General features: G+C 36.1%; 1 protein-coding gene across 1 annotated transcript; it reads left to right on the top strand.

Moving 5' to 3' along the window:
* The first annotated feature begins 38,080 nt into the window (after positions 1-38,080).
* LOC141657505 (protein FAR-RED IMPAIRED RESPONSE 1-like) lies at positions 38,081-38,620 on the top strand. Its single transcript, XM_074464770.1, has 2 exons — positions 38,081-38,485; positions 38,534-38,620. The coding sequence occupies exons 1-2, from the start codon at positions 38,081-38,083 to the stop codon at positions 38,618-38,620; spliced, it is 492 nt and encodes a 163-aa protein (XP_074320871.1).
* Positions 38,621-72,089: the final 33,469 nt, after the last annotated feature.

Here is a 72,089-nt window from a genome sequence, read left to right as displayed (position 1 = left end):
CAGAATGGAAATCTTTGCTATTTTACCACTTCCATACCTCCCACTCCAATATTAATGCCCACCTCCATGGTAAGAAAATCTTGTGAAGAAAATCTCACTAAAACCAAGGCATCCTTGTTTGATGAAGCAAGGAGAAATATCTTATTGAGTGGGAGTTCTAGCAAGAATGTTCTTGCAACTGAAAGAAGTAATGGTATTAATAAAGGAAAGGCAAAGATGGGTGAGAAACCCAAACCTGATAATGAATTGTAAATGGATAGTGAGACTACCACAACCAAGACCAAGAAGGGTGCACAATCCTATGAGGAATGTCATTATTGTAATGTCATGGGCCATTAGAAAAGAAATTGCCCAAAGTATTTAGGAGATATCAAAGCTGGACTTGTCACTCCACTTGGTACTATTTCTTTCGAAATCGTTGTTATTGATATAAATTATACATCCACCTCAACGTGCGTATGGGATACCGGTTGTGGTTTTCACCTTTGTAATTGTATACAGGGGCATGGAAATGTGGAAAAGGTAAACAAGAGTGATATAAATCTCTGACAAGGAAATGGAACTAGGCTAGCCGCCACTTCAAAAGGGACTTATGTACTTGTTTTAGCTAATAGCTTTGAGTTGTAATTTACATAATTGTTATTATGTACCCATTTTGTCCAAAAACATTATTACCATTTCTATGTTAGACATGGAAGGATTTTTTCGCCATCAAAAACAATTGTTGTATTTTGTTGAATATGACTTGGCTGTGAGCCAAGCCACTTTTATTAAAGGGATTCATGTTTTAGATACTTCCAACTCAACTAAAGATATCTATAACATATATACAGTCCAAAAGACTCATAACTAGTGATCCAAATGATTTGTGCATTTGACCTTTTTCGATTAGGTTACATAAATGAGAAACGCATTATAAGGCTAGTGTCGACTAGAATTATTGGACCATTTGGTTTTCAATCATATGGAATATGCGAACCTTGTATCCTTCGCAAAATGATTCGTACTCCTTTTAGTGGTAAAGGGATAAGAGCAAGTGATTTGTTGGGACTAATACATGTCGATGTATGTGTTCTAATGAGCATCACCGCAAGGGACTTTATCACTTTTACCAATGATTTAAGTAGATATGGGAATATTTGCTTAATCAAATATTAAGTGAAGCATTTGAAAAATTTGAGAAATTTCTAAATGATGTAGAGAACCAATTGAACAAAGTATTAAAGCATTATGATCTGATCATAGTTGCAAAGATCTAAGTAATGAATTTGATTTATTAAAATATGGATTATGACCTAGTGTCACTACCCATAAGATCAAACAGATATGAGTCGGTTTGAGTTATTGAACTCAATTTTGGGAATTTGCAATCCATAACGGACAAGTAATTCTAAACGGATGGTCAACCAGGAAATACCCTAAATAGAGAGTCTATTTAACAAATTACATGGATAAGACGGGCATATGACATGAATCAAGCTGCCAAGATAGAAATGGTCTTTTATGTGCTAAATACGTTAGTATAGACAAACTTCAATTACTCCATCATATATATTTGTAACTCACAAAGCTATCTCTCAAGAAGATAAATGTATTTCTGAGAGATAGAGTGGGAGTAGATTGGATCGTTACAAACATGTCTTATAGTTAATGTGTTACTTTGTGAAAGTAATGAAACTATAATCTATAAAGATAGAGTGGGAGTATAGTTCAGTGGGATTTTAGCAAACATGTCTTGTTGTTAAAATGTTGCTTTGCGAAAGTAATGGTATTATCCCAAATTGACTTTCTTAAATACGAGCCATAGCATTACAATCCAAAAATTGTAACTCAAGAGTAAATTTACTTTAAGGCGAGGGTCTCCTTAAAAGTAAATAAAGCTTTAGAGTACTTAAAAGCATAGATTGGCCAAGTCCTCACGCATCCCATAGCTCCCAAGTCAGCTAATCTTTAGTACCTGTCAAATCTGCTCCCCATTATGGTTCACCGCAGGTGTTCACGAATACACAGTCAACCGCGAGGTTGAGTAGGAATAAACTAAACAACAATAATAATCCAACCAAAATAGACATTCATCAAGTTCTCATCACTTCATCCGTACAACTCACTTACATCACTGGCAATAGCACAACCCCCTAAACACCGTGCTATGCTCAACTCAACTGGCAGTGGTATTTTCATACCGTGCTCAACTGGCAGTAGTACCCTTTGTACTATGCACAACTGGCAGTAGTAATCACTTACTATGCACAATTATCACTGGCAGTAGTAATTACTTACTATGCACATCATGCAGTAACGATTGCTCGTTATGCACAACTGGCAGTAACACCCTCCGTGTTATGCTCAACTGAATAATCAACTCTCTAACAATCAAATATAACCAACAACAAAAACTCAATAACAATCCCGTCATACATCTCCGTCAACAACTACACATATACTCCGTCTCCAATAACAAATCATAATATTAACATTAATCTCATCGACCGTCACAATTAAATATTCATTCACTTAACAATAAAACCCGAGTTGAGTAGGAAATTCCTACCTGATAAGCAAATACTCCAATTACGCACTCCAATTATGCAATCCAATCAACAATTAAAGTTCCTCAATAAAACCGTCACCTAATACAAATAATAATAATTACTATTATATACTTTTATTCAAATAATCCAATTAATTATAAATTAGTTACGTTAATTATGTTCTCGTATAAATTATTACGTAAAACCCGTCTTAAATATTAATTAAACTCAACAATAACCCATGTAAAACCCATGCACAACTCCCCCCTTTAACCCGTATAAAACCCGTCACAAACACCCACATATACACCCCAAACAACCCGTGTAAAACACCCAAACCCGACACAACCACATCCACCACCTGCCCCACCGTGAGACCCCTCTTCCAACCACCCAACCACCCTCTCATACCCCAGCCATAACCACCATAGTAGCCTCACCACCACGCCCTAACACCCACGAGCTACAGCTACAACAACAAACTCAAATACACATAACACGATCAGTCCACAACTACCCATAACCACGGCCACCATTGCGCACGATACTACCTCTGGCCACCACCATTATCACCTATGACCCACGGTGGTTCCAGTGGTGGGTCTCTATTCCCTTCACCGCCACTATACCGGCCAAGGCAGTCGTCTAAACATGGTCACAGTAACACCCTTGTCCTCCCATGTTTCGCGTTTTCCACCTGCCACCGCCACAAACCACCACCTACGACCACTAAACAAGCCCCACGACGGTCGACTCAACCCATAGGTTCCAACCCTACCAACCCCAGACCACGACACGATCCTAACTGATCCCAATTCTGGTCGAAATCCCCTAAAGTACCCCTGTTTCGCGTACACAATTATAACCGGTCAAAATCCCCACCTTTGACCACCACACGCCACCCTAACATCATAATTAGGACCGACTAACACCCATAAACCACCATCCACAACCCTAGGTCAGATAGGTCACGCTAAGTGGGTCAAATAATGCAAAATAAACGCGAACCCTAACCCTAATAATGACCCGACACCCCCCTTTTTGTTATTCGATTTGACGGTCAACGGGTGGTCAACGACAACCAACGACGGGTCCTGGTCAGACACTGGTGATCCATGGTCATGGTGACGGTCTTAGTTCGTCAAACGGTAGTCTAGTTTAAGAGTTATAACAAAGCAAAGGTGAGTATGTTATGAGACGATTAGAAAATTACCTTGTGACGATCTTCTAGCTAGTTATTACTTCTCTTTTCTCTTATGTGAATTATTTGTGTTTTATGATCAATAATGTCTATTTATATAGGTAGGTCATAGGTATAAGGAAGTAATTAGGAAACTATATAATTACCATATTATACAAATACGATTATTATTAGTATTATTGTAATTATTATTATTATTATTAAATCCCGATACAATTCCCGACCACTAGTCATACTAGGCCAATAAAATATGTCCATACAACCATAGCACACTACCCAAGGCCTTATTGCCAGCTAAGTCCAATTTCCGACTTGCATACTTATTTTATTATTTATTTAATGTCTTATTTGCAAATATTATTAAAATGTCATTAATTAATTATTTAAATTACATAAATTATTCTCATAAATTATTACGAAAATAACGGGGTATTACAGTCTTTCCCCCTTAAAATGAACTTCGTCCCGAAGTTCGTTCACAACTACCACAAAAACATTTATAAACAACCACACAATTGAACCTCATTCGAACTTATGATCATTGCAAGGTAATCAATTTACTTAATTATTATGAAACCATATCATACTTATCAAAAAGTGCCACAATAAAATTTTAAAATATTTGAAATATCACATTCTATCCCCCTAAAATTTAACTTCGTCCTCGAAGTTTGAGATACCAAACAATAGAAATAATTAAACTGCTTATAACACCACAAGAACATGAAATACACCTTATAACAAAAACGTATGAATAGACAACAACAATATGTGTAAAACAACTACCATTATTATCATATAATCGATTAATGGGTAAATAACAACAATCTGTGAATTAATAACTCCCTTTTTTTTTATTACATGTGCGTTTATTTCTCACTAACGAATTCTAACTTAAACATGGATGCAATTAATGTAATTATATACTGTATATAGGTTTAGGGCAACACATTTCGCATATCACTAGACATGTCATTCTACTTCACAAAATTTACAATATCCAATGCCAAGGTGAGATAGATAAGAAACAACTTAGAATTTTTAGCATAACTCACATTTTCAAAGATAAGAAAACATGTTACAACTTCTAAAAATCATAAATAATTAATAACATAATTACTTATTAAGAACTTATACTTTTTAGAAAATAAAAAGAGTGAATAAACCATGAGAAAAAGAATCATTTCAAAAACTAATAAGGTCTATTTATAATGCATTTTACAATCTACTTGGTCGAAACAGAAATTTCACAGCAACTTGTCAAAATCTTAGGTCAACTTGTAAAAATCACTATAAATTGTCAATATATTCTCCAACAACGTGGCTTATCAATTTAGAAACATATACGAATCTTTTAAACAATGGAGTTGGAATTACACAAAATCGACAAGTAGTTTTTAAATGACAAATTTTACAAACACATGGCACGAAAACATTACTGTGCAAGAATATTCTGACCACTGTCGACTAAAATATTTATTTCTCCCAAACCGTATATTATTTAAGCATGAGACTAATGAAATATGAAAGCTAACTCACAAGGCTAATACTCATAAAATTTTCGTACAAGGATTTTAAACAGGCAGTAAATGGCAGCCAAAACTATCAGGGGTAAAATTTCGAGAAATCAACCAAAATGACATTCTTCATCATTCCACGCAATTCCCTTAATACTTCACACATTATTCATACTCACACTTCCCACATATATGCCAACATACCTTCCCCATATCAACATGCATATAACAATGCTTAAAAGAAATCATATCATATCCCTTCCTCTGTAAAATAAGGTTACGCCCCCGTAACCGCAACCATTAATGACAACAATACGCAACCAAGACAAACAAAATTCCTAAGAGAAATATACTATATTCATTTTAAATTACCCCACACTCTCAAGTATTCTCTCAAGGTTACCGGTTCAAAACAGAAAGGGCCAGATCAAAGACGTCTCCCTAACCTAACAAGGGGCTCCTAAACAGTTTCTACCTGGGTTCATTTTATTAGACACTGTTGGAATATGTGTCCTCCGACAATAATGCGATCACGACTGTTGATCATGATGATCACATGTTTAAGTCTCATTAAAATGAATACAATTGGGAAGTAATATTGTTACTGTCAACTGGTCAACATATATCGGTAATGATTGGCTGACTAGAGTTTGACATTACTGTCGTGTGACGTTGGTGATCAGTTGACCCCCTAGGTCATACCTAAAGGGCAACCCTCTTAATTGATTATTTAATTAATCGTATAATGTTACGAGTTAATTAAATTACTTGAAAATTGACGGACGATTTTGGAAGTAAAATTTACGTATCATATTGAAATGTGATTAAATATGATTCGGTCTGAGTAATTGAATTGTATCATTACTCGGATGAAATAAATTGTTTAATGTAACAATTAAATTGAATGAATTGTTATAAATACAATCTGTTGTGATTTATAAATGGTAGAATATTTTGGCACAAGTAATTATGAAATTACTAAGTCAATTTTTGTGTGTGACGTATTTTTATTAATACGTTGATTTTTAATATGATAAAAATACATGAACAAATATATGTGACATGTAACATATAGATAATTGACAAAAATAATATGGACACCATATTATGCAAAGGGCCGAAAATTAGAAGGTGTTTTAGCTAATTATAAGTTGTGTGTAATTAGTGGAAAACACAATGATTAAAGGCAACCCTAGCCATGCATACCTATTGTTCCTTGTGAAGAACAATTTCTTCATGCATTGGCTCCCCTTATGTCCTCCTCTTACACGGTTTGGAGAAGCACAATGCCATCATTGTTTTTCTTATAATTTTCACCTAATAACACTAAAATGTATTAGTGTATTTCATTCATTCAAACTCATCCAAAAAAATACAAGTTCTAGAGAAATAAAATCCTCTCTTTATCTCTCATCAAAACCGAAAATACTTAAGTGTTTATAAATATTTTTGGTTCAATTTTCTACTAAGAATTAATATTATAACTAGTATTTGTAATATTAATTTAATTAAGAGGAGCCTTGGGTATTATACATAGGGAGAGATCTTACACTTAGATCTTTGTTCTTCCATTGGAAAAGCTCAAGAACAAGAAGAGAAAGGTGATCTCTCTTGTGCCCTCTAAACCGAAATACTTCAATGTAAGGACATTATTTCTCTTCTCTTTTATTAATGTTTGCATGCATAAGATCCGTTTTAATTTATGACAAATTTATTAGACATATATGAGTATGTTAAATATGTATATGAATCTACATTTCCTTCAATCGGTATCATGAGCCACGGTTGTTTGCATGCAAATTGGTTAAAAGTTTTTCCGAGTTATATGAATAACAAAATAAAATTTGTAAAATTTGTGTTATTATGATATATCACGAAATAATTACATGCATGTTAATATTTCTGGTCCTAAAGTGTTTTAGGATATTTTGGTTAATTTTTCGGATTTTTATTGTTCATAATTTACAATAATGGCATTTAAATGTGATTTTATGAGTAAAAATGTCATTTTTGGTCTAAAAATAGCTATACTTCGAATTTTCACTTGGTTTTTGGATATGTTGTTACATATATTATTTTGAGATAACCTGTAAATTTTCATAATTTTTGCACTTGTTATGCTCGAAAAATGAATTTTTCATTATTAAATGCGGATTTAAGAGAAAAATAGGTTAATATGAGTTAAATTTCGAATCTGGTCATAGAACATTTATATGTTGTCACATGCAATTTTACAAGATGTGTGTAAAATAATTGGCTATAAAGAAGTCTTTTAGCATGATTTATGAATTTTTGAAGAAAAATGACATAAATAGTGACTTTATTAGTGAAAATTAATAAAATATAATCTATGACTTAGGAAAAACGTCTAATGTTGCATTTTATTATATTTTTCAGATCTAAAATTGAAAAGTTAATGAAAATAATTTTTCCATGTTTTTATGATTATTTTATTAAATATCGATAAACCGCAACATTGTTTTTCCGGAAAATTTTCGAAATTTTTAACCTATGATTTTGAACATTATGAGTGTCATGGATTTTTCCAGAATGTTCATGAATTTAAATTTCAAATTTTGAATTTATTTGGAATTTTTGGATTTATTTGAAGTGTAATAGCTTAATTTTGTATTTTTGGCCCATTTATGAACAATTTTGTAAATAAAAGTTAATTATGGTCAAATTATTAGTGAAGACTATATTTTGAGTCCTAAGAGGTTAGGGTAATTAACTTATGCATAAATATGAGTTTATGTATTTTTTGTGATTATAAAATGTTGAAATCACGCAAATCCGTAAAAACCGAGTAATATACGATATTGGCTAATTAAAAGGCGATTTAGCATAAAATTGAGCATGTTCATACATATTATAATGCTTCTTTTTCTTTATGATTGTCATAATTTTAATTTATGTAATTTTGAATTATGTAATTTTACTTAGTATGGCCTTAGATTTTAATTGGTATTTCCCGAAATGTATGGGAATATCGATTCGGTTGTAATTTTTATTGTGATCTCGTATCACCGTTTTGTAATTTAATAGATTTATTTTATTTTAGTTACAAATGTATAATAGGAAATTATGTAATTTATTATGTAATTTTATTCATTCGGAGTTCCCAAAGACGGATTTCTTCAAGAATGGCGATACATAAAGACGGTGTTACCTCGAGATGCGTGCCACAACCAAGGTTCAAGGGACCAATGGAGTTGGTTTCCGAATATGTAATAGATTAATAGTTTTTCTATTTTTAGGAAGGCCATACTAGGATTTATTTACTTTTATGCTTGCATTTTATTTTATGTCACATGCATCGCTAAATCGCCATAACTAAACATGCATTGTCTTTTATCGAGTTTTTCGACCGTGTCAATTAGAATTATCGTAGTTCACCGCTTTAGTTCACTTAAAACGTGATAGATAATAAATTGACATGACCTCTCGCTAAAACTATCAATTGAGACATAGCCTTACCAAATAGTAGAAACCATGAAAACCTATTTCGTGAGGGAGTGCACTCGGCCACACCGGGGTACAAACCTTGTTACGTAGGGGAAGTGGGTGATGAATGTTAATCCACCGAATTCATGTTGATGAGGGATGTATCGGCCCCACCGTGCCCAAGTTAATGTGGGTTTGGATCATGGACACATTTATTCGAAATTTGGATTGAACTCAACAAAAGTATTTGATAAGGGATGTATCGGCCCCACCGTGCCCTTGTCGATGTGTTTTGGGCTATAGATAATAGTTAATGTAATATTATCGACCAAGAGTTCTAAAAATAGAATCGATTAAACGTTAATCCACCGAGTTATATTGATGAAGGATGTATCGGCCCCACCGTGCCTAAGTCGATATGAATTTGGGTCTTGGAATCATTTATCTAGTTGGGTAGAGGTCACTAGAAAAATGCGTAAAACTTGTTTAAATCATACATTTTTACGAGTATAATTAAAACGACATTTGTTTTACTCCTTATTTTTGTTTTGTAGACCACTTCTTATTCATAACAAATGGCAACACCAACTCCTAATGCTACACCACTCGCTACTTCATCATGGCTCCGATCCTTTATGGATCGATGTAAACTTGAAAAGAATGGGTCAAATTTCTCCGAGTGGGATGCCCAACTCAAATTAGCCGCCGAAGGTGACGACAAGCTTCGTTACCTTACCGAGGCCTCTCCACCCGAACCCTCCACTAGGTCCACCGCGGCCACTAGGGAAGCCTATGAGGCTTACCAAAAGGAGTCCGCCGCAATGAAAAATGTATTAATATTTGCGATGGAGGCGGAGCTCCAAAGGAGAGCCTTCAAAATGGGCAATGCTAATGAGATTTACTCCAAACTTGTGACCATGTTTTCACAAACTCCGCGGATCGTCCAATATGAGGCGGCCGCGGCATTCTTTGATCTCGACTTCAAAGAGGGCCAAAAGGTTAGCCCTCATGTGCTCAAACTCATGGAGCTTGTCGAGACCTTGAAGATTCAAAAGGTTGAAATCCCCAAAGAACTCATCGTAGATAGGATTCTACACTCCTTGTCTAAAGTCAAGGCATATGTGCAATTCCGGGTGAATTTCAACATGCAAGACAAGGATGTGTCTCTTGAGGAGTTGCACAAGTTACTTGTGCAAGCCGAGAGGGACATGGGGTTAAATGTGAACCCTCCCAAGGATGTGCTTAACATAAGCACAAAGAGTAAGGGGAAGTTCAAGAAGAATGGGAGAAAGGGCAAGAAACAAGCTCCCACATTCACCAAAGCTAAGTCTTGTGAAGCTAGCACCTCCAAAGTCAAGAAGGGTCCTCTTGACAAATGCCATTATTGTAATGGCATGGGACATTGGAAAAGAAATTGTTCCAAATACCTTGGTGATATCAAAGCTGGAAAGATCACTCCAGTAGGTAAATGACTAACCTTCTTTTTATGTTTCAAATTCAACTATGGTATTATGATGCAAAGTTGTGATAATGTATCTTCCCTTTTTATTGTAAATAGGGCCTCCACCAAGCAAAGACAAGGGAAAAGAAAAACAAGCATGATAAACCATGGAGAAGCTAAGGATAGCTTTTATGGAGCCTTGTTTTTCATTGTCTTATTTTAAGTTATGTTTTGAATTTTTAGAACTTTAAGTTTCCGTGTTCGACATGGAAAGGTATTTTGGATAATGGTTTGTATTTTGGATGATGGTGACTTGGTTTGCAACCCAAGTCACCCGTTTTATCATTTATCCTTTATGTTCTAAAATTTCATCTTTAAATGCTTGCGTTTTGAAACATAAGATTATTCACTAAAAGTGATCTAATAGACAATTATAATGACGGGTTTCATTATATGTCCACATGCTTAAGGCTTGTGTATGATCATTTATAAAGTGACTTTGAGTCTATGAACTCTCTTAAAGGTATGTCAACCACCAAGTACACAAATGAAATCAATAACAATTAGTCAACCTATGAGGTAGTTCTCCTTATACTTCAACATCATTACTTTGTGTCTCATATGCTATCTTTGAATGCTTAGTGTATTCATTCTAAAGATAGAGTGGGAGAAAAATGAGGACACAACACACAAGGCAAGATAATTGTGTACTTGTGTAAATAAAGATCTACGCAAGAGAGAATGTTTTGAATGAAGGTATATCTATTTACATAGTATACCAAATAGATGAGATCTATAGTCTCAAGTTAGTTCTAAATGACTTAAGAGACTAAGTAAAGTAATCATAAGAGTTTATTCTCAAGATAACTACACGAGGAGACCAAAAGAAGTTTTGGAAGAAAAAAAAATGACTAATGTAAAGTCTTAACAAGCTTTTGACTAAGGTTATGAATCATTTGACCAATAGTTTCAATCATGAGTTTTACTTAAGAGCCTAAATGAATCATAGTAACATACTAGTTATGATCAAGTTGCAAAGATTGATATTCCGATATCTTCAATAGCCAACGTTTTAACCACGCAAATGTCATTGTTTAACCTCGCTATGAAATGGTTAAACCTCCTTCCGAAAGGGTATTCCGAAGGACCTATTCTAAATATTATTTGTATTTGAATAATGACATTGCTACACATCATTATGACATGAGTGTGTTAGAGATTTAAAATCTCTTTCCGTAAGGTTGAGATGAGACCACTTCGAAATAGGCATTTTGAAAGGATATGATGGGAACATATATGGTTTTATCCTAGTAACTTGGCAAAGCGATTTATATTTATATTCTTGACAAATTTCGATTGAGAAGTCAATTTCGAAATATGTAGAATTGAGTGGGAGTTAGGAAATTCTCATGTGAAGACATGGGATTTAGTGGGAGCTATCATCCTTGAATGTATAAAACTCATTACTCATTAAAGAATGACGAGCTAATACCTTCTTTCATAAAGAAGCTTTGAGTTTTCAATTCTGGATGAAAATGGACAATGATGAATCCAATTACATCATGGGATGTTGGATTAGTATTAAGAGATACACATCACATCAACATACGCGTAGGTTATTCGTATGAATGAAAATGGGATTACCATTAGCAGTCATGGTAGTTCATTGAACCTAAGAACGGTTGATCTCATGATTATTAGTAACTAATGTTTCCGCCATTAGAATAATCATGTACATGTCCAATTATAAATCATATGCATAAGAGCATGATGATAGACTTGGTGAGCCAAAATAGAAACGTCATGAATTCTCAAGTAGAATCCGATGAGCGATTTCAGTGTTTGACGGAATGTTCTATTGTGTGTCAAGAGGTTGCACATATTGTAGAAAATCCGAACACATATGAGGATTTATGAGAATCCCAAATCTTTCAAGCCCAGAAAAGAGAAATGAGAAGTTTTGGAAAGATGCTTGGTTAAGTAAGAGGTTATTCAAAACAATCTTTCCTAATAAAGCTAGGACTTGTGAGAAGTACTAAGCTAATAATCTTGTCAATTGTTACAAGATTCTACAAAACATATACCTAGTGCATTGTGTGTGGATGGAATACTTGATCGGTACAAGTTATATTATTCATCGCAAATTCGTTCGTTATGAGATGAGCGATGAGAAAGTTCTTTCAAGTTAAAGAACCAAAACCAAGGTCAAGAACCTTAATGTGTACTTGGTAAGATTCATGCTATGAGAGAGAATATGAATATGAAGGAAAATGCAAGTGTAAGAAGTTTGAACACATGGACACATGGGATGTTAAACTTCTATTGCAATCAATGAGTGTTTACACTTATGATATACATCACAAGGTTGTAATATGATATTGACTACCCAAGTGTGATGTCGACATTTGTCGTTTGAGTTATTATTAACTCACTTGGTACATTGTTATATCCAAACGGGTTGTAGAGACAATTGAACCCCGTTAAAGTGAACATGGATTAACATTGTTTTGCCCATAGTTACTTATATGAGGTGACGTCTCGAAGTGACTAGAGTGTGAGGCGATTGATGGCAAGTTCAAGTGCCATACAGTCATGTGAGATGACTAGTCGATCACATAGGCAGACTGTTAGGAACATTTTGTCGGGCCTTATGACCGCTTATAGAGTTCTGGCAAATTTATATAGCCTGGTCGTGGCGAGAGCTACTATAGTATTCGAAATGAGTCGATTCTTTTGACTAAAGGCTATTCATCTAAGATGGCACAGTTTCAGATTAACTTTGATTTGTGTTACTACGACCTTCGTAAATGGGGTCAAATGGGCATATTTTGGGTTATGATGGCTGTGGCTAGTCGAAGGGAATGAGTGCAATAGGAATTGTCCACCCCTAGTCAGGGTTATAACAATATCTCAGGGCCACTCGAGGAGTAATGAACTGGAAATGCGTGGCCACGCTCGGAAAGTATCCAGAGTGGATGAATCCGGTCAATCAGTTATTCTCCAGATCGAGGAAACCACTCTCGATATGATCACTTGCAAGTACGACCTGAAAGACACCTTGCATTGAGTGGGAGATAGTAATAGGACAAGAGAATTGGTGACGCACACTTGTCGAGGACAAGTGGGAGATTGTTGGAATATGTGTCCTCCGACAATAATGCGATCACGACTGTTGATCATGATGATCACATGTTTAAGTCTCATTAAAATGAATACAATTGGGAAGTAATATTGTTATCACAATGGTCAACATATATCGGTAATGATTGGTCGACTAGAGTTTGACATTACCGCCGTGTGACGGTGGTGATCGATTGACCCCTAGGTCATACCTAAAGGGCAACCCTCTTAATTGATTATTTAATTAATCGTATAATGTTACGAGTTAATTAAATTACTTGAAAATTGACGGACGATTTTGGAAGTAAAATTTACGTATCATATTGAAATGTGATTAAATATGATACGGTCTGAGTAATTGAATTGTATCATTACTCGGATGAAATAAATTGTTTAATGTAACAATTAAATTGAATGAATTGTTATAAATACAATCTGTTGTGATTTATAAATGGTAGAATATTTTGGCACAAGTAATTATGAAATTACTAAGTCAATTTTTGTGTGTGACGTATTTTTATTAATACGTTGATTTTTAATATGATAAAAATACATGAACAAATATATGTGACATGTGACATGTAACATATAGACAATTGACAAAAATAATATGGACACCATATTATGCAAAGGGCCGAAAATTAGAAGGTGTTTTAGCTAATTATAAGTTGTGTGTAATTAGTGGAAAACACAATGATTAAAGGCAACCCTAGCCATGCATACCTATTGTTCCTTGTGAAGAACAATTTCTTCATGCATTGGCTCCCCTTATGTCCTCCTCTTACACGGTTTGGAGAAGCACAATGCCATCATTGTTTTTCTTATAATTTTCACCTAATAACACTAAAATGTATTAGTGTATTTCATTCATTCAAACTCATCCAAAAAAATACAAGTTCTAGAGAAATAAAATCCTCTCTTTATCTCTCATCAAAACCGAAAATACTTAAGTGTTTATAAATATTTTTGGTTCAATTTTCTACTAAGAATTAATATTATAACTAGTATTTGTAATATTAATTTAATTAAGAGGAGCCTTGGGTATTATACATAGGGAGAGATCTTACACTTAGATCTTTGTTCTTCCATTGGAAAAGCTCAAGAACAAGAAGAGAAAGGTGATCTCTCTTGTGCCCTCTAAACCGAAATACTTCAATGTAAGGACATTATTTCTCTTCTCTTTTATTAATGTTTGCATGCATAAGATCCGTTTTAATTTATGACAAATTTATTAGACATATATGAGTATGTTAAATATGTATATGAATCTACATTTCCTTCAGACACATCCTAAGTTCATTAGAGTTCATTGGTTAGGCCTGAGGATCGTTTTGCTCTGATACCACTTTGTAACACCCCCATTTATTCAGGAGCCTTTAGCTAGACATTCCCAAATAAATAGGACTGTTACCATCTCGGTTTCCCGAGGTAGTAGATAACAAAGTCCAACTCACCAAAGTACTTTAAATAAAAACTTTAATGATTACATATTTATTACAAATTAACCAACTAAACTTAATATAAAATAAATACAACTCGCAGCGGAAAATAAATAAAGTGATAAAATCTTCTATGTGGTCTAGACTTCTAGGTAAATAAAGTGATAAAATCTGCTCCCCATTATGGTTCACCGCAGGTGTTCACGAATACACAGTCAACCGCGAGGTTGAGTAGGAATAAACTAAACAACAATAATAATCCAACCAAAATAGACATTCATCAAGTTCTCATCACTTCATCCGTACAACTCACTTACATCACTGGCAGTAGCACAACCCCATAAACACCGTGCTATGCTCAACTCAACTGGCAGTGGTATTTTCATACCATGCTCAACTGGCAGTAGTACCCTCCGTACTATGCACAACTGGCAGTAGTAATCACTTATTATGCACAACTATCACTGGCAGTAGTAATTACTTACTATGCACATCTGGCAGTAACGATTGCTCGTTATGCACAACTGGCAGTAACACCCTCCGTGTTATGCTCAACTGAATAATCAACTCTCCAACAATCAAATATAACCAACAACAAAAACTCAATAACAATCCCGTCATACAGCTCCGTCAACAACTACACATATACTCCGTCTCCAATAATAAATCACAATATTAACATTAATCTCATCGACCGTCACAATTAAATATTCATTCACTTAACAATAAAACCCGAATTGAGTAGGAAATTCCTACCTGATAAGCAAATACTCCAATTACGCACTCCAATTATGCAATTCAATCAACAATTAAAGTTCCTCAATAAAACCGTCACCTAATACAAATAATAATAATTACTATTTATATACTTTTATTCAAATAATCCAATTAATTATAAATTAGTTACGTTAATAATGTTCTCGTATAAATTATTACGTAAAACCCGTCTTAAATATTAATTAAACTCAACAATAACCCATGTAAAACCCATGCACAACTCCCCCCTTTAACCCGTATAAAACCCGTCACAAACACCCACATATACACCCCAAACAACCCGTGTAAAACACCCAAACCCGACACAACCACATCCATCGCCTGTCCCACCGTGAGACCCCTCTTCCAACAACCCAACCACCCTCTCATACCCCAGCCATAACCACCATACTAGCCTTACCACCACGCCCTAACACCCACGAGCTACAGCAACAACAACAATCTCAAAGACACATAACACGATCAGTCCACAACTACCCATAACCACGGCCACCATAGCGCACGATACCACCTCTGGCCACCACCATTATCACCTATGACCCACGGTGGTTCCAGTGGTGGGTCTCTATTCCCTTCACCGCCACTATACCGGCCAAGGCAGCCGTCTAAACATGGTCACAACAACACCCATGTCCTCCCCTGTTTCGCGTTTTCCACCTGCCACCGCCACAAACCACCACCTACATCCACTAAACAAGCCCCACGACGGTCGACTCAACCCATAGGTTCCAACCCTACCAACCCCAGACCACGACACGATCCTAACGGATCCCAATTCGGGTCGAAATCCCCTAAAGTACCCCTATTTCGCGTACACAATTAAAAACGGTCAAACTCCCCACCTTTGACCACCACACGCCACCCTAACATCATAATTAGGACCGACTAACACCTATAAACCACCACCCACAACCCTAGGTCAAAGAGGTCACGCTAAGTGGGTCAAATAATGCAAAACAAACCCGAACCCTAACCCTAATAATGACCCGACACCCCCATTTTTTGTTATTCGATTTGACGGTCAACGGGTGGTCAACGACAACCAACGACGGGTCCTGGTCAGACACTGGTGATCCATGGTCATGGTGACGGTCTTAGTTCGTCAAATGGTAGTCAAGTTTAAGAGTTATAACAAAGCAAAGTTGAGTATGTTATGAGACGATTAGAAAATTACCTTGTGACGATCTTCTTGCTAGTTATTACTTCTCTTTTCTCTTATGTGAATTATTTGTGTTTTTATGATCAATAATGTCTATTTATATAGGTAGGTCATAGGTATAAGGAAGCAATTAGGAAACTATATAATTACCATATTATTTCTATTATACAAATACGATTATTATTAGTATTATTGTAATTATTATTATTATTATTATTATTATTAAATCCCGATACAATTCCCGACCACTAGTCATACTAGGCCAATAAAATATGTCCATACAACCATAGCACACTGCCCAAGGCCTTATTGCTAACTAAGTCCAATTTCCGACTTGTATACTTATTTTATTATTTATTTAATGTCTTATTTGCAACTATTATTAAAATGTCATTAATTAATTATTTAAATTACATAAATTATTCTCATAAATTATTACCAAAATAACGGGGTATTACAGTCTTTCCCCCTTAAAATGAACTTCGTCCCGAAGTTCACTCACAACTACCACAAAAACATTTATAAACAACCACACAATTGAACCTCATTCGAACTTATGATCATTGCAAGGTAATCAATTTACTTAATTATTATGAAACCATATCATACTTATCAAAAAGTGCCACAATAAAATTTCAAAATATTTGAAATATCACATTCTATCCCCCTAAAATTTAACTTCGTCCTCGAAGTTTGAGATACCAAATAATAGAAATAATTAAACTGCTTATAACACCACAAGAACATGAAATACACCTTATAACAAAAACGTATGAATAGACAACAACAATATGTGTAAAACAACTGCCATTATTATCATATAATCGATTAATGGGTAAATAACAACAATCTGTGAATTAATAACTCCCTTTTTTTTATTACATGTGCGTTTATTTCTCACTAACGAATTCTAACTTAAACATGGATGCAATTAATGTAATTATATACTGTATATAGGTTTAGGGCAACACATTTCGCATATCACTAGACATGTCATTCTACTTCACAAAATTTACAATATCCAATGCCAAGGTGAGATAGATAAGAAACAACTTAGAATTTTTAGCATAACTCACATTTTCAAAGATAAGAAAACATGTTACAACTTCTAAAAATCATAAATAATTAATAACATAATTACTTATTAAGAACTTATACTTTTTAGAAAATAAAAAGAGTGAATAAACCATGAGAAAAAGAATCATTTCAAAAACTAATAAGGTCTATTTATAATGCATTTTACAATCTACTTGGTCGAAACAGAAATTTCACAGCAACTTGTCAAAATCTTAGGTCAACTTGTAAAAATCACTATAAATTGTCAATATATTCTCCAACAACGTGGCTTATCAATTTAGAAACATATACGAATCTTTTAAACAATGGAGTTGGAATTACACAAAATCGACAAGTAGTTTTTAAATGACAAATTTTACAAACACATGGCACGAAAACATTACTGTGCAAGAATATTCTGACCACTGTCGACTAAAATATTTATTTCTCCCAAACCGTATATTATTTAAGCATGAGACTAATGAAATATGAAAGCTAACTCACAAGTCTATTACTCATAAAATTTCCGTACAAGGATTTTAAACAGGCAGTAAATGACAGCCAAAACAATCAGGGGTAAAATTTCGAGAAATCAACCAAAATGACATTCTTCATAATTCCACGCAATTCCCTTAATACATCACACATTAATCATACTCACACTTCCCACATATATGCCAACATACCTTCCCCCATATCAACATGCATATGACAATGCTTTAAAGAAATCATATCACATCCCTTCCTCCGTAAAATAAGGTTACGCCCCCGTAACCGCAACCATTAATGACAACAATACGCAACCAAGACAAACAAAATTCCTAAGAGAAATATACTATATTCATTTTAAATTACCCCACACTCTCAAATATTCTCTCTAGGTTACCGGTTCAAAACTGAAAGTGCCAGATCAAGGACGTCTCCCTAACCTAACAAGGGGATCCTAAACAGTTTCTACCCGGGTTCATTTTATTAGACACATCCTAAGTTCATTAAAGTTCATTGGTTAGGCCTGAGGATCGTTTTGCTCTGATACCACTTTGTAACACCCCCATTTATTCAGGAGCCTTTAGCTAGACATTCCCAAATAAATAGGACTGTTACCATCTCGGTTTCCCGAGGTAATAGATAACAAAGTCCAACTCACCAAAGTACTTTAAATAAAAACTTTAATGATTACATATTTATTACAAATTAACCAACTAAACTTAATATAAAATAAATACACCTCGCAGCGGAAAATAAATAAAGTGATAAAATCTTCTATGTGGTCTAGACTTCTAGGTAGATTGGCCAAGTCCTCACGTATCCCATAGCTCCGAACTCAGCTAATCTTTAGTACCTGTCAAATCTGCTCCCCATTATGGTTCACCGCAGGTGTTCACGAATACACAGTCAACCGCGAGGTTGAGTAGGAATAAACTAAACAACAATAATAATCCAACCAAAATAGACATTCATCAAGTTCTCATCACTTCATCCGTATAACTCACTTACATCACTGGCAGTAGCACAACCCCCTAAACACCGTGCTATGCTCAACTCAACTGGCAGTGGTATTTTCATACCGTGCTCAACTGGCAGTAGTACCCTTTGTACTATGCACAACTGGCAGTAGTAATCACTTACTATGCACAATTATCACTGGCAGTAGTAATTACTTACTATGCACATCATGCAGTAACGATTGCTCGTTATGCACAACTGGCAGTAACACCCTCCGTGTTATGCTCAACTGAATAATCAACTCTCTAACAATCAAATATAACCAACAACAAAAACTCAATAACAATCCCGTCATACATCTCCGTCAACAACTACACATATACTCCGTCTCCAATAACAAATCATAATATTAACATTAATCTCATCGACCGTCACAATTAAATATTCATTCACTTAACAATAAAACCCGAGTTGAGTAGGAAATTCCTACTTGATAAACAAATACTCCAATTACGCACTCCAATTATGCAATCCAATCAACAATTAAAGTTCCTCAATAAAATCGTCACCTAATACAAATAATAATAATTACTATTTATATACTTTTATTCAAATAATCCAATTAATTATAAATTAGTTACGTTAATTATGTTCTCGTATAAATTATTACGTAAAACCCGTCTTAAATATTAATTAAACTCAACAATAACCCATGTAAAACTCACGCACAACTCCCCCCTTTAACCCGTATAAAACCCGTCACAAACACCCACATATACACCCCAAACAACCCGTGTAAAACACCCAAACCCGACACAACCACATCCACTACCTGCCCCACCGTGAGACCCCTCTTCCAACAACCCAACCACCCTCTCATACACCAGCCATAACCACCATACAAGCCTCACCACCACGCCCTAACACCCACGAGCTACAGCAACAACAACAAACTCAAATACACATAACACGATCAGTCCACAACTACCCATAACCACGGCCACCATAGTGCACGATACCACCTCTGGCCACCACCATTATCACCTATGACCCACGGTGGTTCCAGTGGTGGGTCTCTATTCCCTTCACCGCCACTATACCGGCCAAGGCAGCCGTCTAAACATGGTCACAACAACACCCCTGTCCTCCCCTGTTTCGCATTTTCCACCTACCACCGCTACAAACCACCACCTACGGCCACTAAACAAGCCCCACGACGGTCGACTCAACCCATAGGTTCCAAACCTACCAACCCAGACCACGACACGATCCTAACGGATCCCAATTCGGGTCGAAATTCCCTAAAGTACCCCTGTTTCGCGTACACAATTAAAACCGGTCAAACTCCCCACCTTTGACCACCACACGCCACGCTAACATCATAATTAGGACCGACTAACACCCAGAAACCACCACCCACAACCCTAGGTCAGAGAGGTCACGCTAAGTGGGTCAAATAATGCAAAACAAACCCGAACCCTAACCCTAATATTGACCCGACACCCCCCTTTTTTGTTATTCGATTTGACGGTCAAGGGGTGGTCAACGACAACCAACGACGGGTCCTGGTCAGACACTGGTGATCCATGGTCATGGTGACGGTCTTAGTTCGTCAAACGGTAGTCTAGTTTAAGAGTTATAACAAAGCAAAGGTGAGTATGTTATGAGACGATTAGAAAATTACCTTGTGACGATCTTCTAGCTATTTATTACTTCTCTTTTCTCTTATGTGAATTATTTGTGTTTTATGATCAATAATGTCTATTTATATAGGTAGGTCATAGGTATAAGGAAGCAATTAGGAAACTATATAATTACCATATTATTTCTATTATACAAATACGATTATTATTTGTATTATTATTATTATTATTATTATTATTATTATTATTATTATTATTATTATTATTATTATTATTATTATTATTATTATTATTAATATTATTATTATTAAATCCCGATACAATTCCCGACCACTAGTCATACTAGGCCAATAAAATATGTCCATACAACCATAGCACACGGCTCAAGGCCTTATTGCCAGCTAAGTCCAATTTCCGACTTGCATACTTATTTTATTATTTATTTAATGTCTTATTTGCAACTATTATTACAATCTCATTAATTAATTATTTAAATTACATAAATTATTCTCATAAATTATTACCATAATAACGGGGTATTACATAAATTATTTTGGAATCGCCACATTTCATTTTAATGAAGGATGGCAAATGATATTAAAAATTCGCTTTTCTAAAATGAGAATTTAGAGAAGGATGTGTTTGGTACACAAAACCTTGGATAAAGATCTAATAATCCTAACATATTATGCGTGACTTTCTTAAGTGGTCCTAGAATGGTCTTAAGCAAGCATCAAAGGATTATACTTTTCGTTCATGTGATAAGTGAGAATGGTTTTATTCACATGATTGAAGAATCATGATTATGCGTGAAGTTACGTGGGAGCTAGAATTATTTTTCCTATGTCTTATATGTTGAAGACATATTACTTATTGAGAATAATGTACCAATGCTCTATTTTGTCAAGAGTGATTGGGAGACTAGGAAAAGGTGCGATATATTTTAGATTACCAAATCTATGTGAGAGAATATTGGCATAGAGTTAAGTATCTTATGATGATAAGATCTTTCAAATCTGTTTAAAATCAACAAGGTTGAATAGGTTATTCATGTTGATGAAAATATAATTGTTATGATAGAGTCATAGTCGTTCACTGAACCTATTAAGTTGTTGATTACATGAAGTCGATTTCTAATGTTTTCCCCATTAGAACGATCATGTATGCCAAGAGACGCACATGCTGTGATGAACTATATGCTTGGAGCATGATAAGTCAATAAAAGTTTAATTCATAAGATGGTCTTGTGAAAGCCTTAAAAAACAATTTAGGATTTGTTCGATTGTTTGGATGATAAACTAAGTTATGTGTTGAAGGGTTGCACTAAATTTAGTTTCCAAACTGATAAGGATTTGTCTAAATCCTAGGCTAATTTTATTGACTAAGGAGTAAGAAACTAGAGAAGTGTTTTAGTTTCTACCATTGCATATTCTACAAAAGGAATCTAAGTAAATTGTGATAAAATGGTTAACGTAGGGAATAAGAGTAGATTCCTCTACCAAAGACTTTATCGCAAGTTATGTGATAACAGTGGGAGCATCTTTCAAGTTAAAAAGCCCAAGTCTAGTAAGAAATCTAGACATAAACTTAGATAAATTCATGTCATTAGAGATGACATTGAATAGAAGGAAATGGCAATAATAAGGTTGGAATACATTGATATCTGGTATATCCACTTGCCTAGCTCTTATTGCATTTCAACTAGTGTAAAAGGTAACTATAGATTATAAGATATGAAGTAGTAATAGTGTATTGACTATTCATATATGATAATCGCATTTATCGTATGAGTTTCTTTAAACTCACCCTTTACTTTGTTATATCCAAATGGGTTGTAGAGACAAATTGAACCCCACTAAAGTGAACTAGATTGACATAGTATTCGCCCCTAGTTGCTTAAAGGAGGTGACGTCTCGAAGTAACTAGAGTGTGATGCGTTTGATGGCAAGTTCAAGTGCCATACAGTCATATGGGATGACTAGTCGATCACATAGGCAGACTGTATGGGACACTCTGTCGGGCATGACCGCTTATAGAGTTCTGGTGATTCATAAAGCCTGGTCGTGGCAAGAGCTACTATAGTATTCTTATGAGTCAATTCTTTTGACTAGAGACTATTCACCCAAGTTGGCACAAATTTCTGATTGGCTTTGATTTATACTCTACGACTGTCGTAAATGAGGTCTGAGCATATTTTAGGTTATGATGAACTGTGGCTAAACGAAGGGAATAGTGCGATAGGAATTGTCCACCCCCTTGTCAGGGTTGTTTGAAATCTCAAGGCCACTCGAGGAGTAGTGAACTGAAAATGCGTGGCCATGCTCGGAAAGTATCTATGGTAGATAATTCCGGTCGGACAGTTACACTCCAGATCGAGGAAACCACTCAAGATATGATCAAATGCAAGTACGACCTACGAGACACCTTGCATTGAGTGGGAGATTGTAATAGAACAAGAGAATTGGTGACGCACACGTGTCTCGGACAAGTGGGAGATTGTTGGAGTATGTGTCCTCAACAATAGTGTAATCACATGTTTAAATCTCATGACAAGAATACGAAAGGGATGATTCGTTTAAATAGTCAACTGATCAACATTAATCGGTAACGATTGGCTTGCTAGAGTTTGACGTTACTGTCGTAGGACGGTGGTGGTCAGTTGATCCCTTAAGGTCACGCCTAAAGGATGATGCTCTTATCAGCAAAGTTAATTAATTGTATGACGATACAAGTTAATCAATTCATTAAAAAATTGAAAAATTCAATTGTAAGAGAGAATATTAATATCTTATTGTAATGGGATTAAATAAGATTTATTTTAGTAATTGAAATACTTTATTATTAAAATTGATTATTGTTTGTGAAACAATTGTGAAAAGAATGAATGTAATTATAATTACAATATGTTGTGAATTATAATTAAATGACCCATTTTATTTATGTGATCAAGAATCACTAGTCAATTTGTTGTATGTAAATTAATTAATTTATAAAATGATATTTATTTGATAAATATGCATTAAATTAATTAAAAACATGTAACATACTACATGTGACATATTGTGTGACAAATGACAAATTGACAAAATAAAATGGTAGTCCATTTTATGTGTGAATGGACCGAAATATTGTAGGTTGTGGAGGATAATGGGTGATTTATTTTAATGGTTAAAATTATTATAATCAAACCTACTCTACATATTCTTACATACCTACATATTGATAAGAGCAAAAATAAAAAAGGAGATGCCTTCCTTAGCCTCAAGTGAGCCGGCCACACTACTCTATTAGGAGTAGTTTTGGCTCTTGTATTTATACTCTTACACTTCTCCATTTCATTCATCTCTTTACATGCAAACTCTCTCACACATATTCATTTCTCTTTCACCAAAAACTTGAGAAATTTTGATTCAAATTGTTCAATGAGATTACTAATATTATTAGTGTAATATATGAGTATTAGTAATCAATTTTAAGGTAGACTACTAAATAAATATCTAGTTAATATTATTTAGTAGAGATAAGGGCTAATATTGGGTGCAATCAAAAGGAGAGCTCTTAATATAGAGTTTTGGAGGATCATCCTAATACTCATCATAGCTCAAGAACAAGTGGAGATAAGAGACCTTACTTGTGCCCATAAATCCGAAAATAATAATGTAAGGGACATTATTTTTCTTTTTAATTTCTTATTTTGTTATGCATGCACTAGATCTAAGGAACACAAATTAAGAAGTTAATTAGTTCATTATTAGAAGAGTCTAATAATAGGTATATGAACCTAACACACAATTGAGCCCACATGCTTTACATATCACACTCTCACTTTCATAACCGCGAAAACCAAGCTTGGTAATACTAAGTCCACCATCGTATATCTCATTTATTAAAATTCAAACTCATCCCTCGTATGTCACGGCCATCAACGCTACCTCTTCACAAGGGTTCCCTTAAAAATTGTAACAATTCCTTATCGAATGTTGGATTACAAAACTTGCAAAACCTTCAACTCATCTCTCGTTCTAGTATTCCCTCTCATTTTTCGATTTCATAAACCTTTGTCGCTATTTATTCGATTCATACCATTCCTCAAGTAAAATCTCACACCCTCCAAAACTTTTATCAACTTGTGTAATCACTCTCTTTCCACTCTTGGTACCTCACTATTCTCTCATTATTCTATAAATCTTAACTCAAACCTATGCTATCCCAAGATACCCGAGTCATACTCAATAAGATCACTCTCACTTGTCCTTTAAATTCTGTTCCCTAACTACGAGTCCGAACAACCGCTAAATATCCAACCTTGGTCACACTCTACTCATTATTTATAGGTTGTCTCTCATTATCAAGTCACTCAACTAAAAACTTTGCATAAGCTAGTATACCTTCCTAGGTTTCCCAAATTCTTAAACTCGATGGCTATATCCCATTTCACACATCTCGTCGAAGACATATGCTTAAGGGTTAGGGTGAGAAAATCATTCTATTAGGCTCACACACAAACTCTATACTCGGAGATCCCCGTAATCACCGAAGGTACCATCGGCTTCTGGCGAGCTTTTCTTGCTTGGTTGCTCCTCGCGTTGCTTGATGACTTCGGCACGCCCCCGGAATTCATTTCACATGCAACTTCCGGGTAGGGATGATGAGAATTACAACAATCCGGAACGGATACGGAAGAGGTAGGAAATCAAATAAATTGGAATGGATAGAAAACTTCCCAACGCTTAAATCGGTGACCAACACTTTAAAAAAAACTCTTGATATGAGCTTGTCATTGAGATGAAGTTTACTTAAACCGAAGAATGGAATTAACGAAATTACGACATAGCTTCCTTTGTATTTTAAACAAACCACAAACTTGATTCAATAGTACACTTGAAATATGATGAATCTTGCAAATTGATGCAAATTCAAAAATCAACTCTAGCAATCTTACCAACTTTGTAAAATGTTCTTCCCTATTATGCAATTTTTACTCAACTTGACTAAAATGTGAATTACTGTAACACCCGCGAATTTCTCATTTTTGGCATTTGTGAGTTATTTAACCGTTCAAGTTCTTTATTTTATATTTTTAAATTATTTAATTTAATTAATTTATTTTAAACATGATTTTTATAAAAGTAATATTGTAAAGCTTAATTTATATAAAAAAAATACGTATTTTAGTCGGATAATAATAATAATAATAATAATAATAATAATAATAATAATAATAATAATAATAATAATAATAATAATAATAATAATAATAATAATAATAATAATAATAATAATAATAATAATAATAATAATAATTTTCCGTCTTAAGTTAATATAGACTTGAGACTCTTTCCCGTCAAGCAAGGACCGTTCACATGTGAGACTAGACTAGTCTGTCCTCGCCCTATGCCATATCGACAACTCAGTTCTCAAATTAAGCACCCAGCTAAAATATCAATATTTGGTTTACACTATCTCTCTCACAAGTGCTGACCAATCCCAACCCACCAAACCCCTGCCTTTTATTTCCCATTTACCTGTAAACAACCAAAAAGAAGCAACCCTGCATCTTTCTCGAAAATAAGACAAACAAGCAGAGCTTACACATCGCCATTTTCGTGACCTTGAAATATAGATCCCGGCTCCATTCCTTGACCATTCCTCTTAATTTTTGTACCATTCTCATCCTTACTTCCTCCTTCATCTTTCAAGGTATTAAAGTCTCGTTTTTGTAGTGGTTTCGTCTTTCGCCGTCTTATAAAAGTGTCGTCTTTTAGCTTCTTCATTCCGTTTTCTTGCCCTTTTATGAAGGATTCGAAGACCCGGAGTGAGGCTCGTGCCTTGTGGACCATTTATTCGAAGAATGAGGAGCGTTTAAGGTAATGGTGATGGGATTACTCGACATTATGTCGAAATTTATATGTGCTTACATGTGTTTTAACTGCTTGGTAAGGTATATTGTTTATTATTTATTGTTCACATGGTAGTACTCACTTCGATTATTAAGCATATAAACAAATTGAGTCAGTTTTTGTCATTTATGTGACTTTAGTCTAATACTGCACTGCCTTCGAAGCAACACCAGTTATGGCCTTATGTGTTATCTGGTTAGGCTGTCACAGTAGTCAATAATCACCTCCATATTTATTCTACCTCATTAGCAGAATATAAAGTGGGGATTGAATTATTTACTTCTTCCATAATCTCATAAAAGTTGTTTCACGCTGGAATCCCTTTCATGTGGTGTTGGGTTGAGACGGTTTTATACAAGTTTTATTTATCCATTTTGAGAAAAGTTGTTACCTTTGGATTCATGGTGAAGTGTATGATTATGTTGGGTAATTTAATTGGATGAATACTATCATTTTAATGGTTAAAATTTCTTCTTAAGACGGTCTCAAAAATGGTGGTGGAAACCGTAAAAAGGGGGCTGCACTGGGACAGTTTTGGACTTGACTTTGAGATTGATTTTGTTGTTGGTTTGAGTCAATTTGATAGCTCATGTCATGTGTACATATACAGGTGTGAATTGGATCGATTGTATGTAAGAAATTCCATCCATTTCATGCTTAAAATTTTGTCTTAAGATGGCTTCACAAATTGTCTAGAAACCATGTATATAGATTGTGTATGGGTGATTTTCTTGGACTGTTTGGAATCGATTTCACGGATGATTTGAACCAGTTATTTAATTTCCATCTCATGCGAATATCCATGTATATAATGGGTTGGTTGTATGTGAGAAATTCCATTCGTTTCGTGCTTAAAATTTCATCTTAAGACGGCCACAAATGAACTTTATAAATTGTGAAAATGGACCTTGTCAAGCAGTTTTCGCGGGCTGTTTTGACGGGTTTCTTTATGTTAAATTGAACCAACTTCCTTGCTACTATCTCAAGTGCATATAAATGTTTGGATTGGGTCTTTTATTTGGGTGAAATCCGTCTTGGTTTGGCCTAGGAAATCATCCTAAGATGGCTGGACAAGGGAGAAATAATGTGTTTTGCTGGACTGTTACTGCGCCTTTTTTTTGGCATGTGATGTGCTGCCGTTGTGCTGCTGGCTGTTTATGCAGGGGCTGCCAGTATTGGCACAGGCCGTGGCTGGCTGAGACTGGGTGCGGCCAGGCCGTGGCCGGGTTGGGCTGGTCATTACTAGGTCGTAGCCCCGGCTGGGTTAATTTTTATCCGTGAAATATTTTGTCCGGGTTTAATTATATTGAATTTTCCTTCACATGGTTTATGTATCTTAAATTCATTATTTGCCGTTTATTTATATATTTCTCACATGAATCGTAAATGTGGAACTTATTGTTTATTCATGTCATAATTATATGAAATGTCTTCATTTAGCTATAATATGAGCTTTAATTAATTTATTCTCATTTATTTATCGTATTTCAAATACGAGTAATTTATTCCACGTGATTAATTGAAATGAGTCGTATTCTTGTAGAAATGCCATAATGCCATCGTATATGCTTGACATTCATTTTCGCCCTACTTGTGCTGTTCTGGCAAGTACGGGTTTGGCCTACTTGTGCTGTTCTGGCAAGTACGGTTTTTGGTCACTTGTGTTGTTCTGGCAAGTGAGCCTTATCTTAGTCATTCCGCCACTTTCGTGTTGTTCTGGCGATTGGGGTACTCAGTCTCTATTAGTAGTCGAGTCTTGGGTGCGTGCTGTGCTGGCGCACGTTGAATCAGGATGTACACCCGAGAATTTGCAGATTTAGACTAGGACCTTATTATCATCGTAGTCCTACCCGAGAAATTATAGTCTAAGAGTGGTAAATGTCTTGCATTATTTGGATGGTTACTATGGTTATATCTCCTTAAAATACGTGCTCGTGGCTAAGTGGTCGTGTCTACTTCCTTATCTTTCTTCTCCATTTATTTATTGCTGCTTATGCCTCACTTGTTTATTCCATAATTTCTTTTATCCTTGTGATCCCATGTTTAGTTATAATTCGATTCACTCATGTCTTATCTAATATGATTGTTTGTTTTTGTTCTTTGTTATGTTCGTTTTGACATTTTGTGGCTGGGAGAACCCTAAGTTACTCCCCACTGACGGTGGCTTTCATGTTTACATGAATGACAGGTTTGTGAAGATGCATTTGTGGGGTTTAGACGTGTGAGCTAGCGAGCACCTTGGACTAGTAGTCGTTTTATTAGGATTGCTTAGACTCACCTTGTGTTGTATTGTTATTCAAGGGATATATTTTCCCTCATCTTTGACTATCACATTTTTATAAACTTAACTTTATTTACGCATTATTTATTTGGGTTTTAGATTTTAGTGAACCCGCGCTTTAAACTTTAAAAGTTTCAAAAATTTCCTAATTTCTGCTTAATTTTATAAGTTATATTTTCCGCTTTAACGCGGGGGTTCACAATTACTATGTTAAAACTCTAACATAACGATGATTTGTTCCAAATTTATTATAAACTTTAATACGGAATAAGCCGATATAAGATGGCACATGTCGATATAAGCCAAGTTCACAGTATTAAGAATCAATTATGACAAGAACCTAACTTGGTAAAAGTCAAAATTCGGGTAGGTATACCACTCATTTTCGAAAAACTTAAGACAGATAAAACTTTCATTACTTCACAAGATGTTATAGTCAAAGCTTATGTATACTTGTCACAACCTTTTCGGAAAGTTTGTCACCCCTTTAGGGCAGAAAAATTCAAATCATTTTATGATAATCCTCCAATAATATTATAGTCTCACAATACTATTAGACCATGTTTAAGATGAAATTAAAAATTGTTCATATTCTCACTTATTTCAAAAAAAAAAAAAATTGGGCCAAATCGAAGATGAAATCTTCATTTTTTAAGACGATGTAGTACACTACTAGTGAAGATAGTAGTCTTGTAAAACGATTAAACCAAGTTTCAGTTATGAAAGATCAAAATCTTGAAGATTAAGATAAACTTTTGAGATGAAATTTTCACATATAAGATAAAATTCAACATTATTAATAAATATAAAGCCTTTATTATCCAATTAGGCCCAACAACGAACACAAAAATCCAACTATTGACTCAAGAATACAAGTTTTTTAAGCTCGTCCAAGGTGGACAAAATTTCAACGTAAAAAAAATCATGATAAAATTTGAACAAATATGTGTAGATCTACCCAAATCAAGTTTGGGAAAAAATGAAGAAGGTCAACACTCTTACGCGGTCAAAGTTGAGAAGACGGATTGAGAAAAGTGGAGTAACAAAATGTAATCCAAACAACAAATTACCAACATGGAGTTTGAAATTATTTTAAGATAAACTGATGTCGAAGTTACGAGGTTTGAGGTAGAAACGAAGAAGATAAGATTAAAAAAAAAAAAAAAAAAAAAGAGCAAAAAAAATTCACGAGTTTCTCAGCTCATCAGACCCACTTGGTCGAGTACTGAGGGAACTCGGTCGAGTGCTGCTCTACTCAGTCGAGTGACAGGTTACTCGGTCGAGTGGCAAATTTTCCAAAAGTTTTCCAGTTTCTGTAACTTGCCCACTCGGTCGAGTACTGCCCTACTCGGTCGAGTATGGACTCGTACTCACTCGAGTGATCCTTTACGGCTTTCAACTCTCGATTATATTGAACTATGATATTCCCTACATCACAAAGAAAGGTTTGGGAGTCCACCGACCCTCGGTGATCCATCCCGAGTTAGCTCATACGGCATCATACTCACAGTCTTAACACATTACCTCCATACTTATAACTACTCTACTAACAATCATCAACATTCATGCCTTAACGATAGCACTAACAAGTTTAAACACGCATATGATTTATCTACATGCCAAGATTCGGGACTAACGTCCCTTATACCAACACACACCAATTCCTTCTAAAACATGTTATATATATTAGCCTACTCATCCATCTTTCACATATTATCATTTACCACACAAACCTCTATATCATGCAAGAAACTCAACAAAATTATTGTTACACACATATAATCATTCAACATATCACGTCACGTTTTCCTACTCGTAACCACCCACGTAGTGACCAACCGAAACAATAGGATCTAGTTTTGAGATGACGGGTCCTACTCACCCAAAACCGACCTCCTATTGAACTCAAGTCGGGTTCATTTTCTTAGACACACCTAAGTTCATTTTGGTTCATTGGTTTAGGTTCCAAAATCGTCGCTCTGATACCACTTTGTAACACCCCAATTATCCGGCCAAGATAATTGAAGGCATTACCATCTCGGTTTCCCGAGGTAGTGTTTCAAAACTCCAATCAAAGAACATTTTATAAATAAAAGGTTTAATGAATTACATAAACGTAAACAAATAAATAGAAGTACAACTCATGACAACTATACTCTTCTAGCCAACTATACTCGTCTCGTGACTCATCAAGCTCGTCACGTCTCCCGCGTGCTATCCAAACAACTTGTACTTAACCTGCTCCCCATATGATCGGAAATATCATATGGATCGACACAGGCCACCCCGGAAATAGGTGACAATTACACAGACACACAACACGTTAGTTTCAATAAATAAAGTGTGACACGACTCAAAGTGTGTGAGTATGCAACATGACTATGATATGAATGGGACACTATTATACGATCACCATACCGGCACCAGGACAAGCCCAGACATAACCACAACCACCAGTGCCAGGAACACGTCCACGACACCAAAATTCACACAAGGTACTCCGAGCACGTCGGTAGTACCGGGCCCGAGAGCGACTCGGATCCCCTGCCAGACATCGTGTCTCAACCACACGAGTCCCTCCAAACTCAAGCCATTAATGTGCACATCCCTCTTAGAGTGGGAAGCTCCAAGGGGCAACTCAAGCAGAAGACGGTCTCCCAACCGCCTTCCGTCTTCACAACAACCACCATATCGTCACTAACCTTCAATACACGAGATAGTTATAACAAATGCAAGGCAACACTTTATATGCCAAATACCGACTCATCACATCGTCTTAACCATTATTACATTGTGATACACAATAACCATCATGCTTATCCCCTTTATGACATGATTAGTGACTAAACATGTTATAATGCAATTACTCTAATTAGGTGAGATTAATTACAACATTAACTACAAAACATGTAACAACCACAATACTGAAACTGAGTAGGATTAACCTACCTCTTAACATACTCCATAAGCTATTCGAAATCACCAAGGATCCATCATATAAAACCGTCTCATCCTACATACATTACATAATAACTAACACAGAGCATTCTACAACAACTAATAATACTAATTACTCCCTAGTTACTCTACCTAGTTATACAATCCCTAATTAAAATCCCATAATACAAATACTAGCACGATTAGGGTTTATTAGTTAAAGAACAAAGGGGAAATATGAGTATAAACTTACAAGTGTCAAAGAATGAGCAAGAACAAGAATTAGGGAGTAAATCTACAGAGGAATGAACTAGATCTTGTGGGTAAAGTGTAGTGCATATTTTATAAGTTTTAGAGAGATAGAAGGATAAGGCTAGGATTGGAAAATGGGGAAGAAATCTAAAACGAGAGGATTAAAGAGATAAGGTTTTCACGCGGTTTCTAGTTGAAAGCGACAAGAACTCGGTCGAGTGAGGCTCCATTCGGTTGACGGAACCATCCACTCGGTCGAGTGACGAGTTTCCAAATCTAGACCAAAGAACACTCGATCGAGTAATAGAACACTCGATCGAGTAACATAACACATGATCGAGTACACGCCATTCTCAGCACTGACCAGATTTCATAAAATAGTCATATCTCACTGGTTTCTTGGTAATTTTGAAAGTGTGACCTACCGTTTGAATTGTAAGAGAACAAGCTATCACCTCCAATTAGAATCACATCAATATCATGTATAGATCTCAAGTTATGATAGTTTTAAGACGACCCTTCTACGGACGGGCATTATCACAACTCCACTAAGTCTAATATAGGTTGTACTCGGTCCACTAGGTCTACTCGGTCAAGTTAACACCTTAGAAAATACGAGGTATTAAAGCTTTTATGGGATTAATGGGTGGAATATGAGTTGTGTTTGGTTGTTAATTGTTATGGGTAACTTGTCCTTAAGCTCATACACACAAGGTGTTTGTGGAAATGTCCAAGTGAGAGCTTGAGCAATTCCACTCTTCTTATTAGCTATTCTTTGAACCGAGATCTTGAGACTAGCTAGTAGAGTGCTTAAGCTTTGTCTAGACAATTACCCATATTCATAGATTCTTTTGTTTACATATTTCGTTGGATATTGGCCTCTTATCTTGTGCCTTGAACATGTGTGGGATTGCTTGAGCGAGAGTTCGGCTCTTCTTGTGTTTGCTTTGACTTGCTTGCGGCGAGAGTCGAGACCATTTAGACCGCACTAGATAGGTGGGCTGAGGATAGCTAGGGCGAGAGTTCAACTAGACTTGACCCAAGGACTGTCTCATATCGAGAGATAGAGACACACCTACACTTCATTCTCTGTTCTATCTTTTATATCGACTTAGACTAGACCCCTCCTACTTGGGTGACCCCGACACCCTAGTCTTTCTTCTCATTGTGCTTACCTTCCTTGTTTACTTGCTTGTTCATTTATTTCAAGTTCTTAGCTTAGACTTTTAGCATAGATAATCACTTCAATCTTACTGACCGACTAGACTAAAACGAAGATCGAGATATATAAACCATTTCTAACACACGACCCTTGTGGTTTTGACACCCTACTTCCCTACTACATAGTTTGGTTTTATGGTTAACTTGTTTGATAGACATAGGCGACAAAAGCCTCATCAATCATATGAAATTGAGGTATGCAACCTGGAATGCAGGATTTCAATGATAAAAATATGCTAGTCCCCACATTAGACCTCTTCAGCTTAGACATGTAGGCTCTAAGTAAGTCATATTGTCTTCCCAATACCTTACCAATCGCAGACAATGCGTTTTTTTTCACTCTCCCAGCTTGCCACCTATCAATCTTTACACCATAAGTATCTTCCACATCCTCGACAAATAGTTTTAGCTTCCAAGTTGGATGTTTTAACAGCTTTTTTTGGTATTCTTCAGCGAGGAAATTAGCACTTAATCTCTTGTTAATCTTAGTAGGTGTGCAAGTGTGGATATCTTTAAAAATTCGTATTTGTATGCATCCGTGGTCCCTTATGTATCTAGCACTAAGCTTCCAACGATAGTTGGGATAAAACTTGCATTTGACAAGCACTCTTCTCGACTCATTATGACAATATCGAAAGCTGCAACGTGTTTGAAAACTATAATAAATAAGTGCTCTCTTTAGCACCTCCACTTTCTCAAAAAATTGTCCCAACTCTAGTTGAGCACTTCCAAGGGAGTTGTAGGGTCATATAATGGCAATTCAGATTTATCAAGCATGGCATGGTCTTCGTCGTCATCACCAACATTACTACGAAAACGTGGGATACTGACGGCAAAAATCCGTCAATAACGGCTTTTAGCCGTCAATAATTCCATTTCCTGACGGAAATTCCGTCAGGAACCCGCGTCAGCGATTTTTGTCACTAAAATCACGGTCCTGACGGAATTTTCGTCAGTAAAAGAGGATTACTGATGGATCACTGACGGATAACCTGTCGTACAGTCTCAGCACATGACTGACGGAATTTCCGTCAGTACATGTGAATAGTGACGGTTTTTCCGTCAGGACTGTGACATGTGGCAATAAAGGCGGTTTAACTAAAAATTCGAATTTTTGTGCCTCTAACGCAAATTCCGTCATGAAAGTCAACTAAGGTTTGACTTTCTTGACTTTCTTGACGGAATTTCCGTCAGGACTGTGACACGTGGCAATAAAGGCGATTTAACTAAAAATTCGAAATTTTGTGCCTCTGACGGAATTTCCATCACGAAAGTCACTTTCCTGACGGAATTTCCGTCAGTATTTAAGGAAGTTGCTGGAAACATCAGCTTGCTGCCCAGACACGATGCCTATTTGCATCGTTTCAAATACAACCAAAACCTCCAAAACACATACAATCGTCGACCGCAACCGGAAATCCTTTTTTACGTCGATCGCAATTGCGGGAATCAAGATAGGCAACAAAAGAAAATTGAACGCAATTGGAAAAACAAAATTTTTTACATAAAAAGTCGGTGAAATTCGTACATTGTCTTACTAATTAAACACAAATAAACAATGTTTTTTCATACTCCCTACTAGACGACAATACTAACCTAAAGGCTTAAACTAAAGGCTCTAACCTAACGACTCAACAAAACTACCACCTCCAAACCTGTGCCGTCATCCGCATAGTCGTCTCTACCATATGGAGGGAAACGTGAGCACGTGTTTGGGGATTGAGATGACTGCATATCAGCCCAAGCCTTTTGCATTGCTGCCATTTGTTCGGCCTGTTGACGAACAGTTTCTTTAAGAGCTAGTCATGCGGCTCGCTCATCATTCATTTGGGTGGAAAGCTGGGAAATCATGCTAGGAGCATAAGAGAAAGATCGTCGACCACTTTTGTTAGAAGGAGGATCATACCACACTTCGACCCCCTTTTCTCCGGTCCCAAATAGGCGGTTCTTCCTGTCAAAGCCCTTGACAACCTTGTAGTATGACCGGATCTCGTCTGGAGACTGTTCAGGTGGCAATGGTTGACTCATCTCCTCCTTGTAAGCACTCTGAAAATAGAAACAAAACTGATATATATATATATATATATATAGGGTCGGGGTCACGTACGAACTAAAGTTCAGTACGAAACGTACGAACTAACCCAGTCCAATAAAAGACACAAAATCTCATGAGCAGCATCTTGATTTCTTCCTTTCTCTGACCGGCTCCATTGTTGCGCCTTCAATCTAACTCCATTCTTGCACCTCTATATCCACTCCGTTACAATCAAGGTAAATTTTAATTCAGATTTCTATTTCCTATTTCATGAACAATTGCAATTCGAAAAATTAGGGTTTACTTAACAATTTGAACTCAAAACAATTTGGTTTTGCTGACTTTGATTTGTGATGGTATTTTGCGATTTTGATTGTAGATTGGTTTGTTGATAACTTGATTAACATTATTGTGATCGAAAAATTAGAGTTTTTTTGTTGATAAAACATTCTGATTTTGGTAATAATCTAACAAAAGAACAATTTTTTATTTCAGAATGGTAATAATTGAATCATGTTCTACTTCTTCAGGTATGAATTACTCTTGTAAATAACTTTTTTAAAGTTGCCATAAACAATAGTTGAATTATGTTTTCTAAATTGTATTTCAGATGTGAACGACGAAGAAGACGATACGGTTATGGCAGAAGTTATAGGTAAGTACTGCTGCATGTTCTTTGTATCCAGCAAGTTAAAGATGTGTATGTATGTAGATGTACGAATGTGTCTTTAAACCAATGTTTTTTACGTTTAATTTTGAGGGGGGAAGGGGATTGATGTATCGCGCTACCTTATTTTATTTTTGATGCTAATTGAGACCCCAAATAAGTTGCTTCTGCTTTTAAAAGTTATGTGTATCCAGATAGTTGAAGATGTGTTTCTGTCAATATGATAAAATGTATGATTGTGAAGATGGAGGGAGTATTAGTTAGGTTAGTTAGGTATGATTATTAGGTTAGTTAGGTATGATTGTTGACTAACATTTGTGATGTTGTTTCAAGCTTATATATGATAAAACTACAAGTTCTATGATAAAATAATGCCTCCTTTGTTCTCCGTCTTTTAGTTTATGTTCATGGATGGACTTGAGTTATGAGGCATATGTAAGACACTGTTTGACATAGTGATTAGTGACGATCAATTATGCCATCATAGTTTATGTGAATTCCTCCCATAGTTGTCAGGCTTAATCTGCCAGTGCGCCTGTTATGTTGTCATCTTTTTGGTTATGATGTAAACTGAGTTCTTTCCTCAAAATTACTGTTCTGAGTAATTCACAAGGAGATATTGATTTTGTGTGTAGACATTATACAAGTTACTAATGTCCAAGGGTCTTCAAGTAATTCACAAGGAGATCAGTTACCTGTCACTAATGCACCGCATGAACTTTCCTTGAACAATGTACCAGGTATTAAATTGTAGCTTGTTATTAATTATTGTATTGTCTAATAAACTTGAGTAGGTTATGAGGGATAAAATTACAATCATTTTCTTTTGTTTTTATTGTTGTTGTAGCCACCCCAGAAGTTGTTTTTGATAATCCAATAGCGAGATTGTCGAGATGCTCAGCAGAATTAAAACCGGCATTGTGGATGAAATTTGCAACTTTGGAAGAAGGCATACATTTTTACGAGGAATATGCCAAGGTTTGTGGTTTTCTTATAAGGTTAGACTCAAAAAAATTGTTTGATGTGGTTATTACACACAAGTGGTGTATGTGTAATAAACAAGGCAAAAGTAATCACAAGGGTACAAAAAGGAAGAGGACCCTTATGCGAATTGGTTGTCAGGCTAAAGTTAGTTTTAGAAGAATTCAGACGGGTCAATATGAGATTTCTGATTTTATTGAGCTTCACTCACATGCTATGAATACCCAAACAACTATGATGCATCTGAAACCTTGTAGGGATTGAAACTTGGTTCACAAAAAAATGATAATGGACAATGCCCATGTAAACCATGGTCCGGTGCAAACATTTAGAATGTTCAAACAGTATGTGAAGGGATACAAATATGTGGGTGATTCTTTACAAGATTTCAAAAAAATTTCAAGGGACGTTAAGAAATATATCAAAGAATATGATGCCCATATGTTAATAGAGAACTTCATGCAAAAAAAGGCTATGTCTCCATCTTTCTATTTTGACTTTGATGTGGATGATCAAAGCAGAATAACTAAGCTTTTCTGGGCAGATCCAATATCACTTAAAACTTATGCCATTTTTGGTGATGTCGTTTCTGTTGATGCCACTTATAACTTCAACCAATATAAAATGGTGTTTCTCCCTTTCACGGGTGTTGATAACCATAAAGGTTGCATTACTTTTGCAGCGGGTTTGATATGAAATGAAAATGCAGAATCATTTTCGTGGTTGTTTTAGAATTTTGTAACGGCTGTGGGTGATTTCTATCCTATTACTATAATAATTGATCAATGCAGAGGCATCAAAAAAGCTGTAAAAGGTGCGTTTGGTGACAAAACACGCCACCGACTGAGTATGTGGCATATAATGAAGAAGTTGCCTGACAAGGTCGGTCCATCAATTTCCCAAGACACAACCTTTTTGAAGGAAATAAACTCGGTTGTTGGGGACGTAGAGATCACTTCAGAAGAATTTGAATCGAAATGGAATTCGATCATTTCCTCATATTAGCTTTGTGATAACAAGTGGTTGAAGAAAATGTTTAAGCACCGTGCTCTTTGGATTCCCGCTTATATTAGAGACACATATTTGGGCGGGATTTTGCGCACAACATCAAGGTCAGAGTCTGAAAATAACTTCTTTGGAAACTTCACCAACCCACATGTCACACTCATCGAGTTTTGGATGCGTTTCCAAACAGCAATGGATGCTCAGCGGTGGAAATATTCTAAGGTAATGGCTGATGATAAGAACTGTTATCCAAAATTGACAACCCCTCTCTTTTTAGAAAAGAAAGCTTCTGAATTTTACACAATCGTCATATTTTATATTTTCCAAGTAGAAGTCCAAGCTGCATGTTATACTTGTGGCCATTTACCATCACCAAACACAACTGGTTTTGAGAATGATCATATTTCAATAATTGATCGTGAGAAAGACAAGGTATAAAAAGTTGATTTAAGTGATAATAAGTTTTCTTGTTCTTGTAAGATGTTTGAAAGAATCGGGATACTCTGTAGGCACGTTTTATGGGTGTTAAAGGATAGGGGATTTGATGATACACATAAAGAGTATTAAGCACCCAGATGTACCAAATCTGCAACCTCCCACCCTCTTTCTAATGTTGTTGGAACATCTGTCCTAGCTGATTGTGTGTCAATGGAAAGCCGCCAGAATAATATAAGTGAATTGTGGTCGGAGGTATTTAATGCAGTCTCACTTGTTGAGGATAATAAGGAACACTGTGATGCGTTATTTCAAATGCTCCGCAGTTTCAATGAAAAATTGATTATTTCAGTTAAGTCTGTGAAGTCAAAAGATAAGAAAGCTGAGATTGAGATGCTTCTTGGGTCAAAAATACCAACTGAAGCTACTGTTCTACCACCAAAAAAGTGCAAGAATAAGGGATCGGGAAAGAGGATAACATCAAACAAGGAAAAGGCAGTCTTGGAAAATGCAAAGCCTCTAAGGAAATGTCGTGCTTGCGGTGAAATAAGTAACCATGATAGTATAAATTGCCCGAGTCGACTCACTTGAAACTGAGTCCAGTGGGATTTGTAGATGTCACTCAAAACAGTCTGTGTTATGCTTTGTAATGTTATGCTACTCACTTGAAACCGATTTCAGTGGGTTTTTGGTTTATTTGGTTCATGTAAGACTGGTTTTGTATGAACTTCAAGTTTTTTTTTAAATTCTGTTTTAGGCTGCTGGTTTTTTTTTTTGTTTTTTTACTAGATGTGGACTCGTGGAGTATAGAGTGATGTGGTAATGACGACTTAGACCTGATTATCCTTGCATTGGTGAACGAATGTCGTTACATGGTGCATTACTGGTCTTAATCATTCAGTTTTGACGATACTGTCTCGATGGGCGTATTATTAGTGTATATGTTGTGTTCAATAGGGATATTGGCTGATGTGCTTGAATGCTCAGGTTTAGTGAGTAAAGGCTTTCAGCTATAAAGTTGGCTTTTCAAGCCTCTTATATTAGTTAGCAGCTAAGTTTTTGTTTATATTCTTTCCATCCAATGACAAAATCCCAACAACAATCACCACAACAAAACAAGACTCTTTCCTCATCATCCATCATTATTAAAAACTATTAAACCATATAGATTAGTTACCCTAATTAAACAATCCTTACTTAATCACTAAAATTGGGAATAACGCCCTCAGGAAGAGTAGGCAACTTAACAACAAGTATGGACCTTGGATTGAAAGGTGACCTACTTAATCAAACAACAAATTAGTTTTGTGTCATTACGCCATACACAAACAACAAACTACTTTTGGCAAATAGATTCTTCTGAAACTGGGAAAATGGAGGACATATAGTGTCAATTATCCAGGTTTCAAGTTCGAAATACTAAACATAGTCAACCAACTTAATCAACCTCTTCAAAGTACAAAACCATTATTGACATGAAAATGTTAAACTGATGCTGAATCCCTTTGAAGTGAGGCTTGAATCTATGTTAAATCGGCAATAACTTGGCAATATTCTTCATCATCAGCCATCTTGAAAAATCACCTGGAGATTAAAAAAAGAATGACATGAGCTTAAATTATTTTAATCATTATCAAGTAGAAATACCATGTGTATGAAGCAACTTATGGATGTGTAAGAAGATGTATCTAGCAACTTCTAAGACGACAAATCAAACAAATAAATAGATCATGAAGTGTATGTAGCTGCCCAAAAATGTGTTTCTAGTAACAGACTAAAGTGTATGTAGAAGACTGAAGGAGTGTATCTAGCAGTTCAAAAAAGTGTATGTAGCTGCCCAAAGATGCATATGTAGCTAGCTGCCCAGAGATGTGTATCTAGTAACTTCTAAGACGACAAATCAAACAAATAAATAGATCATGAAGTTTAGAAATTACTTGTTACTTTGTAGAGGAAGGTGTTTACTAGGCTTAGAGAAAGGTGTACCTAAGAAGTGTTTTCTCCCATTTTATTAGTCGCAACATAATTTCTCGTCGATAAGCAACCAAGTCCTGCAAAACAAAAATGGCAGAAATTTAAGATAAAAAGCTAAAACAAACAAGTGAAACGAGAAGTGATATAAATTGTACCAAAAAATATATGAATTATCAAGTCCATTAAACTCACTTTGTAGTTTTTCTTGTCCGTCCATAAATATGTATTGATCATTGCACCTTCCAGAAACTTCATGACGTATAGACCGCAGTCAAAACTATTCAAACAGTGTATGATGTTGAAAATTATATTCAAATAATTAACATTATGCAAAATGAAACGAAATATAAAACAAACTAACGTGTTTGCTTGCTGAGGTACATCCTTGATTTCAGTAGGAAACAAGTTGATGGCCTTGAGCCGCTTGTAACCATTGCTGATGGGTATATGATTTGTAACATTGACTATCTGTGAACGACAAACAATCAGCAAAATATGAATGAATATCTTAGATTGTGACTTTTAAAGTGAATTGAAATAAACAATGGCGACCATACAATATCCTCCACATAAGGATTATATTCCTCCACAGCTTTCTTATCATTTTTCTTATATGTCCTAAGAGAGTCCAAAATATAGTTCTTCTCCTTCTTGAGGTCAGACACGCAAGCTAACCAATGGTTATTATGTTTGCCAATTGTGAAAAAAAACCTAGATAAAAGGAAAATGATTTAAATAGGATATGCATGGTAATTAGTATATGCATATACCATTACAGTTTGACATTAGTAAATTTACCTTCTCAATAGTTGCTCCATCTTTTGGCTTGTAGTGCATCTTAAGATGAGGGCACGAACCAAAGTTTACCTCATTAACCTTTAATTGCGGCTTAGCACACTAACAATTTAAGAAAATAAGTTAGTAAACTATACTACAAATATACGACATCTGTTTTTTTTTAATTTGAACATAGTTCAGATGGCATATAGTTTCCTCAGATTCATAAATATGAAGTAAATTTGAAAAAGTAAAACATAAATTCAAAATGTATCGCTTAGATACCTACCTTCATTGTTGAAGGCAAGTACAGAATAACAGGTCGATTATATGTACACATCACACCAAACATGTCAATCACCTACTGTGGACATGGCCCATCTGTGATGCCCAGCCGATCTGTGGACACGGCAGCGGTCTTTTGAAAGCCACGCTCGGTGGCGTAAAGATGCTTTCGACCGGATCGTTTTAGATCGGTCGGTTTCGTCTCGGCAAGGGTCTCGAAACGATTCAAGAGATGTTCGGAGTCGCCACAAAGCATTTGTGGGATGCTTGGAACCTGTTCGAATCCACTTTATACCTAGGTCAACCAAGGCAAAAAGCGGTGTTTGACATAGGTACTAAAGATAAGGAATCGTCCCTCTTTAGCATATTATCTCTAGAATGACTCTCGTACGCCCTGGATAGGGTCGCCCACTATCCAAAGTTTCTGATTAAGAGGTGAAGGTATGTATTGGGAAGCTCTTTAATCGGACACCCAATCCCGCCCGCAGTAGCGGCCTCTACTGATCGATCTTGGTTGGTTAAATGCAAAAGTTGATAAAAGGGGTAAATGCATGAATGCGCATCCACGGGTTTAAACCTAACATGTGAGCTTTCTATGCCGGTTGTTTTAATCCAAGTATCAAGTATTTGATGTCGAGTTGGATTTAATGTTTATTTGCATACAAGTCGAAAATTAAACAACCATTTACCGAGTTAGGTTTATGGTGCATAACGTGATCCATTTTTCTTAGTAAGGCATTTTGCAAATATGATGTAAAATGGGCAGATTTGTCATCTGATCCGTCCTGTATTCGAGTTAACCGAAGTCGGGATCGTCCTAGACAAATGCCGGAAGGAAACATACCCTGCATCAGGCAGTCAGAAGAGGCGCGAGCCAGTGGGCGATACAAGCAGGTCTGCCCTGGTTTGAAAATGGAAAAATGAGTGGCCTGTTTAGGCGCGGGTCAACAGACGATGTAAGAGCGTCTTCTGACCATTGAAAAAGTTCGTAAAATGTATTGAAAAGTGGGTGTTTAAACCTGTCTTGATTCGAAAAGACCGTTTAGGCCGCTTTTGTGTTGATGTGAAGAACGAGACTTGAATAATCGTCATTGTTTTGACAATATTCGATGTCGGGTTCGGTTTTGCAAGCTTGACATGAATAGTTTTGAAAATGATTATGAACTAATTGTTTTAAGTTCATTTGTTTGTAATTAGTCAATGTTCATCATCGTACTCGGGTTAAAATCCGACATGGTATGTAGAACCAAGGATGATTTTGTGCTGGTGACTAATACATTTGTTTTGAAAATGTAAAGAAATGAAGAACGGTTTTAAAATACCTTTCAAAATGTAAAGAAATGAAATAAAAGGTTTTAAAATACCTTTTATAATGTAATTAACCAAATATTATCACCGAAACACGGATTAAACCGTCATGGTATTAGGAACCAAGGGTGAAAAATGTTTCATGGTTAAAAATTTGTCATATAAAGATGGTTTGAAATATTTGAAATGGTAAAAACGAGTACAAATATGAAATGAAAATAAAGGGGAAGAAGAGACCAAACACGTTTGGATTTAGGTTGAGAGGGGCTTTAGGCGCGAGCCTGGCTGCTACACAAGCAGCCCTGCCTCAACCAAAAATCCGGTTCTGGCACATTTATCCCATATTTGGACCATGTTATGCATGTTTTAGCATGTTATAGTCATGAAACAAATGGAAAACATGATAGAAGAAGATTTGTTTACACCCTCATACTTACATGCTAAGCTTGAGACGAGAAATCGACGAAAGTGTATCAACTTGTTTGGTCGGAAAACTCGGTTTGAAAACCGTTTTAGCAAAGTAAAAGAGTGTTTTAAGTTTAGTGATGGTGTAGTGGTCGAGATGGTCAGTCAAGTGATTTAATGCACGATGACGGTACCTAACAATGTGTAAGGCTTGTGTTTACGATCGGTAGGTCGTAAACACGTGTCGGTTTGTGACTTGAGAAGTCGAGTCTAGAATTTTAAGAGAGAGGTGAGGCGGCGGACACTCGCGTAACTCTCAAATGGTGTCATTTGAGGGGTATTTATAGGAAAATGGGTGGTTGTGTGCAATTTGAGCGACGTGGCCGCATGGGCTGCTCGAAGAGGCGCGAGCCATTTCGCGGGTCTTCGAGGTGTCTTGTCACTATCACGCAAGTGTAATCATGATTTGTTCTATCCTAGGTTTTGTATGAACTTGACTTGTACTTGACCATTAAGGATTCCGGGAAACCTTAACATGGAAGTATTTGAAAAGTTTGTTTTTTGTGTTTGACTCGGTTTGACTCGTTGTTGGAGTCGGGATTTGAATTTTCGAGTCGGTTTTTGGTCCGGTGTCGGTTTTGACTCTAATTAGTGTCATTGCGACCCCGTCGTCATGCATTAAATACTCCAGGTACTTTTGAAACGTTTTGAAATGTTTTATTGTCAAAATCGTTTTAAGTTTTGCGACGTATAGTTGTACAAATCTGTCGATCAAATGCTACGATTCTTAAGCATATTGTAGTCCGATAATCATCGGGTGTTCGTTAGAGACTCAATAGATACTGGGTATCTACACCTACAAATGTAATAGTGTTACAAATATTTCATCATATTGGAATATAAGATATAAATGAAAAATGTCTATATACTCACCGTATCCCTTATACAATGACAATTTTACAAACTTTTCATTGCGTTTCGGCAGACATTCATCCATTCTGTGGCCACAAGAATCTCATCCAAATACCTACAAACTAATATAATTAGCACAACTTCTAAGACGACAAATCAAACAAATAAATAGATCTTGAAGTGTATGTAGCTGCCCAAAGCTTAGAAATTACTTGTCATCCTTGCGGGCATTGATTAACCGCCCCATATTTCCGTGTCTAACAATTGACGTTGTCGGGTATCCTTGGTGGCAGCTCTGGTTTTCTTTCTTGGATTTTGGAAGTCTTGATTACAGCAAAAGACAACATTTTGTAGCATGCCCTTTTACAAAAAACCTTAACTTGGTTGTTCTACAAACAAATAAAAGGAAGGTTGATTTGCGCTTATTCTATACATAGAAGTAAATAAATATATGAATGTAAAGCAGCTTACATCTTGGAGACCCAAAATACAAGTCCTTCTTTCTCCTTTGTATTTCTCCAACAACCGCATGAGGTAAATTCCTGTATCACTTCCATTACCAAGATTTGATCTCAGAATAATCTCCTCTGGCTTCATGTCACGGACATCTACTATAGACGACATTTTATTGACCAAGCATCTAATAAAAAACTCTTTCTGCATATATAAATACAATCGGTTCAAAAATGCATATAATATTAATATAGTAGAATAGCATCAAAATACGAGTTGGTTGAAATGCGCATACCGTAGACTCAATACTAGGTGCGTAATTTACGGTTTCTGGCCTCATCAAATGCAGGATTTCCAACTTTTTTATTAGGAAGTTGAAACACATCGCAAATGGCTTCTTAGAAATTATTGGTACAAAGATCTAAAATTATATAATATTTTTTCTTAAAAAATGTATATATCACAAAACCATAATGAAAAGTTAAACATGTAAATACTTACCAAAGCTGCCCCGTAAAATTGTCATCAATTTGAGAACTTAGTTCAGCAGATTGTGGGAGATACAACCTACAAGGTGAAGTATGTGCTCTAATTGTTTCACCTTTGTTCAACCCGCAACACCAGGCACGTATCACATGTTTAGGCACTCTATCACCTGATACTAGCATCTTCAAATCTGCCCGAGTAACTGAAAGGTCTATACCAATTTTAAATAGGATCTCACTGCATACATAATGGTCCAGTCACAATGAAATGAGAAAAGTAATGACTGTATCTACCTAACTATAAATATGAATCGAAGAATTATTTGGAATGTATCTAGCAACAAATTTGAAGGAGTGTACAAACCTTTCATCAGAAAATTCTGAAAATATATAGTCCAGCGCTTCTTTCTCAATTTTATTCATCTTGCCGTCAAGTTTGATACTTCTTTGAATGAAAGGAGATCGAAAAGCTTATGTCTGAACTCTAATCTTCTTAGCCCTTGTCCTTTTTATATGTGTGGGTTCATTTGGGGGCAAAGAAGAAAGTGGTTCAACTTCAAGTGGCTCCACATTCACATTTATATTTAAAGCATCATCAGCAATCTTTTGGAAAACATCTTCTTGTGATTCTGAGCTAAGAAGTAGTTGGAATTCAGGTGGGGTCAAAGGATCAGGCGATGGACAGGAAGGAGGTGTAAACATTGGGGGGGAGTGGTTTGTAAACCTTGGCGATCGACGGAATGAGGTTGAAGCTTGTGCTGTTTTCTCACCATTCAATGGTTCAAACAACTCCTTTTGTGACTCAGAGTCCACAAGAATAAGAGAAGTTGACTTTGGCAATTTTTCAGACACGGCCTTGGAATCCACAAGGTTAGCAGATTTTGCTTTCTTTAGAAGATTACTCTCAATATTTTCATCTCCAATGTGTAAACCATCCTCATGTCCCTTTTTCTTAACATCTTCTTATGATTCTGAGCTTAGTAGTTTGAATGAAGGTGATGTAAAAGCTGATGGGGAGTGGTGTGTAAACCTTGGCGATCGACGGAATGAGGTTGAAGCTTGTGTTGTTTTCTCAACATTCAGCGATTCAAACAACTCCTTTTGTGACTGAGAGTCCACAAGGATAGGAGAAGTTGACTTTGGCAATTCTGGAGATGAAGCCTTGGAATCCACAAGGTTAGCAGATTTTGCTTTCTTCAGAACATTACTCTCAATATTTTCATCTCCAATGTGTAAATCATCCTCATGTCCCTTTTTCTCAACATCTTGTGATTCTGAGCTTAGTAGTTTGAATGAATGTGGGGTAAAAGTTAAAGGGGACTGGTGCGTAAACCTTAGCGATCGACGGAATGAGGTTGAAGCTTGTGCTGTTTTCTCAAAATTAGGCAGTTCACGCAACTCCTCTTTTGACTAACAGTCCACAAGGATAGGAGATTTTCCTTTATTCGTAACATTACTCTCAACATTAGCCGGTCGTTTTCCCAGGGCAGTTTCTAATTCAACAAGAGCTGCCCACAACTCATCCTTAGATTCAAATGATTGACCATTAAGCTTAGACCATGGATTTGATTTCTCATTGTCATGTTCATCTGTATTAGAAACTCCTTCCTTCTCTTTGTCTTTTTCAGTGTCATCAGCTTTGGTGTCTGTTGGTTGTGATGAAGGGCAACATGCACCAAAAGCTTCATCCATTACAACTAGCTGTTGTACAAGTTTAGAGTCAGGGTGAACGACTTTAGCTGCTTCCAACGAATTTTTGAACCTTGCATAAGAATCTGCAAGAGTAGTTGCAGATTCTACCAAAACCTTGATAGTATTTATCTGCTTACTGTCGGTCTCACTGGCCTTTGGTGAAGCCTTCGGTTCTTCGCTAGACTTCTGTTTTTGCTGATTAGAAGACGCGGGCACTGTTGATGGGACAATGAAACTTACTTCCTTAACTATACCCTTGATGATACGAGGAAGAACACCTGCTGTGCCAAACCCATATTGCATCTCATTCTTAAGCCTCTCTAAAATTTTGAGTTTTGTCTAGGTGGCTAGGGTGGGGAAGACGCAAGGAACTGAGAAAAACTTGTAGCAACTCTATCTAAATAATAAAAGACGAAAACCATGATGCGACCTCCAAACCAATCATTCTTCGAAATTCTCCACGAGTCAACGCTTTCAATTAACTATTTTCTGGTAAACCCACGCCAGTTTAACGTTTGAATAGATGAAACATCCCTAAGACATTTCAGGACTCGAAGGCTCGCAAAGGTCCCCTTTACACCCATAAGAAAAGTAGAAACAACAAATACAATGAAGTTCCTTTTAAACTGTTCCCCGCCCTCCTTTTTCCTGATAAGCAGACTAAGAATGTCCTTAGTCTCCAGTCTTCTCGGATCTTTATCAAATTATTTCATCCAGCTACTCTTCAACTCAACAAACTCCTCACTCTTATCATTTACGGAAGCTATTTGGCCTTCATTTCCACCGATTGGAATACCAGTCGACAAATGAATATCTTCATCTGTTATATGAAACTGACCTTTCATGTAAGAGCAAGACACTGAGTTAAAGCGGGTAGCAAGCCAATGACCGAGAGCACCCAGCATGTTATCTGTCTTGAGAGTGAAAAGGCCTCCAAATCCCATGTCTTTAATCTCAGATACTTGTTTTTCACTTAAATCGTTGTTGATAAATGTCATCAGCATTTTAGGAGACATACGAGTCCGTAAATAACACTGTCCACCATCATCATCATCATTTCTTTTCCTTTTAGGAGTTTTCTTAGATGGATTCGTCTCAGTAATAGCTTATTGCTTGCTTGTACTCGCACCATGATTATTGATCGTTAAATCCGTCATTTTTGTATAGGTAAAACAATGGTTAGTGTTGTAGCCACATTGGCTTTTAAACAAAAAAGAAACATGCTATCAAGGTTGAGAGGGACAACAAAGAAACAAGGCTGACAAAAGTGTATGTAGCTGCCCAAAGATGTGCATCTAGCAACTGGCTAAAGTGTATCTAGCTGAAGGTGTGTATCTAGCAGTTCAAAAAAGTGTATGTAGCTGCCCAAAGTTGTGTATCTAGTAACTGGCTAAAGTGAATCTAGCCAGCAGAAGGTGTGTATCTAGCAGTTCAAAAAAGTGTGTGTAGCTGCCCAAAGTTGTGTATCTGGTAACTGACTAAAGTGTATCTAGCCAGCAGAAAGTGTGTATCTAGCAGTTCAAAAAAGTGTATGTAGCTGCCCAAAGTTGTGTATCTGGTAACTGACTAAAGTGTATCTAGCCAGCAGAAGGTGTGTATCTAGCAAGTGATAAAAGTGTATCTAGTTAACTTAAAAGAATATAACTAACTACTAAGAAAAGTGTATTTAGCTAGCTAAAGGTGTGTTTCTAGCAGCACAAAAAAGTGTGTCTAGCTACCCAAAGACACTCTAGAGGGAACGGAATTAAACCTTAGGGGGGCGGGTATCCTAAAACGGACGGGAAAGGGTTTAGAGTTGGATTAGGCGGATCCGCAGCCTAAACTCTTTCCCGTGTTCATTGCATTCGAACATCCGGAACACCGAAAGACACCCTAAGGGGGGCCGAGTGAACCCTTTTTTGGGGAAGGGATCAAAAGTAGGGGGACTGGGTATCCTAAAATGGGACGGGAAAGGTTTAGGGTTGTATTAGGTGGACCGCTACCACGGATCCGCTTAATCCAACCCTAAACCCTTTCCCTTGTTCATTGATTGCATTCAAACATCCGGAACACCGAAAGACACCCTAAGGGGAGCCGAGTGAACCCTTTTTTGAGGACGAGATCAAAAGTAAGGGGCCGGGTATCCTAAAACAGGGCAGGAAAGGGTTTAGGGTTGAATTAGGCGGACCGCTATCGTGGATCCGCCTAATCCAACCCTTAACCCTTTCCCTTGCTCATTGCATTCGAACATCCGAAAGACACCCTAGGGGGGAGGGGGGCGAGTGAACCCTTTTTTTGGGCACGGGATCAAAAGTAGGGGGGAACGGGTATCCTAAAACGACACGGGAAAGGGTCTAGGGTTGGATTAGCCGGACCCGCGCGGGTCCGGCTAATCTAACCCTAAACTCTTTCCCTTGTTCATTGCATTCGAACATACGGAACACCTAAAGACACCTTAAGGGGGGGGGGAGGGGGAGGGGGGGAGAGGGGGGGGGGCGAGTGAACCCCTTTTTGGGGAAGGGATCAAAAGTAGGGGGGACCGGGTATCCTAAAACGAGACGGGAAAGAGTTGAGGGTTGGATTAGGCATACCGCTACCGCGGATCCGCCTAATCCAACCCTAAACCCTTTCCCTTGTTCATTGCATTCGAACATCCGGAACACCGAAATACACCCTAAGGGGGGCCAAGTGAACCCTTTTTTGGGGACGGGATTAAACCTAAGTGGGGCCAGGTATCCTAAAACGAGACGGGAAAGGGCTTAGGGTTGGATTAGGCGCGGATCCACCAAATCCAACCCTAAACCCTTTCTCTTGTTCATTGCATTCGAACATCCGGAACACCAAAAGATACCCTAAGGGGGCCCGAGTGAACCCTTTTTTGGGGACATGATTAAACCTAAGGGGGTTGGGTATCCTAAAATGAGACGAGAAAGGGTTTAGGGTTGGATTAGGCGGACCGCTACCACGGATCCTTCTAATCCAACCCTAAACCCTTTCCCTTGTTCATTGCATTCGAACATCCGGAACACCGAAAGACACCCTAAGGGGGGCCGAGTGAACCATTTTTTGGGGACAGGATTAAACCTAAGTGGGCCAGGTATCCTAAAATTGGACGGGTAAGTGTTTAGGGTTGGATTAGGTGGACCGCTACCGCAGATCCGCCTAATCCAGCCCTAAACCCTTTCCCTTGTTCATTGCATTCGAACATCTGGAACACTGAAAGACACCCTAAGAGGGGTCGAGTGAACCCCTTTTTGGGGACGGGATTAAACCTAACGGGGGTCGGGTATCCTAAAATAGGACGGGAAAGGGTTTAAGGTTGGATTAGGCGGACCGCTACCGCGGATCCGCCTAATACAACCCTAAACCCTTTCCCTTGTTCATTGCATTCGAACATCCGGAAGACCGAAAGACACCCTAAGGGGGGCCGCGTGAACCCTCTTTTGGGGACGGGATTAAAGCTAAGGGGGGTCAGGTATCCTAAAACGGGATGGGAAAAGGTTTAGCGTTGGATTAGGCGGACCGCGGTCCGCCTAATCCAACCCTAAACCCTTTCCCTTGTTAATTGCATTCGAACATCCGAAAGACCGAAAGACACCCTAAGGAGAGCCGAGTGAACCCTTTTTTTGGGAAGGGATCAAATATAGGGGGCGCGTATCCCAATAAATGTACAAAAGAAATTTGTAACAAAGGACGGAACAATATATAAGAAAACAGATACAAAAGTAATTGAAAAATCAGAAGTAAAGAACATTGCATTATACATAGAAAAGTGATCCATGCAAATATTGAAAACAAAGTACAAGATTACATTTATGTTATCCAAAATGTTAAACTAAGACGTACATAATTATATAGGAGGTTGACACTACTACGGAATTATACATAATAACAAAAGGGCAACGTTAAAACCTTAAAGTGCAAAGCCCTAGTTACACAGACACTACATTTCAAACAAAGGACAAATGTAGGCTATATATACATCATCAAAGGTAAGTCAAGAAAAGATATATTTTGACGAGTGACTAATAAGTCTGCAGCAATGCAAATGGCTATATCTCGTTCCTCACTCGGCGTAGCTAAAGCATGCAAGAACTCAGTAACTTGGCTGAGTGCAACATCATCAAGAGCATTAAGATGAGTACTCTGAGATGGAATTTTTGCTTGGTGAAAATGCAGTAAGAATTTGGTTGTCATATCCTCCGTCATCAAACATTTGCATGTTTGAAAGACTATTCTAGGACCCCTACGAATAATTTGAACACCATTCACATCTTTATGTCTAGAGAAAGCCAATATGCCATGCTGACCCCAGGTGCACTTCGGTGTATGAGAAATAGTTGAGCCTAATTTCGACATACGAGCGCCATATGTGCTTTATCTTCGTAAAGATCAATTTTAGAGAAGATTTTATGCATACAATCTTGATTATTAAAAACAGAATGATATGCTTGATAGTGACGGCCAGGCACTATAATTTCCTTTAACGGAGAAAAAGAGAAACTCATAGCTGTTTGTTTTTTAGTGACATAATGTGCGCGAAATGACAATTGATCTTCGTCAAGAAGATTGACAACACAACCATTGCACCAAGTTGTCATACTTGGCTATGAAACAAGTGAAATACAACTATTAGTAATACAAAAGGTGAAGGAGTGTATCTAGCTTGACGAATGAGTGTATCTGTCAAAGTAAAGGAGTGTATCTAGCTTGACGATTTTGAGACTGAGGATCACCCTGATGAATGCAGCAAATAAAAAAAGAAAAACTTGACTGTCACTGACAACAAACATGGCACAACAAATCGCGACCAAATAAAATAACTGAAGTAAATAAAAAGCCAAATCTAAAGAGTATAAGTCCCTAAGAACACACGATTCTACAAAATTACATTTCACACTCAAAAATGCACATCAAACTTGTTTCATAGACAAGTTGTCATACTTGTCTATGAAACAAGTGAAATACAACTATCAGTAAGATAAAAAAAATATGAAAATACGGAACCCAAATTCTTAGTTAGTCGGACTAACAATCTGGGAAAATAAACAAAGGTGAAGGAGTGTATCTAGCTTGACGAATGAGTGTATCTAACAAGGTAAAGGAGTGTATCTAGCTTGACAATTTTGAGACTGAGGATCGCCCTGATGAATGCATCAAATAAAAAAGAAAAACTTGACTTTCGCGACAAATTAAAATACCTGAAGTAAATAAAAAGCCAAATCTAAAGAGTATAGGTCCCTAAGAACACACGATTCTACAAAATTATATTTCACACTCAAAAATGCAACAAGCATATCAAAACTGGAGAAAATGTGACACCTACAAAGTATCAGATCACAAAACTACGCACTGTTCTTCAGTTTAATCGAACTTCTGACTTTCAGAGTTTCTGTTACGCAATAATCACAATGCAAAGCTCCAATAATTTTCTCTTTCCGCAGGAATGGCAGTAATCAACAATCAAATTTCTTTACTAAATCAACATAAATAACATAACTAATCAAATTACGCATTGAACACAATGTAAAGCTCAAATAACATCTTATCACTCAATCAAATCATGTGCGCAACATCTATAACAGTAATCAACAATCAAATTTTTCGCATAATCCAAACAATGAAAAATAGGAAAAATTAGGGTTACTAAAAGGGGAAAAACATACATTAAGGGTCGAACAATATATCCCATCGCCGTCGGGAGAGGTGGGAGGAGTTGTGGAGGAGATCAGTAGCCTTCGCCGTCGTCGATAATGAGAGTGTTACTTTTAGTGGGAGTGAGCGGAATGCGAGGGAATGACGTGTGTCGTGTGTCGTGTGTCGTGTGAAGGTTGGGATTGTTGGGTTTTTAAGTTAGTTCGTAAGTTCGCACTGAACTTTCAGTTCGCATGAGATCCTATATATATATATATATATATATATATATATATATATATATATATATATATAGAGAGAGAGAGAGAGAGAGAGAGAGAGAGGCGGGATCCGGTGAGGACGGCTAAATATTTGAGGATTGAGGATTGCAATACAATATCACGGGTTCTTCAATACAATATCACGAAAAAAATCAGACTTGTCCAAAAAAAAAAAATTATTTATAAAAAAAAAAAAAAAAAAATTTTTTTTTTTTTGCGCAGCTATTTTTTTCGTGTGATATTGTTTCGAGAGCCCTGTGATATTGTATTGAATATCACGAAAAAAATTAGACTTGTAAAAAAAAAAAATTTATAAAAAAAAAAATTTTTTTTTTTTTTTTTTTTTTTTTTTAAACTATTTTTTTCGTGTGATATTGTTTCGAACAACCTGTGATATTGTATTGAATATCACGAAAAAAATCAGACTTGTCCAAAAAAAAAAAAAAATTTTATGCAGCTATTTTTTTCGTGTGATATTGTTTCGAACAACCTGTGATATTGTATTGAATATCACGAAAAAAATCAGACTTGTCCAAAAAAAAAAAAAAATTTTTATAAATTTTTTTTTTTTTTTTTTTTTGCGCAACTGTTTTTTTCGTGTGATATTGTTTCTAACAACCTGTGATATTGTATTTAACAACCTGTGATATTGTAACGAAATCCTCAATCCTCAAAAAGATAGTGTATCCTCACATGATCCCATTCCTATATATATATATATATATATATATATATATATATATATATATATATATATATATATAAGTCCATAAGTTCTATTAAGGGCCCTTGGATGGTGAAAATGGATGGCCAAGATCAACCCCAAAAAAGTGTGTTTAATGGCTAATCTCACCATCTCTCTCCTCCCTTACTAATCTACTCTAATTAATCACTAATTTACTATATATTTGTTTTCCACTCACTCATTCCTCTCTCATCTCACACATTTTACTCATCTCTTCTCTCAAATCCCCAATAAATAAAAAATCCAAATAAATAAAAAACCCAAAAAACCCAAATAAATAAAAAAAACCAAAAAATCCAAATAAATCAAAAAACCCAAAAAAAAAAAATCCAATTAAACCAAAATCTCTCTTTCTCATACACCACTACCTCACCCAACACCACCCACCCATCGCCCACCGTCTCACCACCACGATACCGTTTCACTCTCAGGTTAACGTTTTTTTTTCCCAGATTGTGTCTCTCTTTTTTATCGTCTTTTTTTTCAGATTTTGTTTCTATTTGTTAATATTAATCTTAGATATATTAAAGTTATTATAATTCATATTTTGACATTTCAAATATCGTCATGTTTTTTATTTTTTTCAAATCTCGTCTCGTTAAAATTCGTCTTGTTATATAAATTTTTCAGTTTTAGTATTTAAATTTCAATATATATTTATTTATTTCCTCAAATTTCAATGTTTATAACTTCAACCTCTTGTTTTATAAATTATGTAAAATCTCGTCTTGTTAAATTTCGTGTTGTTATATAAATTTTTCAGATTTAGTATTAAAACTTCAATATGTATAACTTCACCGATATTATGTATAATTTCAATCAATATTATGTATAATTTCACTGACATTATGTATAACTTCAATCCAAATTATGTGCAACTTTAATGACATTGTGTGCAACTTCACTGACATTATACTTCAATCTCATCTTGTTATTGTGTTGGTTTCAAATCTGAATTTATATTTGGACTAAAGTTATACAATTCTGGACTAAAGTTACACGATTTTGGACTAAAGTTACATAATTTTGGACAAAAATTATACAAAAAAGGACTATAGTTACACTATTATGGACTAAAGTTACAATATCAATGAACTAAAGTTACACAATTTTGGACTAAAGTTATACAATTTTGGACTAAAGTTAAACAAAATTGGACTAAAGGTTCCACTATGAATGAACTAAACTTACACTGAAGTTATAGTATTAAGGACTAAAGTTACACCCTTAAAGTACTAGAGTTACATGATTTTGAAAATATAAATTTAATTTTTATAATTTTAAGTCAATATTGTGTAACTCTAGTCCATATTTGTATAACTTTAGTCCATATTTGTATAACTTTAGTCCAAATTTACGTAACTCTAGTCTATATTTGTATAACTTTTAGTCCAAATAACTCTAGTCCATGAAGTTACACTTTTTAGTCCAAAATTGTGCAACTTTAGTCCAAAAAGAAGACAAGTGAGAAGAATAAGAGATTTAATATTTTAAGGGTATAACTTTAATCCTTAATGATATAACTTTTGTCCTAAATAGTGTAACTTTAATGTTTAAAGGGAATAACTTTAGTCGTAATTAGTGCAACTTTCATCACAAGTAGTGTAACTTTAGTCATATAGTCCAAATTTATGTCACTTTTATATTTTAAGGGTGAAACATTAGTAATTAATAGTGTAATTTTAGTCCAAATTTGTAAAACTTTTATATTCCAAATTTGAATAAGACTGAAGTTATAGTATTAATAATTAAAGTTACACCCTTAAAGAAATAGAGCTAAAATTTTGAAAAATAACATTAAAGTTTATGTAACTTTAATGTTTGAAGTGTATAACTTTTGTCGTAAGTAGTGTAACTTTAGTAGTAGATAGTATAAATTTAGTAGTATTCACATATAGATCTGAAAATTCAAAATAAAAAAAAAGTTAACAAATGTAAATTGTAAACAAAAATTATAAAGTAGAAAAAACCGTAAATCTCACCAATACTAGATCTAAAATAAAAAAACCGAAAAAAATATATTTTAAAAAAATAAACAAAATTGAGAATAAGAAAACTAGATCTGAAAACCAATAACAAAAACAAAAAAGAAACAAAAAAAGAATCGAAAATAAATTTAATCCATAATAACAAAAACCCGTTAATCTAACAAAAAAACCCGTAAATCTAAGAAAAAAACCAAATAAAAAAAAACAAATAACAATAACAAAAAAAAACCAAATAAAAAATCATGATTCGTCAAAAAAAAATTAACAATGAAAAATAAAAATTTAATTTATTACTAAAAATTAAAAAAATCGTCTCACAACTACACCAACACACAAATACTAAAAAAAATATAAAAATTGAGTTATATAAAATAGATCTATAACTTTTGTATTTTATGCGTATAACTTTAGTGCATAATGATATAACTTTTGTCCTAAATAGTGTAACTTTAATGTTTAAAGGGTATAATTTTAGTGAAAAATCAACCAAAAACGAAAACAAAAACAAGTCAAAAATAAACCAAAATAAAAAACAAAAAACAAAACAAAAAAACAAAAAAACCAAAAAACCAAAAACCAAACAAAACAAACTTGAATGGTTGTGTAACTTCAATTCATACAATGTATAACTTAAGATGTTAATAGTGTAACTTTAATGTTAAAAGGGTATAACTTTAGTCGTAAATAGTGTAACTTCCGTCATAAATAGTGTAAATTTAATAAATATTAACAAAAAATTGAAAAATAACAAAGATCAAAATAAAAAATTAGAAGTTAAAAACAACAAAGATCAAAATTAAAACAGATTTGAAAAATATAACCGGACAACAATAACAACAACTAACAACCTCGACAACCCGAGATCTAAAAAATTAGATATGGGTTCCAACAAATTGAGTCAAATCTTAACAAATAAAAAACAAAACTTAACTGAAAAACTAAAAAAACAAAAACAAAACAGAAAAAACAAAAACAAAAACAAAAAACAATATATACAAAATCTGAAATAAATAAAAATAAAAAAATAAAGCAAAAAAAAAATGAAAACAAAAGAACATAACAACGACTTCACCATCAACAACCAAAAAATCAAGATGTGAAAAAAACAAAATCCACCAACAACAAAAACCACAACCACGACCATGTGAGATCCCTAAAAACATCTCCCTTTTTTCGAAATAAGTAAATAGTATAGAGTCGCCAGTAGGTTTTATAAAAAAACATACAAAAATAAGTTAACGGAAAGGCCCCTTTTGATCCCTGGAATGGGGACTGATCCGTCACTCCGGTCTGAACCGGAGATTGCGGATTCGGGGGTAAAGGTACGATCATGGAAGGTGTTAGGAACCCAGATCACCCATCAAACTGACGGCCTCTACTATTTATTTGTAATATTATATATTTGACGAAAATAAGACAGAAAAAAGAAAGTTAGTAACAAACTTTGTACAATTATTTAAACTAAAAGATTTAAATAAAAACAAAGAGTAAAGAAAACTTATTTGATTCGGTACCCTCAGGCCTATGTGGATGTTGACTATTAATGAATTTCGACTTTGTCGTTAATTATTGGCTCTTATGCGCTTATATAGAAAACTAGGATGATTTTATGTGTATAGTTTGATTGGAAACTGGGATTGTATATTTGAGACGGTGTATAAGTATGAAATTTCTGAGATCTGGATGTCTCGTAAATTTGGTGTGTGACGGAATTATTTGAGAATCTCTGTCTGTTTGTATTTTTTCTGTCCTCTATCTGATGATACATGGGAATATATTTATACTATATAGAGTTGTAGTTTGGAATACTTAGGAACCATAAAATATAAGACTTCAACTCGCTTTTGTTATCTTGCATCCTCGTTTGCATCAACATTCAACAAAATATCTCGTACATACAACCTCCTCGGTAGCTAACCACTTCTAAATGCTAATCCATCTTGCTTTTCCTAATCATATGCTGCGTTTGGCAACCAATAATAATAAAAGATTTTTTGCTTTTGTCAATCACAAATTCCCACTAATAAGGGATGTCTATCTCCTTAGCTCTTTGACGTTGACCCGCCTTTCCTCTTTGAGTGTCACTAGAATTCATTCATCAATGTATTCGGTGTTGTGAATTGCTATGGTCCTATGGACTTCGTTGCCCTTAATATTGTCCGAATCCACTATTATCACATGTACTATTCTTAATCCACCAAAGATATTAGCCTATGGGCTAGTGGCCTGGTACTATTAACTGGGTCGAATTGACATAAGTTCTGTATGGAATTATATTAATATGGTAATGAAATGGCCAGGTGAGAAATAACTCTGAAAGTAGTTTCCTATATATTATTTAACGATTTTATGCCGTAACATGTTAAAATGGGCTGAGATGGACAAAGAAGGTTTAAGGGTGGTTTCATGCCATTTCAAGTTAATTCTCGGGAAATAAGCGTAAAGAGCCTTTAATTATAACATTGTCAATTTCCATATTGGTCATTTAATTTTGGCCTCATCATCGGGTACCCGTAAGGCTAGGTAGACATTTCGAGGTGTCTACAGAAACCCCCACTTTGACCGAGTCTGAGTAAGACGAAGGTCAAAGTAGTCCGGTCGGGACAGATAAAGGATAAGAAACGTACCTGGGCCTCTTATATTACATGTCTGAAGTAGCTAGAATGTGGAGCTGGCTGAGCAAAACTTTGTTTTACTAATCTGGAACGAAGCTGGAACTGGTGTAACGAAACTTTGTTTCGTTGGTCTGAAACTGGCATAGTGAAACTTTGTTTCACTGGTCTGAAACAAGTATAGCCAAACTTTGTTTAGCTAGTTTGGTACTGGCATGACAAAACTTTATTTTGTCAATCTGGAATGGAGCTGGTAAAACTTTGTTTCACCATTTTGGAAACTGGCATTGCAAAACTTTGTTTCGCCGGTCTGAAATCTGGTAAAGCAAAACTTTTTTTTGCTGTCTTGAATCTGGAATAGCCAAACTTTGTTTAGCTTAAGAGTGAACTTGCAAAATCTGATTTCACAAGCTCGAATGCGTGTCAGGGCCCGTCGACCGAGGAATTCAAAATTTTATTTTGAAAAGGGATTAGAATGTAAAATTTGATTTTACAAACTAGGATTTGCAAAATTTTATTCCGCAAAAAGGTAAGTTCAGAAAATTTTATTTTAAGAACTCAGATGCATGTCAGGGCCTGCCGACCAAAGGATTCAAAATTTTATTTTGAAAAGGATGGATAAGATCGTAAAATTTTATTTTACAAACTTAGATACGTGTTAGAGCCCGCCGATCGATAAGTTTGAAAATTGCAAAATTTTATTTCGCAAAAAGGCAAGTTCAGAAAATTTTATTTTAAGAACTCAAATGCATGTCAGGGCCTGCCGACCAAAGGAATTCAAAATTTTATTTTGAAAAAGGATGGATAAGCTCGTAACATTTTATTTTACAAACTTAGATGCGTGTCAGGGCCCGCCGACCGATAAATTTAAAAATTGCAAAATTTTATTTCGCAAAAAAGGCAAGTTCAGAAAACTTTATTTTAAGAAATTAAATGCATGTCAGGGCCTACCGACCGAAGGATTTTAAAATTGCAAAATTTTATTTCGCAATAAAGGTAAGTTCAGAAAATTTTATTTTAAGAACTCAGATGCATGTCAGGGCCTGCCGACCAAGTTTAATTTCAAAATTTTATTTCGAAATAGATAGACTTGAAAATTGAAAAAATTTATTTCACGAAAAGGGCCGGAAAATCGATTGATTTTGAAACTGACAAAATTTTATTTTACGAGAAGATGAGACTTTATGAGAAAGCCCCCACTTTGGATGAATCTAGAAGATGAATGACAAAGTAGTTGACTGAGAGGTTAGTGACAAATATATGACACCTAAAATGCAAATGCATGTCTTAGATACGATGCATGTCCTAGATATGATGCATATGATGAATGCAAAATGTTGTTTTTTGAAAACATTCGAAATGAGTATTGAAAAAGTGTTTATTTTTATTTTTTGAAAATATTTTGAAAAAGATGGAGTCTGACCCAAATGTGATCCAAGTAGAAAGACTGGACACTATTACTCTAGAAATATCTCTAATGTGGAGAATATTTATCATTTTTATTTGAGCTATTAATTTGAGTTATATCTTGATGAGTTTTGCCCTCTTTAAAGTAACAAGCTCTACTAATTAAGCAAAACTAATACCATAGAAACAAAACTACTTATGCGACCGTATAAACTTAGTGTACATCCCCCGCATTCTTAGATGCTGAACGAGGGTGATAAATAGAATGGAGTAGAAGGTTCTATGGTGTTAGAAGACACTGGAGACCTGTGTCCCTCTCTCACTCACCTAAATGAGTGAAAAGGTCGTCCCAAAAGGAATGGAGACAATGTAACTGTGGATTAACTCGTCTGAGAAAGGGAAAAAAATGACTACTCTGCAATTTGATTGCAACTTGACTGGAATTGTTTTGTCTTGTGAAATTTTGAGAGCTTTAAGACTTTTGATATTGTATCCATTTGAGATTATAACTTTTTTGTCTTTGACTTTTTTTTGTGAGACTTTTGTCACTAAAGTTGTATCTATTAGAGATCATATTTTTTTTTGTCTTTGACTTTTCGAGAATTTTGACATTGGATTTGATTGCAAATTTGACTGGAATTTTTGTTGACTTATGAGAGTCTTTGGTGTGAGTATTTTTGAGTTTGTATTGATACTTTGACTCACATCTTAAGTTCATTTTAAGGGTCTAGTGGTCACCTATAAAGCAGCACAGAGTGCGCGCTCCCATGTCCTATTTAATATGGTTGGGCACGGGTGTACTACGAATTTGGTTTGAACATTTTTGAACTAATTTTCTTGCATCAACGGGAATGGTTGAGAATATTTGATAAAATGGTCGGTCATATGAGATTGTGCTCATCTAGTAGTCATTGAGATATGAGATATTGACAAATCAGGTAAAAAGCAATTTGTGCTTATTTGGTAAATCGACGAATCGGGTAGAAAGATGTAGTCTCCAAACCTAGAGGTCACTTAGAGACACGACGATCAAGGAATTATCACACCACATGAGATGGAAAAGGTGGTCAAATGCACGCCCTCGTTCAGGCTAATTCTAAGAGGTCGATTGATCTACACTAAAGAGATACGCCCTAAAGTATTCCAAGTCTATTCTACTAGTTAAGGGTAAAAAGTAGAACAAGTGACTAACAAAAATGACATGTGCTCTTTTTTTTTAGACTCAAAAAGGACTTGGATGGTCCTAAATTTAATTAGACACTGGATGTAAACTACATGTTTATTTGTTAATGTGAGCAACAGAGTTATGAGATTATAAGGTTGGGAGTAGTTTTTTTTCAATTTTATTGACGTGCTTGTGCTTAATCTCTATTTAATTTTCAAACTGGTTGACATGGCTTTAAAAAGCAGAAAACTGAGAGAGTTGTTTAAAAATTAATGGAAAGACTCGATGCGTGATGACAACTTATACAGATTTCTACATGGAGCACAGATGGGTTAAAAAAATGGAAAATTGTCAAAGAAAGAAGAAGAAGAAAAAAGTGTTTTTTTTTCGCTTTTTTTTTTTAGGAAAGTAAAATAAAAATAAAAAATAATAAAATGAAAGAGCAAAACGGAAACTTGTATGCTGATGCATGGATGGGATTCATTGCCTAGGTGAAAACTCTTTGACACATACATGATTAAATACAGACTCCAGCCAAATTTGCAAGTGGAAATCTCTAATGCATAAAGACTGAACACGACTAATTTATTAATGAATGACCTAAGTACTAGTCTAATTAAGATGTGCTTTTTATCTTAAAAATAACAACACTTATGGTCAGCGTGAATTGAAGGTAACATACTAACATGAATGGACTAATGAGACACTTTTTTGTAAGAGATAGAACCGGACATGCAACTATGTAAACATACTATCTTTCCCTAAATACTTGCAAGACTAAACTTCGACTCAAATTAATTAAAGTTTAAAGAGCACACAAGCTGTTATTACAAGACCTTACTGCTATTTTACAAGACAAGAGAAATAGTGAGTTAAAAGATGCAATTACATACGTGAGACATATAGCTTGTTAGTATAAAAAGCGAGAATAGAATATACATAGTATAAAGCTTGATATAAATTAATCATATATTATCCTAATCAAAGGTTCTACGGGATCTATGGTTAGGTTTACGGGTAGAAAATTGGGTACTCGTGACATTAAGACACCACGAGGGTATCTCTCGCTTTTGTGCTCCCCCAGTCATATGGATCAGACGGGTTGCCAAAACACGTCATGAGGTGGAAAATACGTGTAAGGCCTAGACGGTCGAATGGACCTTCTAAGTATACAACGTACTTTACCGAGGGTGAATGGTGGTAGCTTAAGATGGCATAATATTGACTTACGGAGAGCCTATACCTTTTTTATCCATAGTAAAATAGAAGATATAAATTATAGAAGACAAAAAAGCATAGCAATTCTTTTTATATAAAATGCAAATAGATAAATACGACGTTTAACGTTTGAAGTAAATAATACGGAGTACTAGTTATGGACACTTTAGAATATTTAGCAGCTTGATTAAGCTTTAACGTAAAAAAAAATCATAAATATCCACTCTCCTGCAATTCTGTTAGGCAAAGTCAGTTTAATGTATAAAGCCATACGCTAACTAAAAATAGATTATAATTAGGTACATTTAGATGTACGTAGCTTTATATTAAATCGAACAAATCGTCAAACATCTAATATTACAAATAAATTTCAAGTCTTACCCGCTTGTAAAGGTCCCCAGCGGAGTCGCCACTGTGAGATCCCTAAAAACATCTCCCTTTTCTCGAAATAAGTAAATAGTATGGAGTCGCCAGTAGGTTTTATAAAAAAACATACAAAAATAAGTTAACGGAAAGGCCCCTTTTGATCCCTTGAATGGGGACTGATCCGTCACTCCGGTCTGAACCGGAGATTGCGGATTTGGGGGTAAAGGTACGATCGTGGAAGGTGTTAGGAACCCAGATCACCCATCAAACTGACGGCCTCTACTATTTATTTGTAATATTATATATTTGACAAAAATAAGACAGAAAAAAAGAAAGTTAGTAACAAACATTGTACCATTATTTAAACTAAAAGATTTAAATAAAAACAAAGAGTAAAGAAAACTTATTTGATTCGGTACCCTCAGGCCTATGTGGATGTTGACTATTAATGAATTTCGACTTTGTCGTTAATTATTGGCTTTTATGCGCTTATATAGAAAACTGGGATGATTTTATGCGTATAGTTTGATTGGAAACTGGGATTGTATATTTGAGACGGTGTATAAGTATGAAATTTCTGAGATCTGGATGTCTCGTAAATTTGGTGTGTGACGGAATTATTTGAGAATCTCTGTCTGTTTGTATTTTTTCTGTCCTCTATCTGATGATCATGGGAATATATTTATACTATATAGAGTTGTAGTTTGGAATACTTAGGAACCATAAAATATAAGACTTCAACTCGCTTTTGTTATCTTGCATCCTCGTTTGCATCAACATTCAACAAAATATCTCGTACATACAACCTCCTCGGTAGCTAACCACTTCTAAATGCTAATCCATCTTGCTTTTCCTAATCATATGCTGCGTTTGGCAACCAATAATAATAAAAGATTTTTTGCTTTTGTCAATCACAAATTCCCACTAATAAGGGATGTCTATCTCCTTAGCTCTTTGACGTTGACCCGCCTTTCCTCTTTGAGTGTCACTAGAATTCATTCATCAATGTATTCGGTGTTGTGAATTGCTATGGTCCTATGGACTTCGTTGCCCTTAATATTGTCCGAATCCACTATTATCACATGTACTATTCTTAATCCACCAAAGATATTAGCCTATGGGCTAGTGGCCTGGTACTATTAACTGGGTCGAATTGACATAAGTTCTGTATGGAATTATATTAATATGGTAATGAAATGGCCAGGTGAGAAATAACTCTGAAAGTAGTTTCCTATATATTATTTAACGATTTTATGCCGTAACATGTTAAAATGGGCTGAGATGGACATAGAAGGTTTAAGGGTGGTTTCATGCCATTTCAAGTTAATTCTCGGGAAATAAGCGTAAAGAGCCTTTAATTATAACATTGTCAATTTCCATATTGGTCATTTAATTTTTGGCCTCATCATCGGGTACCCGTAAGGCTAGGTAGACATTTTGAGGTGTCTACAGACCACATTACCGACACCACGACCGACCTATGACCACCGCACCCACGAAACCACCATTTTCTGACCTTTGCATTTTTAGATCTGAAAAGGGTGAGAATGTTGGAGACGAAGGAGGAGATGGTGGTGGCTGTTGGAGACGAAGGAGGTGGCTGTTAGAGAAGGGGTCGTGTGGGTGTCGGATCTGAGAGGAGGAGGTGCGGCTCGGTGGTCGTGGCAGGCAAGACGAGAGAAAATGGTGGTGGCGTCGTGAGGGTGTCGGATATGAGAGGAGTGGGTGCGGGTTGTTGGTTTTTGTGGTGGAGGTTGACGTTCGGTGGTGGTGGTGATGTGGTTGGCGTTTGGTGGTGCTGGTGTCAGTGTAGATGTGGTGGTGGTGTTGATGTTGCCGGTGTGTTGTTGTTGTCGTCGGGTTGTGCAAGGATGGTGGGGAAGTTTGTCGGTTGTGGGTGGTTGTGCGGGGGTGGTGGAGGAGTTCTACGGCAGAAGTCGGAAGGAGGGGCGGCTGAATGAGGGGCTGAATGGTGGTGTGGTGAGGGAGGACGGTTTTGATTTGTTTTGTTTTGGTTTGGTTTGGTTTTTTTTTTTTGTTTTTTTTTTTGAGAGAATGAGAGGAAAATGTGAGAGAATGAGGGGATGAGAGAAATGTGAGAGAATGAATAATGAGAAAGTGAGTAGAGAGATTAGAATGAGGAAGAAGTTTTACATAATTAGGAAGAGTTATGGAGGATTACGGAAGAGATTAAGGAGGGAGATTTATGGGCTTCCATTTAGATGCAATCTCATCCATCCATCCCTTACATCCAATGATTCATATGAGGACATAGGGACTTATAAGATATGGTGGACTCATGAGAACCCTTCTCTCTCTCTCTCTCTCTCTCTCTCTCTCTCTCTCTCTCTCTCTCTCTCTCTCTCTCTCTCTCTCTCTATATATATATATATATATATATATATATATATATATATATATATATATATATATATATATATATATATATATATATATATATATATATATATATATATATATATTACCGTTCTTTGTAAGAAAAATAAACATTAAATTGAATACAAAACTTACGTCTACCTCAGCAGCTCGAGGGATAACCCACTTGCCCTTCTTATTTTTCTTCGTCTTTTGAAACAACTTGTACGGAGTGGCCTCTTCACCCTGAAAGTAGCATGAAAACAAGTAAAATCAAGTATATTCGTCAATCATTTATATTAACCACTTTTTAAAAGTAATATATACAATACTTACCAATTCTTTAAAAGCATCGAAGCAACTCTTCCGACCAAGAGTGTGGGTGCCCAAATGCTTTCCCATCTTTAGCACCCGACCTCCTATTTACTTTGTTTATTTTCGAATGTTTGGCAAAATCAGGATCGGATTCTTCCCTATTCTTAAGTTTTTCCCACCAAGTCACAGGCTCCCAATCTGGCTTTTTCTTGTTATACTTGAGTCCATTAATAAGAGAGGTAATCAGCCTCGTTACCCTAATCTGCTACTCAGGCCTAGGATCATAGACAGGATCGGCGGATCTTACATGAGTCTATTTCAAAAACAAGTGTCAAATTAATTATATAAAACTTAAGAAAATTATTATTGAAATAAATAATTATAGATAAATGTCAAATTAATTACCGCAAAGTAAGTCTACATCTTCAAACGCTGTGCATGGCTTGCATCACCCCACCTAGTGAAGTACTCATCTCCGAGGTTACGGGTGAACGACCAAGTAACATATTGCTTGATCTCCGAATCATCCCACCTGAAAAACACATAAATATTTGAAATTAAAACATTATTATGTAAATGATATATATATATATATATATATATATATATATATATATATATATATATATATATATATATATATATATCATAAAAATTTAAAAAAAAAAATAACATAAACTTACCAATAACGACCTCACCGAGATCGGTCCTCTGAGATTCACCTGCATGCCCTCCTGATAAGTGTTGGAGCTTCAGGATCGTCATCCTTAGCCTCCTCGTTCTCCTGTTCACGACGAGGTCCACCACTACTACTCCATAAAAAAACGTCGAAAAATATTCGGCATAATCACTACTTCAAAACAATGCAAATTGTTAGTCCAAAGAAAAATCGTTAGTGCAAATCAATCATTTTTGCAGGCTATATATAAACAATGGAAACAAACACTAACTATATATAAACAATGCAAATTTTATTGAATGTTTAAAATTCAAACTTTTTTACAAATGGATTAATAATTGTACAATTACAACTAGTCCCCCTCATTATCACTGTCACTACAAATCAAAAGAGGTTCATCATCTGAAAAAAAGACACTCCGACTTCTTCCTCTTCTTCCTCACTTTCGTCTCTAATAAGTTCTTGAACTTCATCTTCATCTTCATCCCCTTCTTCTCTGACGTCCCGGCCATATTCCCCTTGATGTAATACTCCGTATTTATATTTTTATATAATAATATTTATTTTATTTATACGAGTTATGTTTGAGACGGAATAATAAAATAATTATTATTATTATTTTAGGATGGTAATGATGATAATAATAATAAGTGGTAATGATGATAATACGCAATACGATGCATGTATACGTATCCTCATACTATCTTATGTATATATACCCTCACCTTATATACTCCACCCTTATCCACTAAAAATCTCAACACAATCCTCCCCCACCAAATTTTAGAGAGAAAAGAGAGAAAGAGAGAAAGGAAGAGAAAGTGGAGATTTTGCCCTCCGCATCGAGATCGTAAGGTAAACCGTCTTAAACTAGCATTTATATTATTTAATTTATACCGTTGACTCACCCGGGACATAGACCCACCGTGTGACCCACCGTGCCCACCATAGGACCACTGTTGACCGCCCAAATGGTGGTTTGACCGAGTATATATAATGGATTATAGCTGTTTTGTGCGACGGTCTTAAGACAGATTTTTGACCCACCTTTTGTGACTATCTTGGGCTGAACTTAGGTGGGTTTTGTCGAGGGTTGAGTGGGGGTTGTAGTGGTGGTCCTGGGTGGTGGAATGGATGGCGGTAAGGGTGTTTAGTTGGGTGGTTTAAAGGGGCATACGACATTGTGGTTATAGGTGTCGTGTTTATGTTGTTGTTGTGTCGGGTGTTTTAGGGGTGTTTTGGGGTGTTTCGGGGGTGGTCCTAACACTAGTTCAACCGTGTATTATGGGGGTATGGGTAGTGTGTTTAAGACGGGTTTTAATTATTGTATAACGGGTTGAGTCAGGATTTGAACCAAGTAGTTGGCGGGTAGTTGAGTCGGGACTTGAATTTAATTATATTAAATTATATAATCGTAATTTAATTAGATTAGCTAATAATTAAATATATTTAATTATTATATTTAGGTGACGGTTTTGTGGAAGAATATTATAAGCCGGATTGCTTACGGAGTTTGCTAAAAGGTAGGTTAATCCTACTCAGTTTTAATATATTTAAATAGTCATGTGAGTCGTATTTTAATGGTCATTGCATTATAACATGATATTGGTTAATTACATTGAATGAGTCGGTAATTGGCATGTTATGCGGTATCTTACATTTATGGTATTGTCTTGTATGTCGGAGGACTTGGTGGCTTACTTGTTATTATGGATACGTGAGGTGGTTGGGAGACCGTCTCACGCTCGGGTCGCCTCTTGGAGCTTCCCACTCCAAGAGGGATGTGCACATTAATGGCTTGAGTTACGGAGGGACTCGTGTGATTGAGACACGACGTCTGGCAGGGGATCCGGTTGGCTTCTGGACCCGGTGCATCTGGGCGTGTCCCGGTACCGTGGTGGTGGTTGTTTGATAACGTGTCATTCATATTATAGTCTTGTTGCATAATCACACACTTTGAGTTGTGTCACACTTTATTTTTTAAACTAATGTTTGTCTGCCTGTGTAATTGTCACATATCTGATCTTTTGGGGTGGCCTGTGTCGATCCATATGATATCCTTTGGTCATATGGGGAGCAGATTATGTTCAGGTTGTTTGGATAGTACGCGGGAGATGAGACGAGCTTGATGATATCACGAGACGAGTATAGTTGGCTAGAGAGTATAGTTGTCATGAGTTGTATTTTTATTCATTTGTTTACGTTTCTGTAATTCACTAAACATTATGTTTATTTATAAAATGTTCTTTTATCGAAGTTTTGAAACACTACCTCGGGAAACCGAGATGGTAACTAATGTGACTCATAATTGCGCACATTTAGTCCTCTAATTGAGCCTATTTTGCATACTATTATAACATTCCATAGCCATTTTATCCGTCAAATGCTTTTTATTTTGCTTTCCTAGTGCATTTCGTATGTTTTGTAGGAAAGAAGGAAATGAGGCGAAATTCCCGTCTCTCGTGCTTATTTGGAAGGTCATTGATAATATTGGGTGAAAGAGTATGGAAGGAGAGGCAAGAACTAAGGTCAACAATGCAAGAATAAGAAGTATGTGAAAGGAAGAAGCAAAGCATTCTGAAGGACAATCCGAGCGTCCTAACTTCAAGACGCTCGTCGCCCCCTCAAGCAATCTGAGCGTCCCGACGATTGAGCCGCTCGTCTCCCCTGCCCAGAATCTGAGCGTCTCCCTCCCTGGCATGAACGGACTGTGACACCTTCAGCACAATAAGCTCATCTCCTCGAGGATACTTGTATTTCCCTACTTAGAACTTAGCATTGTTAATTACTAACTTAGCCTTATTTAACCTAATGATGCACCACTATATATACCCCACTTGTAATAATCAAGAGATATATCATATCATAGATTACATTACATTACATTAGATAGTAGGAAGCTCTCTTAGATTAGGAGTAGATTAGAATAAGTTACTCTTTAATCTTTCCATAAATCACACATTAATCTTTCCTTAATTATCGTTCAAGTTTCTTACTTTTGGGTAATTGAAGATTATTGGGTTATTATTGGAGGATTGACAACCCTTCATCAATCAATCAAGTTCTCTTCTTTTATTCTTGCTTTATTATTTGGATCATCTCAAGTTTGGTATAATTCCTTTACTCTTTATTGTTTATTTCCTTAAAGCTCTTATCATGTTTACACTTGTTGTGATGATTGACACCATTAATGACATGTTTCCCATGAGAATGGGTGAGTAGTTTCCTTAACTAGGATTAGTAGGTAATTAAGGGAAGTAAACATGGGGAATAATCATGCTTAATCTAATATGTTTCCATAATTAATTTGTTTGCTTGTTGTGATGTCAACCTATGCACATGTTATGTTTGATGAAATGCTAAGCCTATGAATCCTTGCATTTAGAACCATCTCTTATCTATTCAACTTGACTTGTAAGATATAAACCAACTCGAGTCTCGTTAGACCTTGCATAGAAGTGATTAGGGGGAAAGTAAGTCGACTTGTAGGTGTTGTACAATCTAATCGATTCGGCTTCGGGACCCAACTCTTCCAACTCGGTTCCTTTACAACATTAATTGCTTGCAACTTTGTGAACATGTTTGTATGATCAACTCCCATGAATCCCCTATGAACCCATGATATCTTAGCACTTTTAATCATTTGTTTACATCCTTCCTTTTATTGCTTGTTTTACTTTATTGCTTGCATTAGTCTAGAACACAACTACAAACCCAAACAAATTGTGACACAAGCATAAATTGAGATAGATAGACTTATAACCCAAAGCACACGTCCCATGGATCAACCTCGACTTAACCACTAACTAGTTGTTTGTTGAGAATATAAATGTGTTTGATTGAGAGCCCCAACGACACTCCCATCAAAATGGCGCCGTTGCCGGGGACGGTGTTATGTAATTAAGTTCTTGCTTGTTTGCCTATTTTAATTTTGCTTTCACCTTGAGGAACTTGTTCCTCAAGGATTGTTCTTACCATTTTTGTGTAGTTTCCTTGGTTGTAGTTGTTTCCTTGTCTTAGCTATAATGGCCCAAGACTTGACATATGGAGTACATTTTGGATCTTTTGAGTATGACTATGGGTATGGGGAGTTTGAGAAGCAAGTCAACACAAACCTACCTTATTATTCATACAATGAAAATCCTAACTACTACCCCAATTTTTCCCACCAACATCACCACATCCAATATCCACAACAACCACCCACCCAATACCCACTTCGTAATGAATTTCAATTGCCACAATACAACCACTTTCACACCCACCCACAACAAGATGATGAACCCATTCAAAATGTGATTCTCCAAATGTTGAGAGATCAACAAAACTTCTTCAAACAAATGCTATAGGAAAGTCAAAAGAGGGACAATGTTCTTCAAGGCATTGTTACCCAAGGAGAGGAGTTGGACATTCAAATTGCCCAAATAAAGGAAACCCAAGAATCCACTCCCCACCGATCCTTAAACATTGATCATGAATGTGAATTTGAAGTAGTGACCTTTAATATGGAAGATGAGAAGTGGGAAGAGCTAATTCTTTTGAGCTCTTGTGAGTATGAAAGTGTTGTATTCAATGAAGAAGACATGAGGTTGAGTAAGCCAAATACTCTTAGCCTTTGTGAGTATGAGGGTGTATCTTTTGATGCGAACATTGAGGTGTTGGAGAAAGAGTTGAATGAAGCCCCCATACATGATTCTTATAAAGATAGCTATGATGATAAAATCGTGTTTTGCAAGAAGTCATGGGATAAGGGAGCGGAAGTTTGTGAGGTTACTCTACTTGAGAAGCCTATCCTTGAGAAATTTGAGATATCTTATCATGAAGAAGAAGAATGTCCCTCCCCTATTGCCTATGAAGACTACTTTACATCCACTATAGAACCTATGATTGTTGAAGACGATATGGTGGATCTCCTCCAAAAGGTCAAGACATCATACAAAGGGTACTTGGTGGAAAAGCTCAAGAAGAAACTTGCACATGAAGCTACTTGTGGAAATTTGGCATCCGCAATGTCAACTCCTAAAGAACTCGATCATCAAAGTCATGAGAATTTTCCTTCTAATTTGGAGGGATTGAATAATCAAAATGCTATCATCATCCCCGAAACTGAAGAAGAAGGTGGTAAGTGGAAGTCTCCGGACCAATATGAACCATACTTCATACCTTATGTTGACAAGGATCATGGGCTTGATGGTTTGAAGCATCACAAATACTCAAGTGCCAAAAGAGAGATGAAAAAGAAAATGAATGAAAAATTCCTTTGGCCAAGCTTTGTTTTGAAGTTAAGCAAACCATACTTATGCTTATTTGGGGCTTGTTCACAAGAGCCTTGAGCTCTATGGATAAAGAATTTCGACAACTTGAACTAGCTTGGTGGAATCCTATCCCAAACCACCATTTGTAAGATAATTCTTAAACCTTTGCATTGTATAATATTGTACATTTTCGCACTTTTACATAAAATTTCTTGCATGAGAGTAGCGAGAGAGGGTTTCTTACCCATTTATTGAGCATAATTTAAGAAAAAGATAAGGAGGAATAACAAAAGGGTGCAAGGGTATAATCTTTGAAATAAAAGAATAGGGAAGTGAGGAAAACGGCACGGGACGCTCGTCCCAAAGACAAGCCGCTCGTCCTCAGCCTCTTCATGGGAACTGTTTGGTCCTGACTTGAAATCCAAGTGGATTACTAAACAAGACGCTCGTCCTAGCGAAGACGCTCGTATCAGGGGAAGGACGCTCGTCCTGTATGGCAGCTTGAAAACAATTTTGCACTGGAATAGAATCCGAGCGGATTCTGAGTAAAACGCTCGTCCTGCTCAAGCCGCTCGTCCCAAGAACGAAACGCTCGTCCTATCCCAACATCAGTAGAGGCAAAATCACTGGAACAGAATCCGAGCGGATTCTTGCCAAGATGCTCGGACCCCTGCTGAAAGACGCTTGTCCCGACTACCAGGACGCTCAGATTCTTTTGAAGCCTCGTGAAATCCGCCCGAGCCCGACCCTCAGCCGCTCGTCCCACACCCCTTTTCTACATAAACACCCCCACCATCCCCCATTTCCTTACATTATCAAAACCTAAATCTCACATCTCCATCTCCCAAACACTCCCATCACAAAAATCAACCAAACCCTAACACTCCCAAATCAAAAATGATGAACCTCAAGGGAAAAGCCAAGAAGCTCGTTGACTCCGCAACCAAAAAGCGCAAGGGCTCCTCTTCATCCACTCAAGGAGGGGCGCCGCCAAGAGGCAATCGCATTGTAATGATCGGAGGGGTGGAGCAACTTGAATACTTTCCGGAAGTGATCTTCACTTCCAATGAACATCGCAAGAAGTTCACCACATTGCTAGGTAAGCATTATGAGCCGACTCAATTCATTGATACCAAAGTGTTAGAAGTCCTAGGTATAAGGTATCATACCGAAATGTTCTTTGATGGTTTGGGGCTTGGAAAACTATTCTATGCCCACGAAGAGACCTACCTTAGCCTTACCCTAGAATTCTTGAGTAGCCTTCGCATCGTCACAAACACGCAAAGAACC

This window comes from Silene latifolia, chromosome 1 (genome assembly GCF_048544455.1).
Source record: "Silene latifolia isolate original U9 population chromosome 1, ASM4854445v1, whole genome shotgun sequence".
Taxonomy (NCBI): Eukaryota; Viridiplantae; Streptophyta; class Magnoliopsida; order Caryophyllales; family Caryophyllaceae; genus Silene; species Silene latifolia.
This window is presented reverse-complemented; position numbering and strand designations above follow the sequence as displayed.

What these genes read in the sequence shown, in the direction of transcription:
- LOC141657505 (XM_074464770.1), top strand. Translation starts at nt 38,081, where the DNA reads ATGTTTAAGCACCGTGCTCTTTGGATTCCCGCTTATATTAGAGACACA. An exon ending in TTGATCGTGAGAAAGACAAG is followed by an intron (nt 38,486 to 38,533) that starts GTATAAAAAGTT and finishes TGTTCTTGTAAG; the next exon opens with ATGTTTGAAAGAATCGGGAT.